Source organism: Euprymna scolopes, chromosome 5 (assembly GCF_053919585.1).
Source record: "Euprymna scolopes isolate OS-2025 chromosome 5, ASM5391958v1, whole genome shotgun sequence".
In the NCBI taxonomy this organism is placed as follows: domain Eukaryota; kingdom Metazoa; phylum Mollusca; class Cephalopoda; order Sepiida; family Sepiolidae; genus Euprymna; species Euprymna scolopes.
The window spans coordinates 78,513,404-78,585,492 of record NC_136486.1 but is presented as its reverse complement, the minus strand read 5'-3'; positions in this window follow the sequence as shown (position 1 = coordinate 78,585,492).

The window sequence follows — 72,089 nt, the reverse complement described above, 5'->3', positions numbered from 1 at the left end:
AAATAATTTCATATTAATTAATAAATGTTTTGTAAAAAGCATATATAAAATAATTTTATATTAATTAATAAATGTTTTGTGCAACAAATGTATGAAATAATTTTATATTAATTAATAAATGTTTTGTGCAACAAATGTATGAAATAATTTTGTATTGATTAAGAAATATGGTGATACAACACGTATATGAAATATTTTTATATTAATTAATAAATGTTTTGTACAACACATATATGAAACAATTTTATATTAATTAATAATTGTGTTGTGCAACACATGTATGAAATAATTTTACATCAATTAATAAATGTTTTGTACAACACATATATGAAATAATTTTATATCAATTAATGAATGTTTTGTACAACACATATATGAAATAATTTTATATCAAGGAATAAATATTTTGTACAACACATATATGAAATAATTTTATGTTAATTAATACATGTTTTGTACAACACATATATGGAATAAGTTTATATCAATTAATAAATTTTTTTACAACACATATATCCAATAATTTTATATTAATTAATAAATGTTTTGTACAACACATATATGAAATAATTTTATATCAATTAATAAATTTTTTTACAACGCATATATCCAATAATTTTATATTAATTAATAAATATTTTGTACAACACATATATGAAATAATTTTATATCAATTAATAAATGTTTTGTACAACACATATATGAAATAATTTTATATCAATTAATAAATTTTTTGTATAACACATATATGAAATAATTTCATACTAATTAATAAATATTTTGTACAACACATATATTAAATAATTATATATTAATTAATACATGTTTTGTACAACACATATATGAAATAATTTTATATCAATTAATAAATGTTTTGTACAACACATATATGAAATAATTCTATATCAATTAACAAAAGTTTTGTGCAACACATATATGAAATAATTTTATATCAATTAATAAATGTTTTGTACAACACACATATGAAATAATTTTATATTAATTAATAAATGTTTTGTGTAACACATATATGAAATAATTTCATATTAATTAATAAATGTTTTGTACAACACATATACGAAATAATTTTATATTAATTAATAAATGTTTTGTGCAACACATATATGAAATAATTTCATATTAATTAATAAATGTTTTGTAAAAAGCATATATAAAATAATTTTATATTAATTAATAAATGTTTTGTGCAACAAATGTATGAAATTATTTTATATTAATTAATAAATGTTTTGTGCAACAAATGTATGAAATAATTTTGTATTGATTACGAAATATGGTGATACAACACGTATATGAAATATTTTTGTATTAATTAATAAATGTTTTGTACAACACATATATGAAATAATTTTATATTAATTACTAATTGTGTTGTGCAACACAAGTATGAAATAATTCTGTATTGATTAAGAAATATGGTGATACAACACATATATGAAATAATGTTATATGGATTAATAAATGTTTTGTGCAACACATATATGAAATAATTTTATATTAATTAGTAAATTTTTTGTACAACACATATATGAAATAATTTTATATTAATTAATAAATGTTTTATACAACACATATATGAAATAATTTTCTATTTATTAATAAATGTTTTGTTCAACACACATATGAAATAATTTTATATCATTTAATAAATGTTTTGTGCAACAAATATATGAAATAATTTATATTAATCAATAAATGCTTTGTGCTACACATATATGAAATAATTTTATATTAATTAATAAATGTTTTGTACAACACATATATGAAATAATTTTATATTAATTAATAAATGTTTTGTACAACACATATATGAAATAATTTTATATTAATAAATAAATGCTTTGTACACCACGTCTATTAAATAATTTTATATTAATTAATAAATGTTTTTTACAACGCATATATAAAATAATTTTATATTAATCATTAAATGTTTTGTACAATACATATATGAAATTATTTTATATTAATTAATAAATGTTTTGTGCAACACGTCTATTAAAAAATTTTATATTGATTAATAAATATTTTGTACAACAAATATATGAAATAATTTTATATTAATAAATAAATGATTTGTACAACACATATATGAAATAATTTTATATTAATAAATAAATAATTTGTACTACACATATATGAAATAATTTTATATTAATTAATAAATGTTTTGTACAACACATATATGAAATTATTTGATATTAATTAATAAATGTTTTGTACAACACATATATGACATAATTTTATATTAATACATAAATGTTGTGTACAACACATATATTAAATAATTTTATATTAATAAATAAATGTTTTGTACAACACATATACGAAAACATTTTATATGAATTGATAAATGTTTTGTACAACACATATATGAAATAATTTTATATTAATTAATAAATGTTTTGTGACACACATATATTAAATAATTTTATATTAATTAATAAATGTTTTGTGACAAACATATATGAAATAATTTTATATTAATTAATTAATGTTTTGTTCAACACACATATGAAATAATTTTGTATTGATTAAGAAATATGGTGATACATCACATATATGAAATAATTTTATATTAATTAATAAATGTTTTGTGCAACAAATGTATGAAATAATTTTATATTAATTAATAAATGTTTTGTGCAACACATGTATGAAATAATTTTATATTAATTAATAAATGTTTTGTGACACACATATATTAAATAATTTTATATTAATTAATAAATGTTTTGTGACACACATATATTAAATAATTTTATATTAATTAATAAATGTTTTGTGCAACACATATATGAAATAATTTTATATTAATTAATAAATGTTTTGTGCAACAAATGTATGAAATAATTTTATATTAATTAATAAATGTTTTGTGCAACACATATATGAAATAATTTTATATTAATTAATAAATGTTTTGTGCAACACATATATGAAATAATTTTATATTAATTAATAAATGTTTTGTGCAACAAATGTATGAAATAATTTTATATTAATTAATAAATGTTTTGTGCAACAAATGTATGAAATAATTTTATATTAATTAAGAAATGTTTTGTAATAACACATATATGAAATAATTTTATATTAATTAATAAATGTTTTGTACAACACATATATGAAACAATTTTCTATTTATTAATAAATGTTTTGTTCAACAAATATATTAAATAATGTTATATTAATAAATAAATGCTTTGTACAACACATATATGAAATAATTTTATATTAATTAATAAATGTTTTGTGCAACACATATATGAAATAATTTTATATTAATTAATAAATGTTTTGTGCAACAAATGTATGAAATAATTTTATATTAATTAATAAATGTTTTGTAATAACACATATATGAAATAATTTTATATTAATTAATAAATGTTTTGTACAACACATATATGAAACAATTTTCTATTTATTAATAAATGTTTTGTTCAACAAATATATTAAATAATGTTATATTAATAAATAAATGCTTTGTACAACACATATATGAAATAATTTTATATTAATTAATACATGTTTTGTACAACACATTTATGAAATAATTTTATATCAATTAATATATGTTTTGTACAACACATATATGAAATAATTTTATATTAATTAATACATGTTTTGTACAACACATATACGAAATAATTTTATATTAATTAATAAACGTTTTGTACAACACATATATGAAATAATTTTATATCAATTAATAAATGTTTTGTACAACACATATATGAAATAATTTTATATTAATTAATACATGTTTTGTACAACACATATACGAAATAAGTTTATATTACTTAATAAATGTTTTGTACAACACATATATGAAATAATTTTATATCAATTAATAAATGCTTTGTACAACACATATATGAAATAATTTTATATCAATTAATAAATGTTTTGTACAACACATATATGAAATAATTTTATATTAATTAATAAATATTTTGTACAACACATGTATGAAATAATTTTATATTAATTAATACATGTTTTGTACAAAACATATATGAAATAATTTCATATTAATTAATAAATGTTTTTTACAACTGATATATAAAATAATTTTATATCAATTAATAAATGTTTTGTACAACACATATATGAAATAATTTTATATTAATTAATGAATGTTTTGTACAACACATATATGAAATAATTTTATATTAATTAATACATGTTTTGTACAACACATATATGAAATAATTTTATATTAATTAATACATGTTTTGTGCAACACATATATGAAATAATTTTATATTAATTAATGAATGTTTTGTACAACACATATATGAAATAATTTTATAATAATTAATACATGTTTTGTACAACACATATACGAAATAATTTTATTTTAATTAATACAGGTTTTGTACAACACAGATACGAAATAATTTAATATTAATTAATAAATGTTTTGTGCAACACATATATGAAATAATTTTATATTAATTAATAAATGTTTTGTAAAACACATAAACGAAATAATTTTATATTAATTAATAAATGTTTTGTGCAACACATATATGAAATAATTTCATATTAATTAATATATGTTTTGTACAAAGCATATATAAAATTTGTTTATATTAATTAATAAATGTTTTGTGCAACAAATGTATGAAATAATTTTATATTAATTAATAAATGTTTTGTGCAACAAATGTATGAAATAATTTTGTATTGATTAAGACATATGGTGATACGAGACGCATAGGAAATATTTTTATATTAATTAATAAATGTTTTGTACAACACATACATGAAATAATTTTATATTAATTAATTAATGTGTTGTGCAACACATGTATGAAATAATTTTGTATTGATTAAGAAATATGGTGATACAACACATATATGAAATAATTTTATATTAATTAATAAATGTTTTGTGCAACACATAATGAAATAATTTTATATTAATTAATAAATGTTTTGTACAACACATATATGAAATAATTTTATATTAATTAATAAATGTTTTGTACAACACATATATGAAACAATTTTCTATTTATTAATAAATGTTTTGTTCAACACACATATGAAATAATTTTATATTAATTAATAAATGTTTTGTACAACACATATATGAAATAATTTTATATTAATTAATAAATGTTTTGTACGACACATATATGAAATAATTTTATATTAATTAATAAATGTTTTGTACAACACATATATGAAATAATTTTGTATCAATTAATAAATGTTTTGTACAACACATATATGAAATAATTTTATATTAATTAATACATGTTTTGTACAACACATATATGAAATAATTTTATATTAATTAATAAATGTTTTGTACAACACATATATGAAATAATTTTATATTAATTAATAAATGTTTTGTACAACACATATATGAAATAATTTTATATTAATTAATAAATGTTTTGTACAACACATATATGAAATAATTTTATATTAATTAATAAATATTTTGTACAACACATATATGAAATAATTTTATATTAATTAATACATGTTTTGTACAACACATATATGAAATAATTTCATATTAATTAATAAATGTTTTTTACAACACATATATGAAATAATTTTATATCAATTAATAAATGTTTTGTACAACACATATATGAAATAATTTTATATCAAATAATAAATGTTTTTACACCGAGTATATTAAATAATTTTATATTAATTAATAAATGTTTTGTACAACACATATATGAAATAATTTTATATTAATTAATACATGTTTTGTACAACACATGTATGAAATATTTTATATTAATTAATACATGTTTTGTGCAACACATATATGAAATAATTTTATATTAATAAATAAATGTCTTGTAAAACACATATATGAAAAAAATTTATATTAATTAATACATGTTTTGTACAACACATATATGAAATAATTTTATATCAATTAATACATGTTTTGTACAACATATATATGAAATAATTTTATATTAATTAATGAATGTTTTGTACAACACATATATATTGATTAATACATGTTTTGTACAACACATACATGAAATAATTTTATATCAATTAATAAATGTTTTGTACAACACATATATGAAATAATTTTATATCAATTAATAAATGTTTTGTACAACACATATATAAAATAATAATATATCAATTAATAAATGTTTTGTACAACACATATATGAAATAAGTTTATATCAATTAATAAATTTTTGTACAACACATATATGAAATAATTTTATCTTAATTAATACATGTTTTGTGCAACACATATATGAAATAATTTTATATCAATTAATAAATGTTTTGTGCAACACACATATGAAATAATCTTATATTAATTAATAAATGTTTTGTGCAACACATATATGAAATAATTTTATATCAATTAATAAATGTTTTGTGCAACACCTATATGAAATAATTTTATATCAATTAATAAATGTTTTGTGCAACACATATATGAAATAATTTTATATAAATTAATAAATGTTTAATGCAATACATATATGAAATAATTTTATATTAATTAATAAATGTTTTGTACAACACATATATGCATTAATTTTATATCAATTAATAAATGTTTTGTGCAACACATATATGAAATAATTTTATATTAATTAATACATGTTTTGTGCCACACATATAGGAAATAATTTTATATCAATTAATAAATGTTTTGTGCAACACACATATGAAATCATTTTATATTAATTAATAAATGTTTTGTGCAACACATATATGAAATAATTTTATATTAATTAATAAATGTTTTGTGCAACACATATATGAAATAATTTTATATTAATTAATAAATGTTTTGTACAAAATATATATGAAATAATTTTATATTAATTAATGAATGTTTTGTACAACACATATATATTGATTAATACATGTTTTGTACAACACATATATGAAATAATTTTATATCAATTAATAAATGTTTTGTACAACACATATATGAAATAATTTCATATTAATTTATAAATGTTTTGTACAACACATGTATGAAATATTTTATATTAATTAATACATGTTTTGTGCAACACATATATGAAATAATTTTATATTAATTAATGAATGTTTTGTACAACACATATATGAAATAATTTTATATTAATTAATACATGTTTTGTACAACACATATATGAAATAATTTTATATTAATTAATACATGTTTTGTACAACACATATACGAAATAATTTTATATTAATTAATAAATGTTTTGTGCAACACATATATGAAATAATTTCATATTAATTAATAAATGTTTTGTACAAAGCATATATAAAATAATTTTATATTAATTAATAAATGTTTTGTGCAACAAATGTATGAAATAATTTTATATTAATTAATAAATGTTTTGTGCAACAAATGTATGAAATAATTTTATATTGATTAAGAAATATGGTGATACAACACGTATAGGAAATATTTTTATATTAATTAATAAATGTTTTGTACAACACATATATGAAATAATTTTATATTAATTAATAAATGTTTTGTACAACACATATATCAAATTATTTTATATTAATTCCTAAATGTTTTGTACAACACATATATGAAACAATTTTCTATTTATACATAAATGTTTTGTTCAACACACATATGAAATAATTTTATATTAATTAATAAACGTTTTGTGCAACAAATATATTAAATAATTTTATATTAATCAATAAATGCTTTGTGCAACACATATATGAAATAATTTTATATTAATTAATAAATGTTTTGTACAACACATATATGAAATAATTATATAATTATTAATAAATGTTTTGTACAACACAAATATATAAAATAATGTTATATTAATGAATAAATGTTTTCTGACACACATATCTTTATCTATCTTCTATCTATCTTCTTCTATCTGTCTATGCATATATATCTATAAAAACAGAGATGTGTGTGCCACAGACGATTTCTGATTGGTTAATCCAATAATCACATCTCCTAAAAAACTATGGTTCCCACGCTCTTACCGTAACCAGAAAATATTATTGCTTTATTTATTGTCACTCTTGGAAGGGTTTGATTTTTTCATAACTTGTTATTTACAAATAAAAGAAATACGAAACTTATATACGAAACTAAACTACACGCAATCAAACGCTCCTACAAACTTATTAGTACTACCAGGAAGCACACACGCAAACACACACACGTTCACTACACGTATATAAAATAATTTTATATTAATTAATAAATGTTTTGTACAACACATATATGAAATAATTTTATAATAATTAATAAATGTTTTGTACAACACATATATAACATAATTTTATGTTAATTAATAAATGTTCTGTGCTACACATTTATAAAATAATTTTATATAAATTAATAAATGTTTTGTGCAACAAATGTATGAAACAATTTTATATTAATTAATAAATGTTTTGTGCAACACATATATGAAATAATTTTATATTAATTAATAAATGTTTTGTGCAACACATGTATGAAAAAATTTTATATTAATTAAGAAATGTGTTATACAACACATATATGAAATAATTTTATATTAATTAATAAATGTTTTGTACAACACGTATATGAAATAACTTTATATTAATAAATAAATGTCTTGTAAAACACATATATGAAAAAAATTTATATTAATTAATACATGTTTTGTACAACACATATATGAAATAATTTTATATCAATTAATACATGTTTTGTACAACATATATATGAAATAATTTTATATTAATTAATGAATGTTTTGTACAACACATATATATTGATTAATACATGTTTTGTACAACACATACATGAAATAATTTTATATTAATTAATAAATGTTTTGTACAACACATATATGAAATAATTTTATATCAATTAATAAATATTTTGTACAACACATATATAAAATAATAATGTATCAATTAATAAATGTTTTGTACAACACATATATGAAATAAGTTTATATCAATGAATAAATTTTTTGTACAACGCATATATGAAATAATTTTATCTTAATTAATACATGTTTTGTGCAACACATATATGAAATAATTTTATATCAATTAATAAATGTTTTGTGCAACACACATATGAAATAATCTTATATTAATTAATAAATGTTTTGTGCAACACATATATGAAACAATTTTATATCAATTAATAAATGTTTTGTGCAACACCTATATGAAATAATTTTATATCAATTTATAAATGTTTTGTGCAACACATATATGAAATAATTTTATATAAATTAATAAATGTTTTGTGCAATACATATATGAAATAATTTTATATTAATTAATAAATGTTTTGTACAACACATATATGCAATAATTTTATATCAATTAATAAATGTTTTGTGCAACACATATATGAAATAATTTTATATTAATTAATACATGTTTTGTGCCACACATATAGGAAATAATTTTATATCAATTAATAAATGTTTTGTGCAACACACATATGAAATCATTTTATATTAATTAATAAATGTTTTGTGCAACACATATATGGAATAATTTTATATTAATTAATAAATGTTTTGTGCAACACATATATGAAATAATTTTATATTAATTAATAAATGTTTTGTGCAACACACATATGAAATAATTTTATATCAATTAATAAATGTTTTGTACAAAATATATATGAAATAATTTTACGTTAATTAATGAATGTTTTGTACAACACATATATATTGATTAATACATGTTTTGTACAACACATATATGAGATAATTTTATATCAATTAATAAATGTTTTGTACAACACATATATGAAATAATTTCATAATAATTAATAAATGTTTTGTACAACACATGTATGAAATATTTTATATTAATTAATACATGTTTTGTGCAACACATATATGAAATAATTTTATATTAATTAATGAATGTTTTGTACAACACATATATGAAATAATTTTATATTAATTAATACATGTTTTGTACAACACATATATGAAATAATTTTATATTAATTAATACATGTTTTGTACAACACATATACGAAATAATTTTATATTAATTAATAAATGTTTTGTGCAACACATATATGAAATAATTTCATATTAATTAATAAATGTTTTGTACAAAGCATATATAAAATAATTTTATATTAATTAATAAATGTTTTGTGCAACAAATGTATGAAATAATTTTATATTAATTAATAAATGTTTTGTGCAACAAATGTATGAAATAATTTTATATTGATTAAGAAATATGGTGATACAACACGTATAGGAAATATTTTTGTATTAATTAATAAATGTTTTGTACAACACATATATTAAATAATTTTATATTAATTAATAAATGTTTTGTACAACACATATATCAAATTATTTTATATTAATTCCTAAATGTTTTGTACAACACATATATGAAACAATTTTCTATTTATTCATAAATGTTTTGTTCAACACACATATGAAATAATTTTATATTAATTAATAAACGTTTTGTGCAACAAATATATTAAATAATTTTATATTAATCAATAAATGCTTTGTGCAACACATATATGAAATAATTTTATATTAATTAATAAATGTTTTGTACAACACATATATGAAATAATTTTATATTAATTAATAAATGTTTTGTACAACACATATATGAAATAATTATATAATTATTAATAAATGTTTTGTACAACACAAATATATAAAATAATGTTATATTAATGAATAAATGTTTTCTGACACACATATCTTTATCTATCTTCTATCTATCTTCTTCTATCTGTCTATGCATATATATCTATAAAAACAGAGATGTGTGTGCCACAGACGATTTCTGATTGGTTAATCCAATAATCACATCTCCTAAAAAAATATGGTTCCCACGCTCTTACCGTTACCAGAAAATATTATGGCTTTATTTATTGTCACTCTTGGAAGGGTTTGATTTTTTCATAACTTGTTATTTACAAATTAAAGAAATACGAAACTTATATACGAAACTAAACTACACGAAATCAAACGCTCCTACAAACTTATTAGTACTACCAGGACCCACACACGCAAACACACACACGTTCACTACACATATATAAAATAATTTTATATTAATTAATAAATGTTTTGTACAACACATATATGAAATAATTTTATAATAATTAATAAATGTTTTGTACAACACACATATAACATAATTTTATGTTAATTAATAAATGTTCTGTGCTACACATTTATAAAATAATTTTATATAAATTAATAAAAGTTTTGTGCAACAAATGTATGAAAAAATTTTATATTAATTAAGAAATGTGTTATACAACACATATATGAAATAATTTTATATTAATTAATAAATGTTTTGTACAACACGTATATGAAATAACTTTATATTAATAAATAAATGTCTTGTAAAACACATATATGAAAAAAATTTATATTAATTAATACATGTTTTGTACAACACATATATGAAATAATTTTATATCTATTAATAAATGTTTTGTACAAAATATATATGAAATAATTTTATATTAATAAATGAATGTTTTGTACAACACATATATATTGATTAATACATGTTTTGTACAACACATATATGAAATAATTGTATATCAATTAATAAATGTTTTGTACAACACATATATGAAATAATTTTATATCAATTAATAAATGTTTTGTACAACACATATATAAAATAATAATATATCAATTAATAAATGTTTTGTACAACACATATATGAAAAAAGTTTATATCAATTAATAAATTTTTTGTACAACACATATATGAAAACATTTTATCTTAATTAATACATGTTTTGTGCAACACATATATGAAATAATTTTATATCAATTAATAAATGTTTTGTGCAACACACATATGAAATAATCTTATATTAATTAATAAATGTTTTGTGCAACACATATATGAAATAATTTTATATCAATTAATAAATGTTTTGTGCAACACCAATATGAAATAATTTTATATCAATTAATAAATGTTTTGTGCAACACATATATGAAATAATTTTATATAAATTAATAAATGTTTTGTGCAACACATATATGAAATAATTTTATATTAATTAATAAATGTTTTGTACAACACATATATGCAATAATTTTATATCAATTAATAAATGTTTTGTGCAACACATATATGAAATAATTTTATATTAATTAATACCTGTCTTGTGCCACACATATAGGAATTAATTTTATATCAATTAATAAATGTTTTGTGCAACACACATATGAAATCATTTTATATTAATTAATAAATGTTTTGTGCAACACATATATGGAATAATTTTATATTAATTAATAAATGTTTTGTGCAACACATATATGAAATAATTTTATATTAATTAATAAATGTTTTGTGCAACACACATATGAAATAATATTATATCAATTAATAAATGTTTTGTACAAAATATATATGAAATAATTTTATATTAATTAATGAATGTTTTGTACAACACATATATATTGATTAATACATGTTTTGTACAACACATATATGAAATAATTTTATATCAATTAATAAATGTTTTGTACAACACATATATGAAATAATTTTATCTTAATTAATACATGTTTTGTGCAACACATATATGAAATAATTTTATATCAATTAATAAATGTTTTGTGCAACACACATATTAAATAATCTTATATTAATTAATAAATGTTTTGTGCAACACATATATGAAATAATTTTATATCAATTAATAAATGTTTTGTGCAACACCTATATGAAATAATTTTATATCAATTAATGAATATTTTGTGCAACACATATATGAAATAATTTTATATAAATTAATAACAGTTTTTGTGCAACACATATATGAAATAATTTTATATTAATTAATAAATGTTTTGTACAACACATATATGAAATAATTTTGTATCAATTAATAAATGTTTTGTGCAACACATATATGAATTAATTTTATATCAATCAATAAATGTTTTGTGCAACACATATATAAAATAATTTTATATTAATTAATAAATGTTTTGTGCAACACATATATGAAATAATTTTATATTAATTAATAAATGTTTTGTGCAACACATATATAAAATAATTTTATATTAATTATTAAATGTTTTGTACAACACATATATGAAATAATTTTTATATAAATTAATAAATGTTTTGTGCAACACATATTTGAAATAATTTTATATCAATTAATAAATGTTTTGTGCAACACATATATGAAATAATTTTATATTAATTAATAAATGTTTTGTGCAACACATATATGAAATAATTTTATATTAATTAATAAATGTTTTGTGCAACACATATATGAAATAATTTTATATCAATTAATAAATGTTTTGTGCAACACATATATGAAATAATTTTATATCAATTAATAAATGTTTTGTGCAACACATATATGAAATACTTTTATATTAATTAATAAATGTTTTGTGCAACACATATATGAAATAATTTTATATTAATTAATATATGTTGTGTGCGACACATATATGAAATATTTTATATTAATTAATAAATGTTTTGTTCAACACACATATTAAATAATTTTATATTAATTAATAAATGTTTTGTGCAACAAATATATAAAATAATTTTATATTAATCAATAAATGCTTTGTGCAACACATAGAGGAAATAATTTTATATTAATTAATGAATGTTTTGTACAACACATATATGAAATAATTTTATATTAATAAATTAATGCTTTGTACAACACGTCTATTAAATAATTTTATATTAATTAATAAATGTTTTGTACAACACATATATAAAATAATTTTATATTAATTAATAAATGTTTTGTACAACACATATATGAAATTATTTTATATTAATTAATAAGTGTTTTGTGCAACACACATAGGAAATAATGTTATATTGATTAATATATGTTTTGTGCAACACATATATGCAATAATTTTATATCAATTAATAAATGTATGTGCAACACAAATATGAAATAGTTTTATATTAATTAATACATGTTTGGTGCAACACATATATGAAATAATTTTATATCAATTAAGAAATGTTTTGTACAACACATATATGAAATAATTTTATATCAATTAAGAAATGTCTTGTAGAACACATATATTAAATAATTTTATATCAATTAAGAAATGTTTTATACAACACATATATGAAATAATTTTATATTAATTAATGAATGTTTTGTACAACACATATATTAAATAATTTTATATCAATTAAGAAATGTTGTGTACAACACATATATGAAATAATTTTATATTAATTAATGAATGTTTTCCACAACACATATATGCATTTATTTTATATCAATTAAGAAATGTTTTGTACAATACATATATGAAATAATTTTATATCAATTAAGAAATGTTTTGTACAACACATATATGAAATAATTTTATATTAATTAATAAATGTTTTGTACAACACACATATGAAATAATTTTATATTAATTAATGAATGTTTTGTACAACACACATATGAAATAATTTTATATTATTAATACATGTTTTGTACAACACATATATGAAATAATTTTATATCAATTAATGAATGTTTTGTACAACACATATATGAAATAATTTTATATTAATTAATAAATATTTTGTACAACACATATATGAAATAATTTTATATTAATTAATACATGTTTTGTACAACACATATAGGAAATAAATTTATATCAATTAATAAATGTTTTGTGCAACACACATATGAAATAATTTTATATTAATTAATAAATGTTTTGTGCAACACATATATGAAATAATTTTATATTAATTAATAAATGTTTTGTGCAACGCATATATGAAATAATTTTATATCAATCAATAAATGTTTTGTGCAACACATATATGAAATAATTTTATGTCAATTAATAAATGTTTTGTACAACACATATATGAAATAATTTTATTATTATTTATACATGTTTTGTACAACACATATAGGAAATAATTTTATATTGATTAATATATGTTTTGTGCAACATATATATGCAATAATTTTTTATCAATTTATAAATGTTTTGTGCAACACATGTATGAAATAATTTTGTATTGATTAAGAAATATGGTGATACAACACATATATGAAATAATTTTATATTAATTAATAAATGTTTTGTGCAACACATATATGAAATAATTTTATATTAATTAATAAATGTTTTGTACAACAGATATATGAAATATCTTTATATTAATTAATAAATGTTTTGTACAACACGTATATGAAACAATTTTCTATTTATTAATAAATGTTTTGTTCAACACACATATGAAATAATTTTATATTAATTAATAAATGTTTTGTGCAACAAATATATCAAATAATTTTATATTAATCAATAAATGCTTTGTGCAACACATATATGAAATAATTTTATATTAATTAATAAATGTTTTGTACAACACATATATGAATAATTTTATATTAATTAACAAATGTTTTGTACAACACATATATGAAATAATTTTATATAAATAAATTAATGCTTTGTACAACACGTCTATTAAATAATTTTATAATTATTAATAAATGTTTTTTACAACACATATATGAAATCATTTTATATTAATTAATAAATGTTTTGTACAACACATATATGAAATAATTTTTTATTAATTAATAAATGTTTTGTACAACACATATATGAAATAATTTTATGTTAATTAATAAATATTTTGTACAACACATATATGAAATAATTTTATAATGATTAATAAATTTTTTGTACAACACATATATAAAATAATTTTATATTAATTAATAAATGTTTTGTACAACACATATATGAAATAATTTTATATTAAGTAATAAATATTTTGTACAACACATATATGAAATAATTTTATATTAATTTATAAATATTTTGTACAACACATATTTGAAATAATTTTATATTAATTAATAAATGTTTTGTACAACACATATATGAAATTATTTTATATTAATTAATAAATATTTTGTACAACACATATATGAAATAATTTTATATTAATTACTAAATATTTCGTACAACACATATTTGAAATAATTTTATATTAATTAATACATGTTTTGTACAACACATGAAATAATTTTATATCAATTAAGAAATGTTTTCTACAACACATATATGAAATAATTTTATATCAATTAAAAATGTTTTGTACAACACATATATGAAATAACTTTATATCAATTAATAAATGTTTTGTACACCAAGTATATGAAATAATTTTATATTAATTAATACATGTTTTGTACAACACATATACGAAATAATTTTATATTAATTATTAAATGTTTTGTGCAACACATATATGAAATAATTTCATATTAATTAATAAATGTTTTGTACAACACATATATGAAATAATTTTATATTAATTAATAAATGTTTTATGCAAAGCATATATAAAATAATTTTATATTAATTAATAAATGTTTTGTGCAACACATAAATGAAATAATTTCATATTAATTAATAAATGTTTTGTACAACACATATATGAAATAATTTTATATCAATTAATAAATGTTTTGTGCAAAGCATATATAAAATAATTTTATAATTATTAATAAATGTTTTGTGCCACAAATGTATGAAATAATTTTGTATTGATTAAGAAATATGGTGATACAACACGTATAGGAAATATTTTTATATTAATTAATATATGTTTTGTACAACACATATATGAAATAATTTTATATTAATTAATTAATGTGTTGTGAACCACATGTATGAAATAATTTTGTATTGATTAAGAAATATGGTGATACAACACATATATGAAATAATTTTATATTAATTAATAAATGTTTTGTGCAACACATATATGAAATAATTTTATATTAATTAATAAATGTTTTGTACAACACATATATGAAATAATATTATATTAATTAATAAATGTTTTGTACAACACAAAAATGAAATAATTTTATATTAATCAATGAATGTTTGTACAATACACATATGAAATAATTTTATATTATTCATACATGTTTTGTACAACACATATATGAAATAATTTTATATCAATTAATGAATGTTTTGTACACCACATATATGAAATAATTTTATATTAATTAATAAATATTTTGTACAACACATATATGAAATAATTTTATATTAATTAATAAATATTTTGTACAACACATATATGAAATAATTTTATATTAATTAATACATGTTTTGTACAACACATATATGAAATAATTTTATATTAATACATGTTTTGTACAACACATATATGAAATAATTTTATATCAATTAATGAATGTTTTGTACAACACATATATGAAATAATTTTATATCAATTAATGAATGTTTTGTACAACACACATATGAAATAATTTTATATTAATTAATAAATATTTTGTACAACACATATATGAAATAATTTTATATTAATTAATAAATGTTTTGTACAACACATATATGAAATAATTTTATATTTATTAATAAATATTTTGTACAACACATATATGAAATAATTTTATATTAATTGATAAATGTTTTGTACAACACATATATTAAATAATTTTATGTTAATTAATAAATATTTTGTACAACAAATATATGAAATAATTTTATATTAATTAATAAATGTTTTGTACAACACATATATTAAAAAATTTCATATTAATTAATAAATGTTTTTTACAACACATATATGAAATAATTTTATATCAATTAATAAATGTTTTGTACAACACATATATGAAATAATTTTATATCAATTAATAAATGTTTTGTACACCAAGTATATTAAATAATTTTATATTAATTAATAAATGTTGTGTACAACACATGTATGAAATAATTTTATATTAATTAATACATGTTTTGTGCAACACATATATGAAATAATTTTATATTAATTAATGAATGTTTTGTACAACACATATATGAAATAATTTTATATTGATTAATAAATATTTTGTGCAACAAATATATGAAATAATTTTGTATTAATAAATAAATGATGTGTACAACACATATATGAAATAATTTTATATTCATAAATAAATAATTTGTACAACACATATATGAAATAATTTTATATTAATTAATAAATGTTTTGTACAACACATATATGAAATTATTTGATATTAATTAATAAATGTTTTGTACAACACATATATGACATAATTTTATATTAATACGTAAATGTTGTGTAAAACACATATATTAAATAATTTTATATTAATAAATAAATGTTTTGTACAACACATATACGAAAACATTTTATATGAATTAATAAATGTTTTGTACAACACATATATTAAATAATTTTATATTAATTAATAAATGTTTTGTGACACACATATATGAAATAATTTCATATTAATTAATAAATGTTTTGTGACAAACATATATGAAATAATTTTATATCAATTAATAAATGTTTTGTGCAAAGCATATATAAAATAATTTTATATTAATTAATAAATGTTTTGTGCAACAAATGTATGAAATAATTTTATATTAATTAATAAATGTTTTGTGCAACACATATATGAAATAATTTTATATTAATTAATAAATGTTTTGTAATAACACATATATGAAATAATTTTATATTAATTAATAAATGTTTTGTACAACACATATATGAAACAATTTTCTATTTATTAATAAATGTTTTGTTCAACAAATATATTAAATAATGTTATATTAATAAATAAATGCTTTGTACAACACATATATGAAATAATTTTATATTAATTAATACATGTTTTGTACAACACATTTATGAAATAATTTTATATCAATTAATATATGTTTTGTACAACACATATATGAAATAATTTTATATTAATTAATACATGTTTTGTACAACACATTTACGAAATAATTTTATATTAATTAATAAACGTTTTGTACAACACATATATGAAATAATTTTATATCAATTAATAAATGTTTTGTACAACACATATATGAAAAAATTTTATATTAATTAATACATGTTTTGTACAACACATATACGAAATAAGTTTATATTACTTAATAAATGTTTTGTACAACACATATATGAAATAATTTTATATCAATTAATAAATGCTTTGTACAACACATATATGAAATAATTTTATATCAATTAATAAATGTTTTGTACAACACATATATGAAATAATTTTATATTAATTAATAAATATTTTGTACAACACATGTATGAAATAATTTTATATTAATTAATACATGTTTTGTACAAAACATATATGAAATAATTTCATATTAATTAATAAATGTTTTTTACAACTGATATATAAAATAATTTTATATCAATTAATAAATGTTTTGTACAACACATATATGAAATAATTTTATATTAATTAATGAATGTTTTGTACAACACATATATGAAATAATTTTATATTAATTAATACATGTTTTGTACAACACATATATGAAATAATTTTATATTAATTAATACATGTTTTGTGCAACACATATATGAAATAATTTTATATTAATTAATGAATGTTTTGTACAACACATATATGAAATAATTTTATAATTATTAATACATGTTTTGTACAACACATATACGAAATAATTTTATTTTAATTAATACAGGTTTTGTACAACAAAGATACGAAATAATTTTATATTAATTAAGAAATGTTTTGTGCAACACATATATGAAATAATTTTATATTAATTGATAAATGTTTTGTAAAACACATAAACGAAATAATTTTATATTAATTAATAAATGTTTTGTGCAACGCATATATGAAATAATTTCATATTAATTAATATATGTTTTGTACAAAGCATATATAAAAATTTTTTATATTAATTAATAAATGTTTTGTGCAACAAATGTATGAAATAATTTTATATTAATTAATAAATGTTTTGTGCAACAAATGTATGAAATAATTTTGTATTGATTAAGACATATGGTGATACGAGACGCATAGGAAATATTTTTATATTAATTAATAAATGTTTTGTACAACACATACATGAAATAATTTTATATTAATTAATTAATGTGTTGTGCAACACATGTATGAAATAATTTTGTATTGATTAAGAAATATGGTGATACAACACATATATGAAATAATTTTATATTAATTAATAAATGTTTTGTGCAACACATAATGAAATAATTTTATATTAATTAATAAATGTTTTGTACAACACATATATGAAATAATTTTATATTAATTAATAAATGTTTTGTACAACACATATATGAAACAATTTTCTATTTATTAAAAAATGTTTTGTTCAACACACATATGAAATAATTTTATATTAATTAATAAATGTTTTGTACAACACATATATGAAATAATTTTATATTAATTAATAAATGTTTTGTACGACACATATATGAAATAATTTTATATTAATTAATAAATGTTTTGTACAACACATATATGAAATAATTTTGTATCAATTAATAAATGTTTTGTACAACACATATATGAAATAATTTTATATTAATTAATACATGTTTTGTACAACACATATATGAAATAATTTTATATTAATTAATAAATGTTTTGTACAACACATATATGAAATAATTTTATATTAATTAATAAATGTTTTGTACAACACATATATGAAATAATTTTATATTAATTAATAAATGTTTTGTACAACACATATATGAAATAATTTTATATTAATTAATAAATATTTTGTACAACACATATATGAAATAATTTTATATTAATTAATACATGTTTTGTACAACACATATATGAAATAATTTCATATTAATTAATAAATGTTTTTTACAACACATATATGAAATAATTTTATATCAATTAATAAATGTTTTGTACAACACATATATGAAATAATTTTATATCAAATCATAAATGTTTTTACACCAAGTATATTAAATAATTTTATATTAATTAATAAATGTTTTGTACAACACATATATGAAATAATTTTATATTAATTAATACATGTTTTTTACAACACATGTATGAAATATTTTATATTAATTAATACATGTTTTGTGCAACACATATATGAAATAATTTTATATTAATTAATGAATGTTTTGTACAACACATATATGAAATAATTTTATATTAATTAATACATGTTTTGTACAACACATATATGAAATAATTTTATATTAATTAATACATTTTTTGTACAACACATATACGAAATAATTTTATATTAATTAATAAATGTTTTGTGCAACACATATATGAAATAATTTTATATTAATTAATAAATGTTTTGTACAACACATATATTAAATAATTATATAATTATTAATAAATGTTTTGTACAACACAAATATATAAAATAATGTTATATTAATGAATAAATGTTTTCTGACACACATATCTTTATCTATCTTCTATCTATCTTCTTCTATCTGTCTATGCATTATATATCTATAAAAACAGAGATGTGTGTGCCACAGACGATATCTGATTGGTTAATCCAATAATCACATCTCCTAAAAAACTATGGTTCCCACGCTCTTACCGTTACCAGAAAATATTATGGCTTTATTTATTGTCACTCTTGGAAGGGTTTGATTTTTTCATAACTTGTTATTTACAAATTAAAGAAATACGAAACTTATATACGAAACTAAACTACACGCAATCAAACGCTCCTACAAACTTATTAGTACTACCAGGAAGCACACACGCAAACACACACACGTTCACTACACATATATAAAATAATTTTATATTAATTAATAAATGTTTTGTACAACACATATATGAAATAATTTTATAATAATTAATAAATGTTTTGTACAACACATATATAAAATAATTTTATGTTAATTAATAAATGTTCTGTGCTACACATTTATAAAATAATTTTATATAAATTAATAAATGTTTTGTGCAACAAATGTATGAAACAATTTTATATTAATTAATAAATGTTTTGTGCAACACATATATGAAATAATTTTATATTAATTAATAAATGTTTTGTGCAACACATGTATGAAAAAATTTTATATTAATTAAGAAATGTGTTATACAACACATATATGAAATAATTTTATATTAATGTATAAATGTTTTGTACAACACGTATATGAAATAACTTTATATTAATAAATAAATGTCTTGTAAAACACGTATATGAAAAAAATTTATATTAATTAATACATGTTTTGTACAACACATATATGAAATAATTTTATATCAATTAATACATGTTTTGTACAACATATATATGAAATAATTTTATATTAATTAATGAATGTTTTGTACAACACATATATATTGATTAATACATGTTTTGTACAACACATACATGAAATAATTTTATATCAATTAATAAATGTTTTGTACAACACATATATGAAATAATTTTATATCAATTAATAAATGTTTTGTACAACACATATATAAAATAATAATATATCAATTAATAAATGTTTTGTACAACACATATATGAAATAAGTTTATATCAATTAATAAATTTTTTGTACAACACATATATGAAATAATTTTATCTTAATTAATACATGTTTTGTGCAACACATATATGAAATAATTTTATATCAATTAATAAATGTTTTGTGCAACACACATATGAAATAATCTTATATTAATTAATAAATGTTTTGTGCAACACATATATGCAATAATTTTATATCAATTAATAAATGTTTTGTGCAACACATATATGAAATAATTTTATATTAATTAATACATGTTTTGTGCCACACATATAGGAAATAATTTTATATCAATTAATAAATGTTTTGTGCAACACACATATGAAATCATTTTATATTAATTAATAAATGTTTTGTGCAACACATATATGAAATAATTTTATATCAATTAATAAATGTTTTGTGCAACACCTATATGAAATAATTTTATATCAATTAATAAATGTTTTGTGCAACACATATATGAAATAATTTTATATAAATTAATAAATGTTTAATGCAATACATATATGAAATAATTTTATATTAATTAATAAATGTTTTGTACAACACATATATGCATTAATTTTATATCAATTAATAAATGTTTTGTGCAACACATATATGAAATAATTTTATATTAATTAATACATGTTTTGTGCCACACATATAGGAAATAATTTTATATCAATTAATAAATGTTTTGTGCAACACACATATGAAATCATTTTATATTAATTAATAAATGTTTTGTGCAACACATATATGGAATAATTTTATATTAATTAATAAATGTTTTGTGCAACACATATATGAAATAATTTTATATTAATTAATAAATGTTTTGTGCAACACACCTATGAAATAATTTTATATCAATTAATAAATGTTTTGTACAAAATATATATGAAATAATTTTATATTAATTAATGAATGTTTTGTACAACACATATATATTGATTAATACATGTTTTGTACAACACATATATGAAATAATTTTATATCAATTAATAAATGTTTTGTACAACACATATATGAAATAATTTCATATTAATTTATAAATGTTTTGTACAACACATGTATGAAATATTTTATATTAATTAATACATGTTTTGTGCAACACATATATGAAATAATTTTATATTAATTAATGAATGTTTTGTACAACACATATATGAAATAATTTTATATTAATTAATACATGTTTTGTACAACACATATATGAAATAATTTTATATTAATTAATACATGTTTTGTACAACACATATACGAAATAATTTTATATTAATTAATAAATGTTTTGTGCAACACATATATGAAATAATTTCATATTAATTAATAAATGTTTTGTACAAAGCATATATAAAATAATTTTATATTAATTAATAAATGTTTTGTGCAGCAAATGTATGAAATAATTTTATATTAATTAATAAATGTTTTGTGCAACAAATGTATGAAATAATTTTATATTGATTGAGAAATATGGTGATACAACACGTATAGGAAATATTTTTATATTAATTAATAAATGTTTTGTACAACACATATATTAAATAATTTTATATTAATTAATAAATGTTTTGTACAACACATATATCAAATTATTTTATATTAATTCCTAAATGTTTTGTACAACACATATATGAAACAATTTTCTATTTATTCATAAATGTTTTGTTCAACACACATATGAAATAATTTTATATTAATTAATAAACGTTTTGTGCAACAAATATATTAAATAATTTTATATTAATCAATAAATGCTTTGTGCAACACATATATGAAATAATTTTATATTAATTAATAAATGTTTTGTACAACACATATATGAAATAATTTTATATTTATTAATAAATGTTTTGTACAACACATATATGAAATAATTATATAATTATTAATAAATGTTTTGTACAACACAAATATATAAAATAATGTTATATTAATGAATAAATGTTTTCTGACACACATATCTTTATCTATCTTCTATCTATCTTCTTCTATCTGTCTATGCATATATATCTATAAAAACAGAGATGTGTGTGCCACAGACGATTTCTGATTGGTTAATCCAATAATCACATCTCCTAAAAAACTATGGTTCCCACGCTCTTACCGTAACCAGAAAATATTATTGCTTTATTTATTGTCACTCTTGGAAGGGTTTGATTTTTTCATAACTTGTTATTTACAAATTAAAGAAATACGAAACTTATATACGAAACTAAACTACACGCAATCAAACGCTCCTACAAACTTATTAGTACTACCAGGAAGCACACACGCAAACACACACACGTTCACTACACATATATAAAATAATTTTATATTAATTAATAAATGTTTTGTACAACACATATATGAAATAATTTTATAATAATTAATAAATGTTTTGTACAACACATATATAACATAATTTTATGTTAATTAATAAATGTTCTGTGCTACACATTTATAAAATAATTTTATATAAATTAATAAATGTTGTGTGCAACAAATGTATGAAACAATTTTATATTAATTAATAAATGTTTTGTGCAACACATATATGAAATAATTTTATATTAATTAATAAATGTTTTGTGCAACACATGTATGAAAAAATTTTATATTAATTAAGAAATGTGTTATACAACACATATATGAAATAATTTTATATCTATTAATAAATGTTTTGTACAAAACGTATATGAAATAACTTTATATTAATAAATAAATGTCTTGTAAAACACATATATGAAAAAAATTTATATTAATTAATACATGTTTTGTACAACACATATATGAAATAATTTTATATCAATTAATACATGTTTTGTACAACATATATATGAAATAATTTTATATTAATTAATGAATGTTTTGTACAACACATATATATTGATTAATACATGTTTTGTACAACACATACATGAAATAATTTTATATCAATTAATAAATGTTTTGTACAACACATATATGAAATAATTTTATATCAATTAATAAATATTTTGTACAACACATATATAAAATAATAATGTATCAATTAATAAATGTTTTGTACAACACATATATGAAATAAGTTTATATCAATGAATAAATTTTTTGTACAACACATATATGAAATAATTTTATCTTAATTAATACATGTTTTGTGCAACACATATATGAAATAATTTTATATCAATTAATAAATGTTTTGTGCAACACACATATGAAATAATCTTATATTAATTAATAAATGTTTTGTGCAACACATATATGAAATAATTTATTATCAATTAATAAATGTTTTGTGCAACACCTATATGAAATAATTTTATATCAATTAATAAATGTTTTGTGCAACACATATATGAAATAATTTTATATAAATTAATAAATGTTTTGTGCAATACATATATGAAATAATTTTATATTAATTAATAAATGTTTTGTACAACACATATATGCAATAATTTTATATCAATTAATAAATGTTTTGTGCAACACATATATGAAATAATTTTATATTAATTAATACATGTTTTGTGCCACACATATAGGAAATAATTTTATATCAATTAATAAATGTTTTGTGCAACACACATATGAAATCATTTTATATTAATTAATAAATGTTTTGTGCAACACATATATAAAATAATTTTATATCAATTAATAAATGTTTTGTGCAACACCTATATGAAATAATTTTATATCAATTAATAAATGTTTTGTGCAACACATATATGAAATAATTTTATATAAATTAATAAATGTTTTATTCAATACATATATGAAATAATTTTATATTAATTAATAAATGTTTTGTACAACACATATATGCATTAATTTTATATCAATTAATAAATGTTTTGTGCAACACATATATGAAATAATTTTATATTAATTAATACATGTTTTGTGCCACACATATAGGAAATAATTTTATATCAATTAATAAATGTTTTGTGCAACACACATATGAAATCATTTTATATTAATTAATAAATGTTTTGTGCAACACATATATGGAATAATTTTATATTAATTAATAAATGTTTTGTGCAACACATATATGAAATAATTTTATATTAATTAATAAATGTTTTGTGCAACACACATATGAAATAATTTTATATCAATTAATAAATGTTTTGTACAAAATATATATGAAATAATTTTATAATTATTAATGAATGTTTTGTACAACACATATATATTGATTAATACATGTTTTGTACAACACATATATGAAATAATTTTATATTAATTAATGAATGTTTTGTACAACACATATATGAAATAATTTTATATTAATTAATACATGTTTTGTACAACACATATATGAAATAATTTTATATTAATTAATACATGTTTTGTACAACACATATACGAAATAATTTTATATTAATTAATAAATGTTATGTGCAACACATATATGAAATAATTTCATATTAATTAATAAATGTTTTGTACAAAGCATATATAAAATAATTTTATATTAATTAATAAATGTTTTGTGCAGCAAATGTATGAAATAATTTTATATTAATTAATAAATGTTTTGTGCAACAAATGTATGAAATAATTTTATATTGATTAAGAAATATGGTGATACAACACGTATAGGAAATATTTTTATATTAATTAATAAATGTTTTGTACAACACATATATTAAATAATTTTATATTAATTAATAAATGTTTTGTACAACACATATATCAAATTATTTTATATTAATTCCTAAATGTTTTGTACAACACATATATGAAACAATTTTCTATTTATTCATAAATGTTTTGTTCAACACACATATGAAATAATTTTATATTAATTAATAAACGTTTTGTGCAACAAATATATTAAATAATTTTATATTAATCAATAAATGCTTTGTGCAACACATATATGAAATAATTTTATATTAATTAATAAATGTTTTGTACAACACATATATGAAATAATTTTATATTAATTAATAAATGTTTTGTACAACACATATATGAAATAATTATATAATTGTTAATAAATGTTTTGTACAACACAAATATATAAAATAATGTTATATTAATGAATAAATGTTTTCTGACACACATATCTTTATCTATCTTCTATCTATCTTCTTCTATCTGTCTATGCATATATATCTATAAAAACAGAGATGTGTGTGCCACAGACGATTTCTGATTGGTTAATCCAATAATCACATCTCCTAAAAAACTATGGTTCCCACGCTCTTACCGTAACCAGAAAATATTATTGCTTTATTTATTGTCACTCTTGGAAGGGTTTGATTTTTTCATAACTTGTTATTTACAAATTAAAGAAATACGAAACTTATATACGAAACTAAACTACACGCAATCAAACGCTCCTACAAACTTATTAGTACTACCAGGAAGCACACACGCAAACACACACACGTTCACTACACATATATAAAATAATTTTATATTAATTAATAAATGTTTTGTACAACACATATATGAAATAATTTTATAATAATTAATAAATGTTTTGTACAACACATATATAACATAATTTTATGTTAATTAATAAATGTTCTGTGCTACACATTTATAAAATAATTTTATATAAATTAATAAATGTTTTGTGCAACAAATGTATGAAACAATTTTATATTAATTAATAAATGTTTTGTGCAACACATATATGAAATAATTTTATATTAATTAATAAATGTTTTGTGCAACACATGTATGAAAAAATTTTATATTAATTAAGAAATGTGTTATACAACACATATATGAAATAATTTTATATTAATTAATAAATGTTTTGTACAACACGTATATGAAATAACTTTATATTAATAAATAAATGTCTTGTAAAACACATATATGAAAAAAATTTATATTAATACATGTTTTGTACAACACATATATGAAATAATTTTATATCAATTAATACATGTTTTGTACAACATATATATGAAATAATTTTATATTAATTAATGAATGTTTTGTACAACACATATATATTGATTAATACATGTTTTGTACAACACATACATGAAATAATTTTATATCAATTAATAAATGTTTTGTACAACACATATATGAAATAATTTTATATCAATTAATAAATATTTTGTACAACACATATATAAAATAATAATGTATCAATTAATAAATGTTTTGTACAACACATATATGAAATAAGTTTATATCAATGAATAAATTTTTTGTACAACACATATATGAAATAATTTTATCTTAATTAATACATGTTTTGTGCAACACATATATGAAATAATTTTATATCAATTAATAAATGTTTTGTGCAACACACATATGAAATAATCTTATATTAATTAATAAATGTTTTGTGCAACACATATATGAAATAATTTTATATCAATTAATAAATGTTTTGTGCAACACCTATTTGAAATAATTTTATATCAATTAATAAATGTTTTGTGCAACACATATATGAAATAATTTTATATAAATTAATAAATGTTTTGTGCAATACATATATGAAATAATTTTATATTAATTAATAAATGTTTTGTACAACACATATATGCAATAATTTTATATCAATTAATAAATGTTTTGTGCAACACATATATGAAATAATTTTATATAAATTAATACATGTTTTGTGCCACACATATAGGAAATAATTTTATATCAATTAATAAATGTTTTGTGCAACACACATATGAAATCATTTTATATTAATTAATAAATGTTTTGTGCAACACATATATGGAATAATTTTATATTAATTAATAAATGTTTTGTGCAACACATATATGAAATAATTTTATATTAATTAATAAATGTTTTGTGCAACACACATATGAAATAATTTTATATCAATTAATAAATGTTTTGTACAAAATATATATGAAATAATTTTATATTAATTAATGAATGTTTTGTACAACACATATATATTGATTAATACATGTTTTGTACAACACATATATGAGATAATTTTATATCAATTAATAAATGTTTTGTACAACACATATATGAAATAATTTCATAATTATTAATAAATGTTTTGTACAACACATGTATGAAATATTTTATATTAATTAATACATGTTTTGTGCAACACATATATGAAATAATTTTATATTAATTAATGAATGTTTTGTACAACACATATATGAAATAATTTTATATTAATTAATACATGTTTTGTACAACACATATATGAAATAATTTTATATTAATTAATACATGTTTTGTACAACACATATACGAAATAATTTTATATTAATTAATAAATGTTTTGTGCAACACATATATGAAATTATTTCATATTAATTAATAAATGTTTTGTACAAAGCATATATAAAATAATTTTATATTAATTAATAAATGTTTTGTGCAACAAATGTATGAAATAATTTTATATTAATTAATAAATGTTTTGTGCAACAAATGTATGAAATAATTTTATATTGATTAAGAAATATGGTGATACAACACGTATAGGAAATATTTTTATATTAATTAATAAATGTTTTGTACAACACATATATTAAATAATTTTATATTAATTAATAAATGTTTTGTACAACACATATATCAAATTATTTTATATTAATTCCTAAATGTTTTGTACAACACATATATGAAACAATTTTCTATTTATTCATAAATGTTTTGTTCAACACACATATGAAATAATTTTATATTAATTAATAAACGTTTTGTGCAACAAATATATTAAATAATTTTATATTAATCAATAAATGCTTTGTGCAACACATATATGAAATAATTTTATATTAATTAATAAATGTTTTGTACAACACATATATGAAATAATTTTATATTAATTAATAAATGTTTTGTACAACACATATATGAAATAATTATATAATTATTAATAAATGTTTTGTACAACACAAATATATAAAATAATGTTATATTAATGAATAAATGTTTTCTGACACACATATCTTTATCTATCTTCTATCTATCTTCTTCTATCTGTCTATGCATATATATCTATAAAAACAGAGATGTGTGTGCCACAGACGATTTCTGATTGGTTAATCCAATAATCACATCTCCTAAAAAAATATGGTTCCCACGCTCTTACCGTTACCAGAAAATATTATGGCTTTATTTATTGTCACTCTTGGAAGGGTTTGATTTTTTCATAACTTGTTATTTACAAATTAAAGAAATACGAAACTTATATACGAAACTAAACTACACGAAATCAAACGCTCCTACAAACTTATTAGTACTACCAGGACCCACACACGCAAACACACACAAGTTCACTACACATATATAAAATAATTTTATATTAATTAATAAATGTTTTGTACAACACATATATGAAATAATTTTATAATAATTAATAAATGTTTTGTACAACACATATATAACATAATTTTATGTTAATTAATAAATGTTCTGTGCTACACATTTATAAAATAATTTTATATAAATTAATAAAAGTTTTGTGCAACAAATGTATGAAAAAATTTTATATTAATTAAGAAATGTGTTATACAACACATATATGAAATAATTTTATATTAATTAATAAATGTTTTGTACAACACGTATATGAAATAACTTTATATTAATAAATAAATGTCTTGTAAAACACATATATGAAAAACATTTATATTAATTAATACATGTTTTGTACAACACATATATGAAATAATTTTATATCTATTAATAAATGTTTTGTACAAAATATATATGAAATAATTTTATATTAATTAATGAATGTTTTGTACAACACATATATATTGATTAATACATGTTTTGTACAACACATATATGAAATAATTTTATATCAATTAATAAATGTTTTGTACAACACATATATGAAATAATTTTATATCAATTAATAAATGTTTTGTACAACACATATATAAAATAATAATATATCAATTAATAAATGTTTTGTACAACACATATATGAAATAAGTTTATATCAATTAATAAATTGTTTGTACAACACATATATGAAATAATTTTATCTTAATTAATACATGTTTTGTGCAACACATATATGAAATAATTTTATATCAATTAATAAATGTTTTGTGCAACACACATATAAAATAATCTTATATTAATTAATAAATGTTTTGTGCAACACATATATGAAATAATTTTATATCAATTAATAAATGTTTTGTGCAACACCAATATGAAATAATTTTATATCAATTAATAAATGTTTTGTGCAACACATATATGAAATAATTTTATATAAATTAATAAATGTTTTGTGCAACACATATATGAAATAATTTTATATTAATTAATAAATGTTTTGTACAACACATATATGCAATAATTTTATATCAATTAATAAATGTTTTGTGCAACACATATATGAAATAATTTTATATAATTATTAATACCTGTCTTGTGCCACACATATAGGAAATAATTTTATATCAATTAATAAATGTTTTGTGCAACACACATATGAAATCATTTTATATTAATTAATAAATGTTTTGTGCAACACATATATGGAATAATTTTATATTAATTAATAAATGTTTTGTGCAACACATATATGAAATAATTTTATATTAATTAATAAATGTTTTGTGCAACACACATATGAAATAATTTTATATCAATTAATAAATGTTTTGTACAAAATATATATGAAATAATTTTATATTAATTAATGAATGTTTTGTACAACACATATATATTGATTAATACATGTTTTGTACAACACATGTATGAAATAATTTTATATCAATTAATAAATGTTTTGTACAACACATATATGAAATAATTTTATCTTAATTAATACATGTTTTGTGCAACACATATATGAAATAATTTTATATCAATTAATAAATGTTTTGTGCAACACACATATTAAATAATCTTATATTAATTAATAAATGTTTTGTGCAACACATATATGAAATAATTTTATATCAATTAATCAATGTTTTGTGCAACACCTATATGAAATAATTTTATATCAATTAATGAATGTTTTGTGCAACACATATATGAAATAATTTTATATAAATTAATAACAGTTTTTGTGCAACACATATATGAAATAATTTTATATTAATTAATAAATGTTTTGTACAACACATATATTAAATAATTTTTCATCAATTAATAAATGTTTTGTGCAACACATATATGAATTAATTTTATATCAATCAATAAATGTTTTTTGCAACACATATATAAAATAATTTTATATTAATTAATAAATGTTTTGTGCAACACATATATGAAATAATTTTATATTAATTAATAAATGTTTTGTGCAACACATATATAAAATAATTTTATATTAATTATTAAATGTTTTGTACAACACATATATGAAATAATTTTTATATAAATTAATAAATGTTTTGTGCAACACATATTTGAAATAATTTTATATCAATAATTAAATGTTTTCTGCAACACATATATGAAATAATTTTATATTAATTAATAAATTTTTTGTGCAACACATATATGAAATAATTTTATATTAATTAATAAATGTTTTGTGCAACACATATATGAAATAATTTTATATCAATTAATAAATGTTTTGTGCAACACATATATGAAATAATTTTATATCAATTAATAAATGTTTTGTGCAACACATATATGAAATACTTTTATATTAATTAATAAATGTTTTGTGCAACACATATATGAAATAATTTTATATTAATTAATAAATGTTGTGTGCGACACATATATGAAATATTTTATATTAATTAATAAATGTTTTGTGCAACACACATATGAAATAATTTTATATCAATTAATACATGTTTTGTACAACACGTCTATTAAATAATTTTATATTAATTAATAAATGTTTTATACAACACATATATGAAATAATTTTATATTAATCAATAAATGCTTTGTGCAACACATAGAGGAAATAATTTTATATTAATTAATGAATGTTTTGTACAACACATATATGAAATAATTTTATATTAATAAATTAATGCTTTGTACAACACGTCTATTAAATAATTTTATATTAATTAATAAATGTTTTGTACAACACATATATAAAATAATTTTATATTAATTAATAAATGTTTTGTACAACACATATATGAAATTAGTTTATATTAATTAATAAGTGTTTTGTGCAACACACATAGGAAATAATGTTATATTGATTAATATATGTTTTGTGCAACACATATATGCAATAATTTTATATCACTTAATAAATGTATGTGCAACACAAATATGAAATAGTTTTATATTAATTAATACATGTTTGGTGCAACACATATATGAAATAATTTTATATCAATTAAGAAATGTTTTGTACAACACATATATGAAATAATTTTATATCAATTAAGAAATGTCTTGTAGAACACATATATTAAATAATTTTATATCAATTAAGAAATGTTTTATACAACACATATATGAAATAATTTTATATTAATTAATGAATGTTTTGTACAACACATATATTAAATAATTTTATATCAATTAAGAAATGTTGTGTACAACACATATATGAAATAATTTTATATTAATTAATGAATGTTTTCCACAACACATATATGCATTTATTTTATATCAATTAAGAAATGTTTTGTACAATACATATATGAAATAAGTTTATATCAATTAAGAAATGTTTTGTACAACACATATATGAAATAATTTTATATTAATTAATAAATGTTTTGTACAACACACATATGAAATAATTTTATATTAATTAATGAATGTTTTGTACAACACACATATGAAATAATTTTATATTATTAATACATGTTTTGTACAACACATATATGAAATAATTTTATATCAATTAATGAATGTTTTGTACAACACATATATGAAATAATTTTATATTAATTAATAAATATTTTGTACAACACATATATGAAATAATTTTATATTAATTAATACATGTTTTGTACAACACATATAGGAAATAAATTTATATCAATTAATAAATGTTTTGTGCAACACACATATGAAATAATTTTATATTAATTAATAAATGTTTTGTGCAACACATATATGAAATAATTTTATATTAATTAATAAATGTTTTGTGCAACGCATATATGAAATAATTTTATATCAATCAATAAATGTTTTGTGCAACACATATATGAAATAATTTTATGTCAATTAATAAATGTTTTGTACAACACATATATGAAATAATTTTATATTTATTAATACATGTTTTGTACAACACATATAGGAAATAATTTTATATTGATTAATATATGTTTTGTGCAACATATATATGCAATAATTTTTTATCAATTAATAAATGTTTTGTGCAACACATGTATGAAATAATTTTGTATTGATTAAGAAATATGGTGATACAACACATATATGAAATAATTTTATATTAATTAATAAATGTTTTGTGCAACACATATATGAAATAATTTTATATTAATTAATAAATGTTTTGTACAACAGATATATGAAATATCTTTATATTAATTAATAAATGTTTTGTACAACACGTATATGAAACAATTTTCTATTTATTAATAAATGTTTTGTTCAACACACATATGAAATAATTTTATATTAATTAATAAATGTTTTGTGCAACAAATATATCAAATAATTTTATATTAATCAATAAATGCTTTGTGCAACACATATATGAAATAATTTTATATTAATTAATAAATGTTTTGTACAACACATATATGAATAATTTTATATTAATTAACAAATGTTTTGTACAACACATATATGAAATAATTTTATATTAATAAATTAATGCTTTGTACAACACGTCTATTAAATAATTTTATATTAATTAATAAATGTTTTTTACAACACATATATAAAATCATTTTATATTAATTAATAAATGTTTTGTACAACACATATATGAAATAATTTTTTATTAATTAATAAATGTTTTGTACAACACATATATGAAATAATTTTATGTTAATTAATAAATATTTTGTACAACACATATATGAAATAATTTTATAATGATTAATAAATTTTTTGTACAACACATATATAAAATAATTTTATATTAATTAATAAATGTTTTGTACAACACATATATGAAATAATTTTATATTAAGTAATAAATATTTTGTACAACACATATATGAAATAATTTTATATTAATTAATAAATATTTTGTACAACACATATTTGAAATAATTTTATATTAATTAATAAATGTTTTGTACAACACATATATGAAATTATTTTATATTAATTAATAAATATTTTGTACAACACATATATGAAATAATTTTATATTAATTACTAAATATTTCGTACAACACATATTTGAAATAATTTTATATTAATTAATACATGTTTTGTACAACACATGAAATAATTTTATATCAATTAAGAAATGTTTTCTACAACACATATATGAAATAATTTTATATCAATTAACAAATGTTTTGTACAACACATATATGAAATAACTTTATATCAATTAATAAATGTTTTGTACACCAAGTATATGAAATAATTTTATATTAATTAATACATGTTTTGTACAACACATATACGAAATAATTTTATTTTAATTATTAAATGTTTTGTGCAACACATATATGAAATAATTTCATATTAATTAATAAATGTTTTGTACAACACATATATGAAACAATTTTATATTAATTAATAAATGTTTTATGCAAAGCATATATAAAATAATTTTATATTAATTAATAAATGTTTTGTGCAACACATAAATGAAATAATTTCATATTAATTAATAAATGTTTTGTACAACACATATATGAAATAATTTTATATCAATCAATAAATGTTTTGTGCAACACATATATGAAATAATTTTATGTCAATTAATAAATGTTTTGTACAACACATATATGAAATAATTTTGTATTTATTAATACATGTTTTGTACAACACATATAGGAAATAATTTTATATTGATTAATATATGTTTTGTGCAACATATATATGCAATAATTTTTTATCAATTAATAAATGTTTTGTGCAACACATGTATGAAATAATTTTGTATTGATTAAGAAATATGGTGATACAACACATATATGAAATAATTTTATATTAATTAATAAATGTTTTGTGCAACACATATATGAAATAATTTTATATTAATTAATAAATGTTTTGTACAACAGATATATGAAATATCTTTATATTAATTAATAAATGTTTTGTACAACACGTATATGAAACAATTTTCTATTTATTAATAAATGTTTTGTTCAACACACATATGAAATAATTTTATATTAATTAATAAATGTTTTGTGCAACAAATATATCAAATAATTTTATATTAATCAATAAATGCTTTGTGCAACACATATATGAAATAATTTTATATTAATTAATAAATGTTTTGTACAACACATATATGAATAATTTTATATTAATTAACAAATGTTTTGTACAACACATATATGAAATAATTTTATATTAATAAATTAATGCTTTGTACAACACGTCTATTAAATAATTTTATATTAATTAATAAATGTTTTTTACAACACATATATAAAATCATTTTATATTAATTAATAAATGTTTTGTACAACACATATATGAAATAATTTTTTATTAATTAATAAATGTTTTGTACAACACATATATGAAATAATTTTATGTTAATTAATAAATATTTTGTACAACACATATATGAAATAATTTTATAATGATTAATAAATTTTTTGTACAACACATATATAAAATAATTTTATATTAATTAATAAATGTTTTGTACAACACATATATGAAATAATTTTATATTAAGTAATAAATATTTTGTACAACACATATATGAAATAATTTTATATTAATTAATAAATATTTTGTACAACACATATTTGAAATAATTTTATATTAATTAATAAATGTTTTGTACAACACATATATGAAATTATTTTATATTAATTAATAAATATTTTGTACAACACATATATGAAATAATTTTATATTAATTACTAAATATTTCGTACAACACATATTTGAAATAATTTTATATTAATTAATACATGTTTTGTACAACACATGAAATAATTTTATATCAATTAAGAAATGTTTTCTACAACACATATATGAAATAATTTTATATCAATTAACAAATGTTTTGTACAACACATATATGAAATAACTTTATATCAATTAATAAATGTTTTGTACACCAAGTATATGAAATAATTTTATATTAATTAATACATGTTTTGTACAACACATATACGAAATAATTTTATTTTAATTATTAAATGTTTTGTGCAACACATATATGAAATACTTTCATATTAATTAATAAATGTTTTGTACAACACATATATGAAACAATTTTATATTAATTAATAAATGTTTTATGCAAAGCATATATAAAATAATTTTATATTAATTAATAAATGTTTTGTGCAACACATAAATGAAATAATTTCATATTAATTAATAAATGTTTTGTACAACACATATATGAAATAATTTTATATCAATTAATAAAATGTTTTGTGCAAAGCATATATAAAATAATTTTATAATTATTCATAAATGTTTTGTGCCACAAATGTATGAAATAATTTTGTATTGATTAAGAAATATGGTGATACAACACGTATAGGAAATATTTTTATATTAATTAATAAATGTTTTGTACAACACATATATGAAATAATTTTATATTAATTAATTAATGTGTTGTGCACCACATGTATGAAATAATTTTGTATTGATTAAGAAATATGGTGATACAACACATATATGAAATAATTTTATATTAATTAATAAATGTTTTGTGCAACACATATATGAAATAATTTTATATTAATTAATAAATGTTTTGTACAACACATATATGAAATAATATTATATTAATTAATAAATGTTTTGTACAACACACATATGAAATAATTTTATATTAATTAATGAATGTTTGTACAACACACATATGAAATAATTTTATATTATTCATACATGTTTTGTACAACACATATATGAAATAATTTTATATCAATTAATGAATGTTTTGTACAACACATATATGAAATAATTTTATATTAATTAATAAATATTTTGTACAACACATATATGACATAATTTTATATTAATTAATAAATATTTTGTACAACACATATATGAAATAATTTTATATTAATTAATACATGTTTTGTACAACACATATATGAAATAATTTTATATTAATACATGTTTTGTACAACACATATATGAAATAATTTTATATCAATAATGAATGTTTTGTACAACACATATATGAAATAATTTTATATCAATTAATGAATGTTTTGTACAACACACATATGAAATAATTTTATATTAATTAATAAATATTTTGTACAACACATATATGAAATAATTTTATATTAATTAATAAATGTTTTGTACAACACATATATGAAATAATTTTATATTTATTAATAAATATTTTGTACAACACATATATGAAATAATTTTATATTAATTGATAAATGTTTTGTACAACACATATATGAAATAATTTTATGTTAATTAATAAATATTTTGTACAACAAATATATGAAATAATTTTATATTAATTAATAAATGTTTTGTACAACACATATATGAAATAATTTTATATCAATTAATAAATGTTTTGTACACCAAGTATATGAAATAATTTTATATTAATTAATAAATGTTTTGTACAACACATATATGAAATAATTTTATATTAATTAATACATGTTGTGTACAACACATGTATGAAATAATTTTGTATTAATTAATACATGTTTTGTGCAACACATATATGAAATAATTTTATATTAATTAACAAATGTTTTGTTCAACACATATATGAAATAATTTTATATTCATTAATAAATGTTTTGTACAACACACATATGAAATAATTTTATATTAATTAATGAATGTTTTGTACAACACACATATGAAATAATTTTATATTAATAATACATGTTTTGTACAACACATATATGAAATAATTTCATATCAATTAATGAATGTTTTGTACAACACATATATGAAACAATTTTATATTAATTAATAAATATTTTGTACAAAACATATATGAAATAATTTTATATTAATTAATACATGTTTTGTACAACACAGGTATGATATAATTTTATATCAATTAATGAATGTTTTGTGCAACACACATATGAAATAATTTTATATTAATTAATAAATATTTTGTACAACACATATATGAAATAATTTTATATTAATTAATACATGTTTTGTACAACACATATATGAAATAATATTATATTTATTAATAAAGGTTTAGTACAACACGTATATGAAATAATTTTATATTAATTAATACATGTTTTGTACAACACATATATGAAATAATTTTATATTAATTAATACATGTTTTGTACAACACATATATGAAATAATTTTATATTAATTAATACATGTTTTGTGCAACACATATATGAAATAATTTTATATTAATTAATGAATGTTTTGTACAACACATATATGAAATAATTTTATATTAATTAATACATGTTTTGTACAACACATATACGAAATAATTTTATATTAATTAATAAATGTTTTGTGCAACACATATATGAAATAATGTCATATTAATTAACAAATGTTTTGTACAAAGCATATATAAAATAATTTTATATTAATTAATAAATGTTTTGTGCAACAAATGTATGAAATAATTTTATATTAATTAATAAATGTTTTGTGCAACAAATGTATGAAATAATTTTGTATTGATTAAGAAATATGGTGATACAACACTTATAGGAAATATTTTTATATTAATTAATACATGTTTTGTACAACACATATATGAAATAATTTTATATTGATTAATTAATGTGTTGTGCAACACATGTATGAAATAATTTTGTATTGATTAAGAAATATGGTGATACAACACATATATGAAATAATTTTATATTAATTAATAAATATTTTGTGCAACACATATATTAAATAATTTTATATTAATTAATAAATGTTTTGTACAACACATATATGAAATAACTTTATATTAATTAATAAAAGTTTTGTACAACACATATATGAAACAATTTTCTATTTATTAATAAACGTTTTGTTCAACACACATATGAAATAATTTTATATTAATTAATAAATATTTTGTGCAACAAATATATTAAATAATTTTATATTAATCAATAAATGCTTTGTGCAACACATATATGAAATAATTTTATATTAATTAATAAATGTTTTGTACAACACATATATGAAATAATTTTATATTAATTAATAAATGTTTTGTACAACACATATATGAAATAATTTTATATTAATAAATTAATGCTTTGTACAACACGTCTATTAAATAATTTTATATTAATTAATAAATGTTTTGTACAACACATATATAAAATAATTTTATATTAATTAATAAATGTTTTGTACAACACATATATGAAATTATTTTATATTAATTAATAGGTGTTTTGTGCAACACGTCTATTAAATAATTTTATATTAATTAATAAATATTTTGTACAACACATATATGAAATAATTTTATATTAATAAATAAATGATTTGTACAACACATATATGAAATAATTTTATATTAATAAATAAATAATTTGTACAACACATATATGAAACAATTTTATATTAATTAATAAATGTTTTGTGCAACACCTATATGAAATAATTTTATATTAATTAACAAATGTTTTGTACAACACATATACGAAAACATTTTATATTAATTAATAAATGTTTTGTACAACACGTATATAAAATAATTTTATATTAATTAATAAATGTTTTGTGACACACATATATTAAATCATATTATATGAATTAATAAATGTTTTATGCAACACATATATGAAATAATTTTATATTAATTAATAAATTTTTTGTACAACACATATATGAAACAATTTTATATTAATTAATAAATGTTTTGTACAACACGTATATTACATACTTTTATATTAATTAATAAATGTTTTGTGCAACACATATATGAAATACTTTTATATTAATAAATAAATGTTTTGTACAACACACATATTAAATAATTTTATATTAATTAATAAATGTTTTGTACAACCCGTATATTGAATAATTTTATATTAATTATTAAATGTTTTGTGCAACACATATATGAAATAATTTTATATTAATTAATAAATGTTTTCTGCAACACATATATGAAATAATTTTATATTAATTATTAAATGTTTTGTTCAACACACATATGAAATAATTGTATATTAATGAATAAATGTTTTGTGCAACACATATATGAAAAAATTTTATATTAATTAATACATTTTCTGTGCAACATATATGAAATAGTTTTATATTAATTAATAAATGTTTTGTGCAACACATATATAAAATAATTTTATATTAATTAATAAATGTTTTGTACAACACATATATTAAATATTTTTATATTAATTAATAAATGTTTTTGCAACATATACACATAATAATTTGGTATTAATAAGGAAATGGTTTGTAAAACACATATATAAAATACTTTTACATTAATTAAGAAATATTTTGTAATACAGATATATGAAATAATTTTATGTTAATTAAGAAATGTTTTGTACAACACATATATGAAATAATTTTATATCCATAAATAATTGTTTTGTACAACAAATATATTAACTAATTTTATATTAATTAATAAATGTTTTGTGCTGCACATATATAAAACAATTTTATATTAATTAAGGAATGTTTTGTACAACACATATATAAAACTATTTTATATTAATTTATAAATGTTTTTAAAACACATTTGAAAGAATTTTATATTAATTAATAATTGGTTTGTACAACACATATATAAAATAATTTTATATTAATTAATAAATGTTCTGTGCTATACATACATAAAATAATTTTATATTAATTAATAAATGTTTTGTACAACACATGTATGAAATAATTTTTTATTAATTCATAAATGTTCTGTGCTATACATACATGAAATAATTTTATATTAATTAATAAATGTTTTGTACAACACATACATGAAATAATTTTATATTAATTAATAAATGTTTTCGTATGAAATAATTTTTTATTAATCAATAAATGTTTTGTACAACACATATATGACATAATTATATATTAATTAATAAATGTTTTGTACAACACATATATTAAATAATTTATATTAATTAATAAATGTTTTGTACAACACATATATGAAATAATTTTATATTAATTAATAAATGTTTTGTACAACACATATATGAAATAATTTTATATTGATCAATAAATGTTTTGTACAACACATATACAGTAAATAATTTTATATTAATTAATAAATGTTTTGTACAAAGCATATACAAAATAATTTTATATTAATTCATAAATGTTTTGTACAACACGTATATTAAAAAATTTTATATTAATTAATAAATGTTTTGTACAACACGTATATCAAATAATTTTATATTAATTAATAAATGTTTTGTACGACACGTTTATTAAATAACTTTATATTAATTAATAAATGTTTTGTACAACACATATATGAAATAGTTTTATATTAATTAATAAATGTTTTGTACAACATATATATGAAATAATTTTATATTAATTAATAAATGTTTTGTGCAACACATATATTACATACTTTTATATTAATTAATAAATGTTTTGTACAACACATATAAGAAAAGAATCATATCTTGATTAATAAATATTTTGTGTAACACATATATTAAATACTTTTATATTAATTAATAAATGTTTTGTACAACACGTATATTAAAAAAATTTATATTAATTAATAAATGTTTTGTACAACACATATATTAAATAATTTTATATAAATTAATAAATGTTTTGTACAACACGTATATCAAATAATTTTATATTAATAATAAATGTTTTGTACAACACGTATATTAAAAAATTTTATATTAATTAATAAATGTTTGTACAACACATATATGAAATTATTTTATATTTATTAATAAATGTTTTGTACAACATATATATCAAATAATTTTATAATTATTAATAAATGTTTTGTGCAACACATATATTACATACTTTTATATTAATTAATAAATGTTTTGTACAACACATATATTAAATAATTATATAATTATTAATAAATGTTTTGTACAACACAAATATATAAAATAATGTTATATTAATGAATAAATGTTTTCTGACACACATATCTTTATCTTCTATCTATCTTCTTCTATCTGTCTATCCATCCATATATCTATAAAAACAGAGATGTGTGTGCCACAGACGATTTCTGATTGGTTAATCCAATAATCACATCTCCTAAAAAACTATGGTTCCAACGCTCTTACCGTTACCATAAAATATTATGGCTTTATTTATTGTCACTCTTGGAAGGGTCTCAGTTTTTCATAACTTGTTATTTACAAATTTTAAAAATACGAAACTTATATACGAAACTAAACTACACGAAATCAAACGCTCCTACAAACTTATTAGTACTACCAGGAAGCACACACGCAAACACACACACGTTCACTACACATATATAAAATAATTTTATAATTATTAATAAATGTTTTGTACAACACATACATGAAATAATTTTATATTAATTAATAAATGTTTTGTACAACACATATATAAAATAATTTTATGTTAATTAATAAATGTTCTGTGCTACACATTTATAAAATAATTTTATATAAATTAATAAATGTTTTGTGCAACACATGTATGAAATAATTTTATATTAATTAATAAATGTTTCGTACAACACGTATATGAAATAATTTTATATTAATTAATAAATGTATTGTACAACACGTATATCAAATAATTTTATATTAAGTAATACATGTTTTGTACAACATATATATGAAATAATTTTATAATTATTAATAAATGTTTTGTGCAACACATATATTACATACTTTTATATTAATTAATAAATGTTTTGTACAACACATATATGAAATAATTATATATTAATTAATAAATGTTTTGTACAACACGTATATTAAATAATTTTATATCAATTAATAAATGTTTTGGGCAACACGTATATTAAATAATTTTATATCAATTAATAAATGTTTTGGGCAACACGTATATGAAATAATTTTATATTAATTAATAAATGTTTTGGGCAACACGTATATTAAATAATTTTATATCAATTAATAAATGTTTTGGGCAACACGTATATGAAATAATTTTATATCAATTAATAAATGTTTTGGGCAACACGTATATTAAATAATTTTATATCAATTAATAAATGTTTTGGGCAACACGTATATTAAATAATTTTATATCAATTAATAAATGTTTTGGGCAACACGTATATTAAATAATTTTATATCAATTAATAAATGTGTTGGGCAACACATATATAAAATAATTTTATATTAATTAATAAATGTTTTGTAAAACACGTATATGAAATAATTTTATATTAATATATATATGTTGTACAAAACATTTATTAATTAATATAAAATTATTTCATATATGTTTTGTACAAAACATTTATTAATTAATATAAAATTATTTTATATATGTGTAGCACAGAACATTTATTAATTAATATAAAATTATTTTATATATATGTTGTACAAAACATTTATTAATTAATATGAAATTCTTTCAAATGTGTTTTAAAAACATTTATTAATTAATATAAAATTATTTTATATATGTGTTGCACAAAACATTTAATAATTAATATGAAATTCTTTTATATATGTGTGGCGCAAAACATTTATTAATTAATATAAAATTATTTAATATATGAAAAAACTTTATATTAATTAATAAATGTTTGTACAACACATATATGAAATAATTTTATATTAATTATTAAATGTTTTGTGCAACATATATATGAAATAATTTTATATTTATTAATAAATGTTTTGTACAACACATATATGAAAGAATTTTATATTGATTAATAAATGTTTTTGCAACATATACACGAAATAATTTGGTATTAATAAGGAAATGGTTTGTAAAACACATATATTAAATACTTTTATATTAATTAAGAAATACTTTCTAATACAGATATATGAAATAATTTTATGTTACTTTAGAAATTTTTTGTAAAACACATATATGAAATAATTTTATATCAATAAATAATTGTTTTGTACAACAAATATATGAAATAATTTTATATTAATTAATAAATGTTTTGTGCTACATATATATAAAACAATTTTAAATTAATTTAGAAATGTTTTGTACAACACATATATAAAACAATATTATATTTATTAATAAATTATTTTAAAACACATTTGAAATTATTTTATATTAATTAATAAATGTTTTGTACAACACATATATAAAACAATTTTATATTAATTAATAAATGTTTTGAACACACATTTGAAAGAATTTTATAATTATTAATAAATGTTTTGTACAACCCATATATAAAATAATTTTATATTAATTAATAAATATTTTGTACAACACATATATGAAATAATTTTATATTAATTAATACATGTTTTGTACAACACATATATGAAATAATTTTATATCAATTAATAAATGTTTTGTGCAACACATGAATGAAATAATTTTATATTAATTAATAAATGTTTTGTACAACACATATGAAATAATTTTATATTAATTAATAAATGTTTTGTACAACTCGTATATTAAATAATTTTATATTACTTAATAAATATATTGTACAACACATATATGAAATAATTTTATATTAATTAATAAATGTTTTGTACAACACATGAATTAAATAATTTTATATTAATTAATACATGTTTTGTACAACACATATATGAAATAATTTTATATCAATTAATAAATGTTTTGTGCAACACATGAATGAAATAATTTTATATTAATTAATAAATGTTTTGTACAACACATATATGACATAATTTTATATTAATTTATAAATGTTTTGTACAACACGTATATGAAATAATTTTATATTAATTAATAAATGTTTTGTACAACACGTATATTAAAAAATTTTATATTAATTAATAAACGTTTTGTGCAACACATATATGAAATAATTTTATATTAATTAATAAATGTTTTGTACAACACGTATATTAAAAATTTTTATATTAATTAATAAATTTTTTGTACAACACGTATATTAAAAATTTTTATATTAATTAATAAATGTTTTGTACAATACGTATATTAAATAATTTTATATTAATTAATAAATGTTTTGTACAACACGTATATTAAATAATTTTATTTTAATTAATAAATTTTTTGTACAACACGTATATTAAAAAATTTTATAATAATTAATAAATGTTTTGTACAACACGTATATTAAAAATTTTTATATTAATTAATAAATGTTTTGTCCAACACGTATATTAAAAAATTTGATATTAATTAATAAACGTTTTGTGCAACACATATATGAAATAATTTTATATCAATTAATAAATGTTATGTACAACACGTATATTAAAAAATTTTATATTAATTAATAAATGTTTTGTACAACACGTATATTAAAAAATGTTATATTAATTAATAAATGTTTTGTACAATACGTATATTAAATAATTTTATATTAATTAATAAATGTGTTGTACAACACGTATATTAAATAATTTTATATTAATTAATAAATGTTTTTTACAACACGTATATTAAATAATTTTATATTAATTAATAAATGTTTTGTACAACACATATTATATGAAATATTTTTATATTAATTAAAAAACGTTTTGTGCAACACATATGAAATAATTTCATATTAATTAATAAATGTTTTGTACAACACATATATGAAATAATTTTATATTAATTAATAAATGTTTTGTACAACACGTATATTAAATAATTTTATATTAATTAATAAATGTTTTGTGCAACACATATATGAAATAATTGTATATTAATTATTAAATGTTTTGTGCAACACATATATGAAATAATTTTATATTTATTAATAAATGTTTTGTAGAACACATATATGAAATAATTTTATATTGATTAATAAATGTTTTTGCAACATATACACGAAATAATTTGGTATTAATAAGGAAATGGTTTGTAAAACACATATATTAAATACTTTTATATTAATTAAGAAATACTTTCTAATACAGATATATGAAATAATTTTATGTTAATTTAGAAATTTTTTGTAAAACACATATATGAAATAATTTTATATCAATAAATAATTGTTTTGTACAACACATATATGAAATAATTTTATATTAATTAATAAATGTTTTGTGCAACACCTATATGAAATAATTTTATATTAATTAATAAATGTTGTGTGCAACACATATATGAAATAATTTTATATTAATTAATAAATATTTTGTGCAACACATCTATGAAATAATTTAATATTAATTAATAAATGTTTTGTGCAACACATATATGAAATAATTTTATATCAATAAATAATTGTTCTGTACAACAAATATATGAACTAATTTTATATTAATTAATAAATGTTTTGTGCTACACATATATAAAACAATTTTATATTAATTAAGAAATGTTTTGTACAACACATATATAAAACAATATTATATTAATTAATAAATCTTTTTAAAACACATTTGAAATAATTTTATATTAATTAATAAATGTTTTGTACAACACATATATAAAACAATTTTATATTAATTAATAAATGTTTTTAAAACACATTTGAGAGAATTTTATATTAATTAATAAATATTTTGTACAACACATATATAAAATAATTTTATATTAATTAATAAATGTTCTGTGCTACACTTATATAAAATAATTTTATATTAATTAATAAATGTTTTGTACAAAACATATATGAAATAATTTTATATTAATTAATAAATGTTTTGTACAACACATATATAAAATAATTTCATGGTAATTAATAAATGTTCTGTGCTACACATATATAAAATAATTTTATATAAATTAATAAATGTTTTGTGCAAGACATGTATGAAATAATTTTATATTTATTAATAAATGTTTTTTACAAAGCATATATAAAACAATTTTATAGTAATTAATAAATGTTTTGTACAACAGGTATGAAATAATTTTATACAAATTAATAAATGTTTTGTACAACACATATATGAAATAATTTCATATTAATTAATAAATGTTTTGTACAACATATATATGAAATAATTTTATATTAATTAATAAATGTGTTGTACAACACATATGAAATAATTGTATACAAATTAATAAATGTTTGTACAACACATATATGAAATAATTTCATATTAATTAATAAATGTTTTGTACAACATATATATGAAATAATTTTATATTAATTAATAAATGTGTTGTACAACACATATGAAATAATTGTATACAAATTAATAAATGTTTTGTACAACACATATATAAAATATTTTTATATTAATTAGAAATGTTTTGTATAACACATATATAAAAAAATGATATTAATTAAGAAATGTTTTGTACAAGCCATATAAAAAATAATGTTATTTTAATTAATAAATATGTTGTACAACACATATATGAAATAATTTTACAATTATTAATAAATGTTTTGTGCAACACATATATAAAATAAATTCATATTAATTCATAAATCTTTTGTACAACACATATATAAAATAATTTTATATTAATTAATGAATATTTTGTGCAACACATATATAAAATAATTTTGTAATGATTAAGAAATGTTTTGTACACACATATATTTAATGATTTTATATCAATTTTAGGTCTACATACTTGAAATTTTAGATATATGTGCATTTGACATGGATTTAACTTAATAACTAAATTCTAGCCCAAAACAATTAATGTGAAGTGGTTATAATTGGCGTCAAATGTAAAAAAAATTGACAACTTTTATTTTTTTGCTCAACATACATCTACAAATACCCGAGCAACGCCGACACCCATGCTATATAAGATATATAATCGCTGTAAATATATCATTTGTTATAACGTAGATATAATCGCTGGTAAATATAATTTTATATATATATAATCGCTGCAAAAATATACTTTTTTTTTTAATATATATATATCTATAATTGCTGTAAAATATAAGTTTTATAATATATATGTAATTGTTGTAAAAATATAATGTTTTTATAATGTATATAATCGCTGGAAAAATATAATTTTTTTAATGATATATACGTATAATCACTGTAAAAATATAATTTTTTCATAATGTTTGTGTGTATATATATATATATATATATATATATATATATATATATATATATATATATGTGTGTGTATATATATATATATATATATATATATATAATTGCTGTAAAAACAATTTTTTGATAATGCATATAATCGCTGTAAAAATAGAATGTTTTTTTAATAATATATATATATATATATATATATATAATCGTTGTAAAAATATTTTTTTCTAATATATATATATATATATATATATATATATATATATATATATATATATATATATAATATAACCCTCCTTCCCTCTTTTCCGGGGGCCGGGTCGCTATCCTGGTTCACGGGAGAATACTTGTGATGTACTTCTGGCCATGTTCGTCGCTCCCAGCTCACAGGACCATTGATGCAACCCAGCAGGGCTACATTCTTACTTGTCTTGTGGTGGACTCTCACTGGTCACTGGAAAATATCTTTCTGCTGCTCTGGGCACGCGACATGTCTGTGTGGCAACATTGTCGATTTCGGCCATCACTCTGGCTTCGTGCTCTTCTGTCCTCTTCATCATCTGGCGTCAGGGGATATCTGAAACAAACTGTATCTTCATTCAGGCCGGCAAGGAAAAACTCTGGGACATTTTTATATAATGAAACAAAATAATTATTCATAAATCGATTTACACTTGTTTAGTCGAGTTCTTTGATTCAAGCTTCATGATGCAGGTTGCATATTTAAGTTCCACTAATGAATTTCCCAGCTAAGAACAAGAGCCTTTCAACTTAGCTCTTATGAGGGTTTCGCCCCCACCCCCCACCCCCCACCCAGGCGGGGTGAGAGTGATGTGGACGCCTCGATGCCAGCTAGTAAAAAAAAACTCTGGACTCTAACTCCAAAAAGTCAATCTTTTTTATCAAATCAGAAATTCCTCCCTCTGCCTTTTTGGAGTTATTCTTCTCTTTTCCATTATCTTATTCTTTTCTTTCTCTCGTGAACTCATTATTTTATTCTTTTCATTTTCTCTTTCTTTTCTCTCTTCTTCGTCTTTCATGACTATATCTCTCCTTAGGTTCAATTTATTTATTTATCTGTCCAACGAACCCATCACTGGCTGGTGATCTGGCAGTTAAACACAACACCTCCGAGACACCAAAACAGACCTTTTGAACCCAAGTCATTGTACCTTTCAGCAAAACATTGTTTCTTTAATAATTTGAATTGTTGTTCTAACCTAAACCAGAAAACGACCCTGTATTGCTTTTTCTGCCAACTCGAGAATCTCATTATCATATTTATTTATTTATTTATTTCCCATCGAAATATTCACTATTTCTTCTCTCATTGAAATATTTACTCTTTTCTGTGGACAGGAATCTCATAAACATCTATTTTTCCTCTCCCATCTTCTCTTCCTCTATTTGAAAAGAAAGATCATCTGGTGTCACCAGGGATCTCGTCATAAAATAACAGGAAAAAACAACAATGAGATACGAACTGTAAATTCATCTAAAAAAAAAAACACGTGGTAACCGAGAACATTCTGAAAATTGTTGTTCGCAAAGTTCACTTTTAATTAAAGAAAAAGCTTCTTAGAAAGCGAAAGACTGGTGTCTGCCACAAATTTACGTAAGTAAAAAATAATTTTTATATTATTGACGAGTTAAACTCCGTTTTTCTCTCCCAAAGAGTTGACGTTATATAACGTGTGTGTGTGTGTGTGTGTGTGTGTGTGTGTGTGTGTGTGTGTGTGTGTGTGTGTGTGTGTGTGTGTGTGTGTGTGTGTAAATTGTGACTTTCTTCATGATTAACAGACGTGTTTTTTGTATTTGGTTAATACGATAAAAACCAACAAATGAACAATACTGAGGAATCTGTGTTTATTTAATAAAGAAAATTTTTAAAAGAAGTTTACGTGTATCTGCTGAAGTAGACGATAAAAGAGTCTCTTGAAATTTTGTCAAGTGATTTTTTTTTTCTGAATAGGAAACTATGTGTTGACAATTTTCTGTGAAAATAAGCATCTTGTTTTTGAACAATATTTTTTTTTCTTCTCTGTGGTATACGTTAACTTGCTATTGATACATTTAAAAAGAATGGAACAAATAGCGACATTGACGAAAACGTTAACTGAGAGTTTAATCGCTCAACAAAAAGCCCAAATGGATTTTCAAAAATAAATGCTAATTCAACAAGAACGTTTCGAAACTCTTGTAATACAACAAACGCCGGATAATCGCTTATTTTGTGAAATGATTTTGTCAGAAAAATCTAAGGAGGGTGCATCCAGATTTTTTTCGGCTGAGGGTATAGCGAACTTACTTTCAGATTTTAAATATGACCCAGAAAAAGGTGACACTTTTCCAGCCTATTATCGTAGGTTTGAAACGATATTTACAAAACGATGCGAGAAGTAGTCGGATGAGGAAAAAATAACACTATTACTCCAAAAAATGGGCACAGAAGAAAATACTAAATTCACGAATTTGATATTGCCTAAAAAACCGGAAAAGATCTCTTTTTCTGAAGCGGTGAAAATTTTGTGTGTTATATTCGGTGAAAGAGATAGTCTTTTTTATACACGGTATAGGTGTTTAAATATGTCAAAAGACAAAACTGATGACATTGTCACATATGCGGGCAAAGTTCAGTGTGAACTGTTGTAATTAAAGGATTTATCAGTGGACATGTTTAAGTGTTACATATTTGTCCAGGGACTGACAGCAGAAGGACAAGGATTTAAGGTCAAGGATATTATCAATCATGGAACAAGACCCGGAAATGAACTTGCAAAAAGTGACAGAAGAATGTCAAAAATTGATAAATGTAAAAAGAGACACTACGAGGATAGAGGGAAAAGTCACATCCCAAGTCCAGGTAGTAAAACAGAAGACATTTCCAAAAGACAAAGGGAAAAGTTTTGAATGTTGGAGTTGTGCGGGTCCGCACTTAAGGAAAAACTGCCCTTATAAAGACCAACGTTGTACCAAATGTGGTCTAGTGGGACACCGGGCATCCCACTGCCGAACTAAGCAAGACAAAAGACGGAAATGGAAGCCAAAAGTAAATGTGGTCTTGTCCAAAGAAGAAATAAAACAAGGAGGGAAACGGAAATTCGTTCACACACAAATAAATGGTCACTCAGTGAAGCTACTTTTAGACATATCAATTATCGACGAAGTGACCTGGAAGAGAATTGGTGGTCCAAAACTGAGAAAAACACAAAAAATTGCAAAAGGTGTTTCCGGAGAGCGATTAAAATTCATGGGAGACTTTAATTGCAGTGTTTCTCTTGGATCGAAAACTTTTTCCTCAAACCTTTCAGTTGTTCCAGGAATAAATTCTTGCCTTTTTGGAATTGATTGGATTGTTTTGTTTGATTTATGGGAGCTACCCATAAATTCATTTTGCAATAATGTAAGAGCGTTGGAAAAGAAAAATTCCAAACAAAATGACCATTTTCAGGCAGTGTTAAAAAGTGAATTCCCCAAAGTTTTTCAGAGGGATTAGGAGTGTGCACCAAAACTGAAGTAAATTTTGAATTAAAACGGAATGTGAAACCTGTTTTTAGACCAAAAAGAAATGTGCCTTTTTCTTCAAAAGAAGATATTGAAATTGAACTAAAAAGACTACAGAAGAATGGTGTAGTCGAAAAAGTTGACTATTCTGAGTGGGCGAGCCCCACTGTGTATGTTAAAAAGAAAAATAAGAAGATTCGGGTATGTGCCGATTTTTCTACAGGCCTTAATGACTGTCTGATGGATCATAGTTATCCACTTCCATCTCCTGAAGACATTTTTACAAAGCTGAATGGAGGTAGAATTTTCTCCAAAATCGACTTATCGGAAGCTTACCTTCAGGTAAAAGTCAGTGAAGAATGTTCTAAGTATTTGTGTATCAATACACATCTAGGACTTTTCCGACTAAAAAGACTTCCTTTTGGATTAAAAGTGGCCCCATCACTATTTCAGCAAATAATGGATACGATGCTTGCTGATTTAGATGTTGCAATCGCATATTTGGATGACATCCTTGTCAAAAGTAAAAATGTACAGGAACATAAGGAACACATCAGAGCAGTTTTCCAAAGTATTGAGGAATTTGGTTTCAAGTTAAGTGTCGAAAAATGTGAATTCTTTTTAAAACAGATAAAATATCTTGGTCAAATTATTGACAGCCAAGGCAGAAGACCGGATCCTCAGAGAACCGAAGAAATCGAGAGGATGCCAGCACCCAATAATGTTGCCTAGTTACAATCTTTTTTGGGTTTGGCTCAATATTATGCTATTTATATTCCAAACATGCATAAGTTGAGAGCACCATTGAATGATTTGTTAAAAAAAGGACAAAAGTGGATTTGGTCAAAAGAATGCCAAAATGCGTTTGAAGATATTAAGAAATGGCTGCTATCAGATTTAGCTCTAGCACATTTTGATCCACAGAAAGAATTGATTGTTGCATCAGATGCAAGTGACTACGGAGTAGGAGCAGTTCTTCTCCATAAACGTGAAGATGGATCAACAAAGCCAATAGCCCATGCATCCAGATCACTTTTGCCGACTGAAAGAAACTATTCTCAAATTGAAAAAGAAAGCTTGGCGATTATTTATGCCATTAAAAAATTCCATAGATTTATTCATGGAAGGATGTTTACTTTGCAAACCGACCACAAACTCTTATTGACTATTTTTGGCTCTAAAAAAGGCATACCTACGCACACTGCGAACAGACTCCAACGATGGAGCATAATTCTACTAAATTATAACTTTAAAATGGAGTACAGTTCATCTAAAAATATCGGACATGCAGATGGACTGTCCAGGCTCATCCAAAAGTGTGCTGAACCTTTGGAAGACACAGTAATAGCTGCATTGACAGAGGAAAAAGAACTCTCCGGATTACTGTGCAACACAATCAGAGAGTTACCAGTGACTCTAGACGAAATAAATAAGGCAGCAGAAAAGGATGATTATATTGTGAAAATGAAAAAGTTGATGCAACTAAATGGAAAATCAAAGAAAGACCCTAAAATTTTACCATTTTCCATTTGTGCTCAAACCTTGATGTACGCAGACAGAGTCGTAATACCAACTACGCTTCAGAGAAGAATTTTAAAAGAATTTCATAGTGGTCATCCAGGCATGTTGAGAATGAAAGCTTTAATGCGTGGATATACGTATTGGCCTAGGATGGACCAGGACATTGAAAAACTCGTAAGAGAGTGTCAAGGCTGTCAGCTAGCAGCAAAGGCACCACTTGTGCAGATACAACCGTGGCCAAAGACTGATACACCATGGACTCGGTTACATATCGATTATGCAGGTCCTTTAAATGGACATTATTTCTTAGTGGTCGTCGACAGTTTCACAAAATGGCCAGAAGTGTTTAAATACAAACATCCTACTTCGATGAGTACAATAGATGCACTAAGAGTTCTCTTCAGTCGTTTTGGAGTGCCTAAAACTATTGTCAGCGACAACGGCACCCAATTTACCAGCAAAGAATTTGAAGAATTCTGCAAGGCTCTAGCCATTGAACATTTAACAATGGCAATCTACCACCTAAGGTCAAATGGCCTAGCAGAGAGGTTCGTCGATACATTCAAAAGAGCCTTGAAGAAAAACCAAGGCATGGACACTGACGAGAAGTCTTGAACAATTTTTATCGGTGTACAGGACAACTATGAACCCAAACACTGATACCGGTTCGTCACCAGCTGAACTGATGTTTGCATGGAAAATCAGATCTGTATTTGACAGAATTTTACCAAGTGCAACCAGAGTAACAACAACAACAAAAGAAAAATTTCCAACAAGGTTTTACAAACCTGGTGACAGAATAAGGAGTGGAAAAAATTTTTGGGAGGAGGGGATTATTATGAAAAGAATCGGACACATGCTATATTCTGTAAGAAGTAATAAATTCGACTGTCGCAGGCATATAAATCAGCTAAGACACACTGATGACTACAAACAGGCAGAAGAAAATGACCTGCCCCTAGAGGTTTTGTATGATTCTTTTAATATTCCCCAACCCTTAACAGAACTTACTCCAGATTTGAGAGTTCCAGCTTTTCCGCCAACTCCACCCACTCAAACGATATTGAGGAGAAAAAGTACAAGGGTGAAAAGAAAAGTTAACCGGCTGAGCCCCAAGCCAAAAAGCAAACGATATTAAGCTTGGGAGAAATTGTCTTAGGGGAAGGTATTATGGCGAGATGAACAATTCACCGCCGGAACTTTTTATCGAAAGAATGTTATCACCGGTCACTGGTTGTGAGATCCTTCCCTGGGCGGAAACACTTAAAAACATAACATGCTGTCTCTGTAAATATTCTCAATAAACTTCTCTATTTCTTTATTACTTCAGAACCTCTTTATCCATTTATTTCCCTGGTGGAATACCTTTCTTGAATATCCTTTTATTACGGCCACCCCTCGCAGGATATATCACTTTTTTATAATATATATATATAATCCCTGTAATAATATAATTTTCTTATAATGTAATAGCTCACCGGCAACCAGCAGTCTCCACCTATCAGTTCAACGTTTTAAGGCTACGACAGGAAACTTTAATGGTAATTTTAATTCATTTTTTTCTATTTACAAAATTTATGCTCTGAAATTACATTGATTCGTTAGTTTTTTTTTTTTTTTGTGCCAGGAATTATTTGATTTGTTAGTTATTTCTGCCAGCAATTATTTTAATTTTTCTTTATTGGGAGTTTTTACTTTGTTTTATAATTTGTTTTTTCAGAAAATTCATAGTTTTTTTTTTTCATTACAGTTTGATTTGCCATATTAGAAGTTTTGAGTAGAAAATATGTTATAACATGAGTATCAGATTTCTTTATATTTCTTAATATTTCATTATATAGTTTACTCAATTATTTCAATTTTTTTATTTTTTATTTTTCATCCAATCTAAAATTGTATTACAGGACATCTTTAATTCATAATACAAGAACAGATTTTTGCAGCATTCTCACATGGACTACAGAATATTATCTTTTTCACGAATCAATTATATTCTTAATGTTTCTTTTTATACTTAATACTTTTGAATTTTCATTGTTTATAAGCTATGTGCGTTTATCATAACTGTTTAATTCTTTTTTGAATATAGGATATTTTAACATGTTTTTTTTTTTTTAATTTTCAGTTTCTATTTAATTAATAGAAAGTCCTATTTAAGCAGAATTAAAATGAATTAAAAACTGCAGTCTCCAATATTTTTTGCATGGGTTAACACTTTAGTTTATTATTTCATAATTGATAGACTCTTTGCCTATGGTGATATCTATTTTTATAAAATTTTCTTGTGTTTCATTTCATTTTTAATTAGTTTTTATTATATTGATGATTATTTTTTTTACTTTGTGATAAGTTTTCTTAAAATAACAAATCACTGATCATTCCAAACAACTGACTTAGTTTCTATAATAACCAAGTTTATTCGATTCGTCCAGAGTAAGGTATGTTTTGGGGGGTTTCCTGTTACGGTAGTGCAGGGGAACTAGAAAGTGTTTACTTCAAAACCAGAAATTGTACATTTTAGCAATGGCTATCTGAGAACTGGTACTAATATTATAAATTTAAATTTCAATCTCGATGCAGGCATATGGTAAGTTCACTGAACAATCAAGACTGAACCTTTTTGTTGCTTTTTACACTAACACTAACCCTCAATTAAGTTTTGTCTTGCAAAGTTGGTTTACTTCAGTTTATATTGTGTACAATAAACAGAAATTCAAAGTTAGGAGTGATTTTAACTCTATTACATCACTGGTTCAGATTTTGATTACAATTATAATGAGCTATTGCTGTAAACGATTGATTTCTTTCATATTTTAAGCAGACAAAACTTTGTTGGTAAGTATACATTTTTGCGACAGCATTTTGGTTTGAAACAATATATTCTCTAATTTCATCTTCAATTCCATTCCATTCCATTACTCTCTTTTTCTACTCAAACAAAAAAGTTCTTTAGAATTATATTTCTTTTTAATTTAACATTGTTCGGCATGAACTTTTCTAATTTTACAAAGAGGAAATTTTTACGGTAAGTTTCTTATCTCTTTTATTACATAATGTTTCTTTTCTTGTATGAAATGTTTTTGGAATTATATTGATTTGTTATTTATTTACTAGCGTTTTCTCAGTTACAATTTTGACTAGATTAATAGGAAGCAAACCAGACCATTGTACAGTCCGCCGAAATTCCTATATGAGCTCCATTTTTACATAACTATAGGAAAATTTTAGGGTAAGTTTTTATGAAAAAAACACTATTCTCTTTTATTTATATAAAAAAATTGAGGATTTTGAAATTATATTGATTTATTCACTATTTTTCTTGATTTTTTTTCTATATATAGTTTTGGTTTTATACATAATTCACTTTTATCTAATTTTATTTATTTATTTTTTTTTTGTACAGAAAATAACATTCTACCAAGACTACTCAAACAGAAAACTTCCCTATCTGAGCAGTGTTTTGACATGAGTAGTGGATTTCTTCATAAGTTAAAACAATATGTATGAAATTTTGGAAGAATAAAATTTCTTTTTTGGTTTTTGAGTTTTTCTGTTAGGGTCGTGCAGGGGATCCGGGGAGTGCTTTTTGAAAAGAAGAAATGTTCTTTTTAGTAACGGCTATCCGAGAAAAGTCTGGTAATTATTTCATAAATTTCAATTTTCACTAAACAAACTCGATGTTGACATATGGTGACTAATTCTGTGGAACACAATATAAACTGAACTTTTTCTTTGCTTTTTACACAAATCCTAAATTTAGTTTTATTTTGCAACAACATTGGTTTACTTCAGTTTAATAACGCAGAATAAGCAGAAATTGCAATTGCTTTTGCTTTCTCCATTTAAAGTTAAGTGATTTTAATACAATTACATTACTCATACAAATTTCTGGATACTAAGAAGCACAAAAAAAGAGCACTCTTTGGGGTGGATTTTGATGATGACAATCACCGAGACATGACATTACTTTCATAGTTTGAAAAGAAAAAAAGCTTCCCAACATTTTGGTTATCATAACTCGTGGATTTTAAAAATATATTTTCTAATTTCATCTTCCATTTCAGACAATCTGATTCTGAAATACACTGAATGAATTATTCAATTAGGAATAATTGAATAATTCATTCAGTGTATTTCACTGCTTGTACTTTGAATTTTGTTTTTAATTATTTTATGTAACTATAGCCAAGATATTGTGTTAATCAAAATGAGAATTTTTTTTTTTTTAATAAAATGTTACATTTGAACAAAAGAATTCTGTGATTGACATTATCAAGTGGTATGGATCCTTTTTTTTTTTTTTTACATATATACTTTTTTAGACATTGTTAATTTTTTTTATAATGTATATAATCGCTGTAAAAGTATAATTTTTATAATGTACTAGACCACCCGTGACCCGTTGGGTCAGTACGTTATATTAGCTATGGAATTCATGTATGAGCGTGACACTTGTGGCATAAAGAAAATAGTTTTTTTTTACATAACAGAAGCATTTCTATGAAAGTATATTAAAATGAAAAAAGAATATATATAGATTTCTATGAGTCGTTCTGTTTATTATAATTGTTATTTTTTTTTAAATTACAGTTACTGAATTATAAGTGGTTGGTCATACTTATAGGTAAATATGCACTGAACAGGTATCATAATCCTTATTATAGTTAAATTCAAATTTTGATATATCATCTTTTAAATGAAATTGTTAGTTGAAAGTACAGAATAATAAAAAAAACACTCTCCACATGTTAATAATGGCTTTTTAAATAGAAAATGAAAATAAAATGTAACTTTTTTCATTTAATTTATATATATAAATTTATATATATAAATCTGATTATTGTATCGCCTTTCATACTCATTAATCGGTTTCCTCGTAGGATCTATAACAATAACTGCATTAGGTATGTTGTATATCATGTCCTTAGTTTGTTGAAATGCAGTCACATAGATATTAGCACGTCTTAGAATATACTCAATATTTTCTATGATATTCCGACGTAACTCAATGTTCGGGTACATATTCATCCGAACATCAATACTATATTCTTTGTCAAGAAAGTATATCTGAATAAACTGAGCTTGATTGTCTGTAATAATGATCCAATATAGTGATGAATCTGCCCTTGAATAACTATAGATGGATTCCATCCGTGTTGTGGCTTGATTTCTTTGCAACCAAAAGATGTCATTTGAAACAGGCTATTATATTGTCTCAGGTGTCTTCTGAAGTGGCGAGCTTCTTCACCTTGATCAGCATACAAATAATAGAGTTCATGTGGCAACTTGTGCAACTTTGGCAATCTAACCTTGCCATTCATGCAACAAAAATGTGCAGTTTCTCCAACAAAAAGTTTTGCTTTACAATGAGAACATAGCTTATTCAAATTTCCAACATTTCCCTGTAAGTTTGCTCTGCGCTGTAAATTATATTGACTATTTCGCAAAGCAAGTATGTTGTTTATTTCCACAACATTCTCGTCACCTCGGTTTCGTTCATCTCTTATTCTTTGGCTACTCAGTCTCTCTTCTCTTTGTTGTGCTGTCTCGCTAGCTCGTCTTTGCTCAGCTCTAATTCTCTGCCTGTTCAGTCTCTCTTCTCTCCTCTTTGTTGTTTCATTATTTCTTGTCTCTTGTGTTCGCATTCTTTGCATGCTCAGTCGGTATTCTCTTCGCTGCGGCGTTTCTAAATTTCGATATCTATAATATTTTTCCCTTTGTTTTTTCAAGCGAATTTCTCTTTGTTCACTTGTTTCAGAAGCTCTTTGAAGTTTATACGTTTCTCTAGAACGAATCAGTCGAGTTCGTCTTTGTTGTTCAGTTTCAGTAAATTGTGGCATGCCAGAGGGACCAGCTTGTTGCTGATCCACATTGGTTTCGTCGTTGATTTTGGGTTTTTTACTTTTTATTTGGTTGTGTGACATATTAGTAAAGTTCTACAAAGAATGTAAAATAATTTGTTACAGCTTTGTGTAACAACTTCTGAAAAATTTAAAATATTAAATGTGTTAAAAAATGGATGTAATATGTGTAAAACATATGATTCAAGTATTTGTTGTTAAAAAAACAACAAAAGGAAACACTATTTAATGTAATAGAAACGTGTGCATTTAGCAATGCGGCTTTCCGTTTTTGTGTAAAAACTTCTGATGAATTTAAAATATTGGATTTAAAAAATATATTGGATTTAAAAAATGGATTTAATATGTATAAAACATATGATTCAAGTATTTGCTGTTTAAAAACAACAAAGGAAAACACTATTTAATGTAATAGAAATGTGTGCATTTACCGATTCAGCTTTCCGTTTGGAAATGTAAGCAGACGACTTTAAAAAACATGGGAAGAAGAAAAAGAAATTTTTTTGTAATAACGCCCTCTAGTAAAAAGGTCTGCATTAGTTAAGGGGGATAACTCTATCCAGTTTTACATCGCTCCCTTTTTCTCTCTCTCACACATACACGTAACTATTTCTCGCGTACGTAACGAAAACAGAGGGAGTAGGAGTGTTGAAATCTATGAGAGTGAAAGTGAGAGGTGTTTTCTTTCACCGCCGCTGCTTCTATTAATAATGAGTGTTGTTTTTCTTGTTTGTTTACTTTTGTTTTTTTAAAGGGAGAAGTTTTTTTGAAACTGCGACAGACTTTACGAAGTTGAATGTTTTTAGCCGTTAAAAAAAAAAAAAAAACTATGGTTGATTTTATAAAATTATTTATTTATAATGACATGAATTAAAGATTTCTCGCGTACGTAACGAAAACAGAGGGAGTAGGAGTGTTGAAATCTATTAGAGGGAAAGTGAGAGGTGTTTTCTTTCACCGCCGCTGCTTCTATTAATAATGAGTGTTGTTTTTCTTGTTTGTTTACTTTTGTTTTTTAAAAGGGAGAAGTTTTTTTGAAACTGCGACAGACTTTACGAAGTTGAATGTTTTTAGCCGTTAAAAAAAAACAAAAAACTACGGTTGATGTTATAAAATTATTTATTTATAATGACATGAATTAAAGATTTCTCGCGTACGTAACGAAAACAGAGGGAGTAGGAGTGTTGAAATCTATTAGAGGGAAAGTGAGAGGTGTTTTCTTTCACCGCCGCTGCTTCTATTAATAATGAGTGTTGTTTTTCTTGTTTGTTTACTTTTGTTTTTTAAAAGGGAGAAGTTTTTTTGAAACTGCGACAGACTTTACAAAGTTGAATGTTTTTAGCCGTTAAAAAAAAACAAAAAACTATTTGATCAAATTAAATGAAATTGTTTGTATTAAAAGCGATATAAAAATTCCGGAATTGGAATAACGGATTGAAGACGTTGCTATTTACGCATGCGCAACCGGATGTTGAAAACCGGAAATCTGATTGCAAACATACAAGATCCATAGAGTTTTAGTATTATATAGATATAATCGCTGTAAAAATAATTTTCTGCCATTGTCTGATTTGCATGTTGAATAAAAAAGAAAAAGGGGTCTGGGGTTCGATAGAAAATGGAACCATGTGAGTTGGTTTTGCATCTGACTTCAGTTTTAGGGTGGCTTTAACTTTAGTACAATATCCAAGACCTTCTTGAAAAAATATTAATGAACTTTGCATTAAGTGTGTTCTTAAAACGTGTTTCAGCATTTGCTTCAGCATTAATATTGAAAGAATTGAAATTAAGTTTAGGGGAATATTGAAAAGATCCAGTTCTTCAATGCAATTAAAACCATGAAGAGTCCAGGTTTGTTTTTTGTTTGTTTAAAAGAAACATTAAATATTAGATGTGTTTTATTTACTACAAGCAATATAAGTTGTATTAAGAGTTGCTTTTCCCAACAACTCCCATGTTGGATGTGAAATCAGAGTATACATTTCCTACAAATGTTAAAATTTCCATTAAAAGTGGCAAAATTTGAATTCGATGTAGATTTCTGGAAACGTCTTGGTTTTTTATATGAGTTTTGCTTCTTGCCTGTGAAGTATTGATCGTGGTAATGTTACAGCTATTTTTTTTTTTTTTTTTACAAAATTCGTCCTTGTATATGTGATGTGAACAATATTGATATATTTGTTTGTTAAACATAAACATAGTGCATTTCTTCACATGACCAACAAGATGTTAGAGGTTTCTTTCTCCTTTCAGTCAGGGATTTTCTTACTAATTTTATATTGCTGAAAACAGAATGTTGTTGCATCATTGTAGTTTCTCGTTTAAAATTTGTTAAAGTTTCATGGTCAGAATTTGCCATTTCTTTGTCTTTTTCTTATATAGACGGTAGAAGTGTTCCATGTCAGCATTGTCTGGAGATTGTAATCTTGTGGTGAAAATGAGACATTTGAATTGATCCTTTGTCAACGATTTCAGCTGAAAATTTTTGCATCATACATTTACATTTCCAGAATAATTAACAAAATTGTTATCACTTTTCTTTAATTTCAAACAATTATAGTCGATGTTAAATAATGATCTTAACTTATCAAAAACGTCTATCTTATTTAATGCAAAATCTTTTGGGAAAAATAAAATCTGTTTAGTGTTGGGGTTACTGTGTACTAAGTTTTCGGTTATTGTATTTGATATACTATCATAAGGATATAAACTTACATAATATTTTGAGGAAAAAAAATACCTATTGTTTGCCAGATGAGCCCTCTTCTCCTTTCTTTTATAATTATGTCCACGGCTTAAAACACTGACAGAAATGATCCAGACAGCTAACCCCATCCATATCCCTGTCACAGTATCTCTCTCTCCCTCTCTCTTCATGCCACCTCCCTTCCCAAAAGTAAAAAGAAAGGAAGTGAATTCTAAAAAAAAAAAATGTTAGCACATAAAATGCCATGTGCAGCAGTAAGCGCTTTGAAGAATAATTTAATTAGTTGTCGCGCAAAAGAGCAGGACACAAAATGTTTTCAATAATAATAGAATAACAATAACAAAGACTTTCACTGGCGAGGACTACTATTGACCGTAACCAGTTATACAATCCTTTTGAAAATTTCATCTCTATTTTTCTCGTTATGTACTGAATATTTGTTAATGAAACCTGCATGAAATATGTTCCTTATTAAATTTTAAAGAGTTTCTATTCTGAAAGAAGTTTAAAAAAATTTAATCTAAAATGTTATTTTAAAGTTTTTGTTAAAAAAATTCAGATTTTCTCATTATTCAGACCTGTATTACAAAGAGGGGGTTGCAAGAAATGAGTTGTAGTGTGAGGAGAAATACAAACTGAAACAGAGAGAATATTCAGACCTGTAATAATACAAAGAGGGGTGGCAAAAATGAGGTATGGTGTGAGGAGAAATACAAACTGAAATAGAGAGAAGGAGAGTTTTAAAATATAATCTTAAAAAGATAAGATACAAGTTAGAAAAGCATTTCATCCAAGGCATGAAAATTGTTAAACAAAATGTTTTTACTATAGGCTTTAAAAATAAAGGTACAAGATTCAATTTGAAATTTATTTATCTTCAAAGTGCACTTTTATAAATTTTACAAAGTAAGGTATAAAAATTTAATTTAAATTGAATCAAAAATTACCTTGGATTTATTTTATGTAATGTACATTTTGGTGCACTTTAAAAACATTATCTTTCATCTAGCAATTAATGATATAGATATGAAATTTTCAATGATTTTTTTTTAAAAAGTGCAACAGAATGTACATCTCTGTTTCTATGTCTATCCTTGTAGCCATGTCACTAGTAAGGGTGCTGGAGGTAAATGTTTTATCTGGGCTGATGTTATCCGCCTGATCTTCAGGGACCCGAACCTTGGATCAACCACTAAGGAGGCTGTCCTATCAGCAGGTGCAAAGTACTGAAGCTGCTGTATTGCCATTTGGTGAATGGATTCTGGACCATGCAGTAGCTTCTGGTGGGGCTTCTCGATGCCATATTAGTGAGTAATTGTTATGGCTTTACTTTTTCATGTACCACACACAAAAAAAATTTCTTAATTTCTATTTCTGTCTTACTTTCTCTCTCTGCCCTGCTTCAAGCAAGTCTGTCGATCAAGTAAACTAGGGGGAAAAAAAGCCTTTGCAAAGCAAATCCCAGAAGTTTCGGAAACCTGGACTTATTTTTTTTCCACACTAGAAAATACGACTTTATTTAAGTAATATACTTAATATCTACAATTACTATAAACTTGCTTGCATTGAATATGTGGCTTCCTTGCTATCTATAACAAACCACAGAATATAGCTTGCCTTACTTTCAATTATATATGTACCTGAAATATACAGTGATCTTAGATACGTCACTATGATTTTCTGAATAGATACACAATGCTTTGTGCCTGACCTAATTGACTGTCGTTAATTATGAATTCCGGCATGCCATGTAGTCTTATTATGGTAGAAACATCCCTCTTTTGCGTGCTATGTATATCCAATATATTCATTTCCTCCAAGACGGCTGCCATTGTCTGATTTGCATGTTAAATAAAAAAGAAAAAAAAATCTTTTTTTTTGTCTCTATAACTAAATTTTACTTGACTATAAATTCTAAAAATTAATTCTACTGTATTCTGTAAGTTAATCCTCTCCTAAACACTAAGTCTACTCTTCTCCCCAAGCTGCTACTAACACTCATACATTACACATGCTTAATATAAAGTCATTCTGTAATGCGTTATCCTCTTCCTAAGCCAACATATAAATAAATAAATTTTTTTTAAAAAGTTCTAAATTTAAAGGAAAAATATTAAACCATATCTTAACTCTTTCCAACTAACCTGTTGCAAATATAGTTGCTTCCACTGCATGAACTTTTACTCACCCCCTCCTCCAGTAACAATGTAATAGCAATGTCCCTTAATCACTTTGAGGAGTGTAATTTCTCAGTAGACATTCATTTACATACTAACCCAGTAACATTAACTACCCACGTGGGGCCGCAGAAATACCTGGATTAGGACCCAGGCACGGGGTAAACCCTCTCAGTGCTGATGGACTCGTAGATCTTCCCAGGTCATCCGTCTAGGAGAAGGAAAACTCTGAAGCTAAACCTCCATTCTTGGATGACATCCTTCCTAGAGCTGGTGACTCGAACAAATTACCGGTCTGCAAACCTAAACTGCTTAAGGAGTAGATAGGCAGTCTATCACCCGGCTTCCATACTCCTTCTTTGCCTATTAGCCAGGCGTAGCGGTCGATGCACGGGCTTGGAGTATATATTCGAAACACCCTCGCCCTGACTAGAGAAAGAAAACTAGAATCGGACGATCAAGCCATGCAACAAAATATTAGTTACTTTTATTTTCTCTACCGCTCTCCCTCCACCCAGGACTGTACCCTAATAAACAAAGTCTCTGACAGCATAGATACAACACTTTCCCTCGACACTAGCGCACAAGTTCATGTATTTGGTGACTTCAATGTCCAGCACAGTAACTGGCTTGGATTCTCCAATTACACAGACACAGCTGGTACCACAACACATAGCTTCTCTATATCTCATTCCCTATCACAGACGGTTACATTTCCAACCCGTTTCCCTGACCAGCAAGAGCAACACGCATCACTTTTAGATCTGTTTCTGACCACAATTCCTGATGATTGTGTTACGAACGCCCACAGCTCACTTGGGAATGCTGATCGTGTAGTGATAATAGTTGAAATCACCCTAAACTCTAGAGCCAAAATGGAAGAGCCATTGCTCAAAGCAACGAGATATTATAAAAAGGCCAACTGGGAAGCCATCAGGGATCTCATTAGATACGCCCCATGGCGAAATATCTTTTCAATTCCTGCTGAACAGTGCGCAAATGAGACCACTGAATGGTTCAAAACAGCAATTGAAGCACATGTCCCCACGCAGAAATTTTATAGCAAGCCCCACTCTCCCCAATGGTTTACTTCCACATGTGAAGCTGCCATTGTGCAAAGGCAGCACGCGTACCACAGATTTAACTGACATAAATTCAGTTCAAACACAAAAGTATATAGAAGCCGAAGTAACTGTAAGAAAGAAATAGCGAAAGCTAAGAGAGAATTTACTGAAAAACGCATCAACGCTCAGAAATTAGGAACCTGTGACTTCTCGAAAATCTACAACAGTAAATAATGGGCAATCAACAATTCCCCCACTATCCAACAATCATGAAGTTGTTTGCTCATCAACCGAGAAGACTAACATGCTTGCCAGTCGGTTTGCCTCCAACTCCACACTAGACCCTGCTAACCACCCTATCCCAGACTTTCCTTTGCGGACAGACGCCACACTTGATGATCTGGACATAACCCCTTCTCAGGTGTATGCCATTATAAAAAATCTTGACACTGCAAAAGCATGTGGACCTGATCTCATCTCGGCTGTGCTATTAAAAAAATGCTCTGCTGAGGTAGCTCCAATCCTCTCCAAACTTTACAACAAATGCCTTAATGAATCTTGCTTTCCTGCCTGCTGGAAAACTGCTTCTGTGGTATCAGTTTTCAAGAATTCTGGCGAAAGAACTGACCCAGCAAATTACCACCCCCATTAGCCTCCTCCCACTTTTTGCCAAAATATTTGCGTCCATAATTAACCACGCTCTAGTCCATCACCTTACAGATGCTAAACTTCTTACCGTCCAACAATATGGATTTAGGCAAGCCCATTCCACAACAGACATTCTAACTATAATCTCTGAGCGTATATACCATTCACTTGACAAAGGAGGGTAGGGTAGAGCGGTAGCTTTAGATATATCTAAGGCTTTTGACAGGGTATGGCATGAAGGTCTTCTCAGGAAAATCAGATCATACAGTATTACTGGAAGAATACTTAACATAATTAAATCCTTCTTAGATAAGAGAAAAATCCAGGTTGTCCTCAAAGGCCGTACATCTAAACAATATGATATAAATGCGGGAGTGCCTCAGGGGTCTATCCTTGGACCTCTATTATTCCTAATATTCATAAATGACCTCCCTGATAAAATTGTCTGTGAGATGGGTATATATGCTGATGACACCACGCTCTATAACAGACACGACAGGAAAACAAATGAACACATATCTAAAGAAATGGCAGAAACACTAGAGGATGACCTCCAATCTGTAGTGGAATGGGGACAAAAATGGATGGTCACATTCAATGCTGTCAAGACTAAACTTGTTTCCTTCAATAACTACAAGAAACCTTCTCTACCACCAATAGCAATGGCCAAAGACTCTTTATCTGAAAGCACATCTTTTAAACTCCTTTCACAGGAAACATGAGTTGGAACAATTACATTGAGAGCATTGCCAGGACCGTTGCGAAAAAGGTAGCGTCTCTCTACCGTGCTAGAAAGCTACCGACCCCTGAAAGTATCCTGTACCTCTATAAAGCCACCATTCGCCCATGTATGGAGTATTGTTGTCATATTTGGGCCGGTGCATCTGTAACTAGTCTCTCACTCCTAGACAAGGTTCAAAAGAGAGTCGCCAACCTAATAGGTCCTGAACTATCATCCAAGCTTCAACCTCTGTCCCATTGATGCAATGTAGCATCCCTCATCTCGGTGTATGTTCTGACGAACTGCAAGCACTTGTACCCCCTCTACGTAAATACCCCCGACAAACCCAACAGTACAATCCCACCCCTTCACAGTAGAGATCCCTAGATGTAAGAGAACCTTCTACTCCAGTAGTTTCTTCCCCAGAATCGCTAGACTTTGGAACTCCCTGCCAGGTTCCTGCTTCCCCAACTGTACTGACATGCAGAAGTTCAAGTGTAATGTGAACCGATATCTTGCTGCCCAACTCCCCACCTAGTACCCCTGTAGCCTATGTCCCTAATAGTAGCCCCCTACATCAAAGTGGCAATGTGCCTTGTTTGGGGTGAAAATGTAATTAAAAAAAAAAAAAAAAAAAAAAAAAAAAAATTTAGTTCACAAATCCCAAAACTCCATCATGAAAAGTTTCAATAAAAAATACACCGGATCTCCAACTTCTAACGTAAACCCCGACTACCATGTCTCCGTCTCGAACATTAGGGGTCTATGTTATAACCTTCCAGAGGTTGAAACCCAATTACAGGAGACTAAACCAGACATATTATTTCTAAGCGAAACTGGCATTGGACAGACTACTTCCCTAGATGAGTTTGTAATTAAAGGATACTTTAATTTAACTTCCAAATCTGACCCTCAAAATCGCCATGGGCATGGAATATGTGCCTATATAAAAGATGGCTTTCCGTGTGGTAGAGACATCTCCAGAGAAGATCCTAACTTACCTATATGTGCGTCCGGGTTGCACTTGCTCAAACTACTGCATTTATATTTGCTCTCTATCGCCCCCACAACAGCATATCTGAGAAAATTGACCAAGTCCTATCTGCTTATCCTTCAGCTCATGTCTGTGGAGACTTCAATGCTCACAATGTGGAATGGTTAACTCACTTAAACAAGACCGATGATGAGGGGAGGTTCTGTCATGATTTCTCCATTGCTTATGACCTCACTCAGATTGTTCACAAACCCACCCGTGTGCCTGATATTGACGGCCAGTATGCAAGTCTCCTAGACCTTTTTCTTACAACTTACCCTGAACTGTGTTCAACTTCCGTTCTGTCTCTACTTGGATCTTCCGAACGACCACTCTGTTGTATAAGTAAAGATAAAAATTAAATGTAATAAGTCCTCAGATATACCTCTCCATCGTACAGTATATGGATACTCTATGGCAGACTGGGATAGCTCCGTACATTTATATCAGATCTACTTCTGCGTTCCATGTTTAAAAAGGATATGTCGTCTATAGTATCAGACCTGATGGAATGGTTAATTGTAGGTATAGACCGTTTCATACCTTCGAAATATTCCAGCAAAAACCTAACAGCCAGCCGTGGTTCTCTCCAGAATGTGCTGCTGCCATTGCGCATAGAAATCACTTTTTCCACTACTTCCAACGTAATAGATGTACTGAGACTAAAGCTGCTTTCAAGACTGCCAGCAACCATTGTAAGAAAGTAATAAAGAACGCAAGAGAGTTGTATGCTCAGTCCCTCAAGTCCAAAGTAGCTGAGCAGCGGCTTGGTTCCCACCAGTTTTGACAAATAGCAAACAGAATCCTGAACAGAAGCGTGTGCTCTATCCCAACTATCATCAATGTACCTGAGGTAATCTCGTCAGCATCACACAAAGCCAAACTCTTTGCCAAGAACTTTGCAGCTAATTCTACCCTTTGTGACCAAGGCTGCCAACTCCCAATATTTCTTCCTGTATCAGAAAACACGCTATGTGATATACAAATATCTGTACATGATGTTGCCAAGCTAATCAAAAACCTTGATTCCAGTAAAGCAACCGGCCCTGACGGTATTCCAATTATAGTACTCAAAAAACTTCAACCAGTACTAGCACCCATACTTACAAAACTGTTTAAACGTTGTCTTAAGGAGAATTGCTTCCCATCACCCTGGAAAATCTCATCAGTATGCCCTGTAAGAATTCAGGTGATCACTCATCTCCCTCTCAGTACAGGCCAATAAGTCTCCTGTGCGTCATGAGTAAGTTGCTGGAATTTGTGTTAAATACAGAAGTAATCAACCATCTCAGCAAAAATAACCTTCTTAGTGACACGCAATATGGTTTCCGTTCTGCTAGATCTACAGCAGATGTGCTTACAGTTATATCTCATTGGATTAGTGAGTCTTTTGATGGAGGCCTACTTCACAAGATCTCCAGCTACGGTATAACTGGAAATATTCTCTCTATCATTAAATCATTTCTCATAAGAGTAGTGGTTGATGGACAAAAATCAGAGGCCTGCAGTATTAATGCTGGAGTTCCTCAAGGGTCTATTCTGGGCCCAACTCTCTTCCTGATCTACATCAATGATCTCCCTAAACACATACTTAAATCATTCGTTGACATCTATGCTGATGACACGACCATCTACAGCAACACATCAAAGGCCATAAATGACAAAGCTCTCTCTGATCTCAAACGAGTGGTTCAGGGGGGGGGGAAATGTGGCTGGTTACCTTTAATGCATCTAAAACCAAACTCCTATCTTTACACCATCAACACTCTGATCCCCATCTGGCATCAATTGAAATGAATGGCTCTTGTCTAGGAGAAGCCCCATGTTTTGACAAGCTTCTGGGCTTGACCTTCACTCCTGATCTGAAATGGAACACGTACATCAAGTCTGTTGCCAAGGTCGGATCCTTCTACCGCTCCAGAAGATATCTCACTACTGATGCAATTCTCTATCTATATAAAAGCCAAGTATGTCCAAGGATGGAATACTGCTGCCATATCTGGGCAGGAACTGCTAAAAACAGCCTATCCTGCCTTGACAGAGTACAAAATAGACTTCATGGCTTAGTGGGAGATGCCCTTTTCTCTTCCCAGCAACCTCTCTCCCACAGAAGAGACGTTGCAAGCCTATCTTTGTTTTATCGTTATTTCCATGGCAGGTGCTCGTGTTAAAGAGCATCTCTCCTCTCTCTCTCTCTGGCTCTTTCATACTCTCTCTATCTTCTCTCTCTGTGTCTCTATTAGATAGTAGATCAGGAGAGAGAGGGGGAGGGTGGGAGGAGGTCAGAGAGATATTTTTGTAGTTAATCCACGTTGCAGGAAGTGACGTTTCATCTAACTGGATGTCATGTGATGCTACGTGGCAAGGTTGGTGAAACGTTGAGTCTCTCAGAAAATGCCGAGCCGAGCAGAAGTCTAAAATGGTTCTCTCCTAAGTAAGGGGGGAGATGCACGCCTCAGACGTGGGACGTGGTAGGTACCCACAGTGGAGACCGTCGATGGCAGCATCTGCAGATCATGCCTGGGAGAATAAAAGGTTGAAAACCCAACATCTGTCTTCATCTTGTGTATTCCGGCGAAAACAGCAAGAGAGCTCCACCCAGATGAAGACTCTCCCAGAGCAGCAGAACCAGGTATGGATCTTCTTTAATTCAAACACATAAATACACACAAGTGTCCTAACTCCTAGACAAACGGTTTAAGGGATCTTGGGTCCCGTTCTCTCATCTCTTAACACTCGTAATATCTCTCTCTCTCATCGTCGTAAACTTCTTCTCTTCATTAGTAAAATGGGCACGTCATCACCAGGGTACCAGTATCCCTCAAGTAAAGTGTCCAAGTCAAATCCTCTTCTCCCTCCCTTATGTAACACTCATCTGAACTCCAATCTCTGGTTCCCCCCTCGCCAATCTTTTACAAAAAAACACCAGTCTAGCTGAATCCACTGTCAAAAACTTTCCCCACTCTTTATCTATGCCTAAATCAAAATGTAGATTCCATGAACAAAGCTTCTTTCTTAGAACTGCACGCCTGTTGAACTCTGTTCCGTCTGCCTGCTTCCCTCCTGACTACAACTTGGATGTCTTCAAGTCCAACGTTAAAAAATTCCTGATGAACCGCCTCCTTAAGTAGACACTTTAAATATCCACACAAACGTACTGTACTTACACTAACCCTTATCCCTGAGTGGCTTCCGGACCTTGATAAGTGGTGACCACCTTGTAAAAAAAAAACAAAAGGCTACCTTTCTAGGGCAATTGTTCTTGACATATCGAAGGCTTTGATAAAGTATGGCATAAAGGTTTACTTCACAAGATCTCCAGCTACGGTATAGCTGGAAATGTCTTCTCAATTATT